Genomic DNA, 59,977 nt, shown 5'->3' with positions numbered 1-59,977 from the left:
CCTATGTCCTGAATGGTATTGCCTAGGTTTCCTTGTAGGATTTTAATGGTTTTAGGTCTAACATTTAAGTCTTTAATCCATCTTGAATTAATTTTTGTATAAGGTGTAAGGAAGGGATCCAGTTTCAGCTTTCTACATATGGCTATCCAGTTTTCCCAGCACCATTTATTAAATAGGGAATCCTTTCCCCATTTCTTGTTTTTGTCAGGTTTGTCAAAGATCAGATAGTTGTAGATATGCGGCATCATTTCTGAGGGCTCTGTTCTGTTCCATTGATCTATGTCTCTGTTGTGGTACCAGTACCATGCTGTTTCGGTTACTGTAGCCTTGTAGTATAGTTTGAAGTCAGGTAGCGTGATGCCTCCAGCTTTGTTCTTTTGGCTTAGGATTGACTTGGCGATGCGGGCTCTTTTTTGGTTCCATATGAACTTTAAAGTAGTTTTTTCCAGTTCTGTGAAGAAAGTCATTGGTAGCTTGATGGTGATGGTATTGAATCTATAAATTACCTTGGGCAGTATGGCCATTTTCACGATATTGATTCTTCCAACCCATGAGCATGGAATGTTCTTCCATTTGTTTGTATCCTCTTTTATTTCATTGAGCAGTGGTTTGTAGTTCTCCTTGAAGAGGTCCTTCACATCCCTTGTAAGTTGGATTCCTAGGTATTTTATTCTCTTTGAAGCACTTGTGAATGGGAGTTCACTCATGATTTGGCTCTCTGTTTGTCTGTTATTGGTGTACAAGAATGCTTGTGATTTTTGTACATTGATTTTGTATCCTGAGACTTTGCTGAAGTTGCTAATCAGCTTAAGGAGATTTTGGGCTGACAGAATGGGGTTTTCTAGATATACAATCATGTCATCTGCAAACAGGGACAGTTTGACTTCCTCTTTTTCTAACTGAATACCCTTTATTTCCTTCTCCTGCCTGATTGCTCTGGCCAGAACTTCCAGCACTATGTTGAATAGGAGCGGTGAGAGAGGGCATCCCTGTCTTGTGCCAGTTTTCAGAGGGAATGCTTCCAGTTTTTGCCCATTCAGTATGATATTGGCTGTGGGTTTGTCATAGATAGCTCTTATTATTTTGAGATACGTCCCATCAATACCTAATTTATTGAGAGTTTTTAGCATGAAGGGTTGTTGAATTTTGTCAAAGGCCTTTTCTGCATCTATTGAGATAATCATGTGGTTTTTGTCTAAAGCATTATTTTCTTATACAAAATTGAGAACCCCACAGTGGGGTACCATTGTCCTCATAGGATAAAGACGAATAGTCAACATCTGGCAAGCATTATGTGCGTGACAGTGTTCCAACTGTGGCATACTAATTTAACCCTCAGCAATAGTCTCATTTTACAAATTTTACAGCATAAATCTAGATGGAAAAGTCAAGTAACTTCCCCAAGGTCCCACGACTGCTCAGTGAGTTCAGGCAGATGAGCAAACAAAGGCTTAGAGTTCAGTTGTCTGAGGCTACACTGCTAAACAGTGGATGAACCTGGAATACAAAGGTTCATTCACTATCCAGCAGTAGAGTTTAAGTTTTATTCTGGAAATGTGAGAGTCACGGAACCACACAGAGGTGAGGAGTCTCTATCAGATGTGTTTGCAGTGAGGTCTCTCTGCACAATACAGAAGGACTCATGGAACCAGTGGGACCAATTAAGAGACATTATGTTGGGAGGCCAAGGTGAGTGGATCATTTGAGGTCAGGAGTTCGAGACCAGCCTGGCCAACATGGTGAAACCCCATCTCTACTAAAAATACAAAAATTAGCCTGGTGTGGTGGCGCACGCCTGTAGTCCCATCTACTCGAGATGCTGAGGCAGGAGAATCGCTTGAACCCAGGAGGTGGAGGCTGCAGGGAGCCAAGATCACACCATTGAACTCCAGCCTGGGCGACAGAGAGAGATTCTGTCTCAAAAAAAAGGAGAGAGAGACATTATGTTCATCTGGGAGAACAGGTAAGGCTAAAGGCAGTGGAAATGACTGAAGTGGATGGAAAAGTTTTGTGATCATTTGGGAGAGAGAACAGGAAGCGTTAGATGATTAGATGTGGAAGAACAGGGGAAGTAAAAGGAAAAACAGGCTGCTAAGGCTCTAGTTTGAAGGACTGGGTAAATAGCAGTGACTTTCTCCTACACAGACAATGTAGGAAGAGGAATAGGTATGGGGAATAAAATAGTTTTTGTCTGGGCGCAATGACTCACACCTGTAATCCCAGCACTTTAGGAGGCTGAGCTGGGTGGATTACGAGGTCAGGAGTTCAAGACCAGCCTGGCCAACATGGTGAAACCCTGTCTCTACTAAAATTACAAAAATTAGCCGGGCACGATGACGGGTGCCTGTAATCCCAGCTACTTGGAAGACTGAGGCAGGAGAATCGCTTAAACCTGAGGGGCGGAGTTTCCAGTGAGCCAAGATCGTGCCACTGCACCCTAGCCTGGGCAACAGCGCGAGACTCCGTCGTAAAAAAAAAAAAAAAAAAGATAGTTTTGGACTCTTAAGTATCGCATTGAAATGGAGCTCTCTGGTAGAAAGTTGGATAGAAACCTCTGTAGGCTAAGTCCATTCTGTGACATCACAACTCATGTTTTAAAAAATACACACACAAAGTCAAACCACTTAGGAAATTTCCTAAAATTTACATACTAAAATATGACAACTTTTTAGTTACTACTTTCTTAGAGCAACTTTGGATTTACAATCATAGTGAATGAGGTGTCATGTAAAATAAAGCTGTTCTATAAAAACAACATTTAAATTTTATTGTCATCAGAGCATATAGAAAACAATTGAAGCCATGGGTATGGCAGGGATTGCTTTAAAAAGCTGTGCCTAATAAGGGGAGTTGGAAAGAAAGGAGACTTGGGGGCTGGGTGCAGTGGCTCACAACTGTAATCCCAACACTTTGGGAGGCCTAGGCGGGCGGATCACCGGAGGTCCAGAGGAGTTCCAGACCGGCCTAGCCAACATGTGGAACCCCGTCTCTACTAAAAATACAAAAATTAGCTGGGCGTGGTGGTGGGCACCTGTAACCCCAGCTATTTGGGAGGCTGAGACAGGAGAATTGCTTGAACCCAGGAAATAGACGTTGCAGTGAGCCGAGATGGTGCCACTGCACTCCAGCCTGGGTGACAGAGCAAGACTCTGTCTAAAAAAAAAAAAGAAAAGAAAAGAAAGAAGACTTGGGGAATAGGGAGATTTAAGTGGCATTAAGTAAAGCCTGCAAATGTGAGCAGGGAGAGTCAAGGTATCTGATTGTTCATCAGAAACGGCTGATCGGGTGAGTCTCATCACAACGGAGCTGGTGTCTGCTTGTCATTTCTCTGATGGCCGCACCTAGCACAATATCTGGTCAATAGGGACTCAATACCTAATACCCCAATGAACAGTGTAAAATTCTGCCAGTTCAAAAACATGTCCATACCCACCAACGTCCCTCGTGGAGTTTTACTTCTTTCACTTACTGCAATGTTTTGAAGTTCGTCCCTCCTGTGGCCTGTATCCATAGTTTCTTTTCTTTGTGTAACTGAGCAGCACTCCACTGTATGCACAGACCACATGGGTCTATCCATTCTCTAGCTGACGGACACTTGGGTTGTTTCCAGTTGTTGCCTATAGTGAATGAGGCTGAGAACATTTATGTACACGTCTTTTTTGAACACATGCTTTCATTTCTTCTAGATAAATTCCTAGGGCTGGAATTGCTAGGTCAAATGGCTAGTTTATGCTTCTTTTTTTTTGCCTTTCTTATTCATAGCAATTACACTGATACATAATATTGGACATTTATATGAGGTACATGTGCTGTTTGGTTCCGTGCATCCACCATGTCATTATCAAGTCAGGATATTTGGGGTATGGCCTTGAGTATTTATCATTTCTGTGTTGAGTATATTTCAAGTTCTCTCTTGTAGCTATGTTGAAATATACAATATGTTATTGCTAACCATAGTCACCCTACTCTGCTATCCAACATTAGAACACATTCCTTGCATCTAACTGTAAGTGTGTATTCATTGACCAACCTCTCTGCATTCCCTTCTTATACTCGGAGAAGGAGAGAGGAAGGAGGGAAAGGAGCTGTGGCGGCTGAATTAGGGCCCAGGGATGGCTGTGTCCCAGTCCCGGGACCTGTCCATGTGCTGTGTTGTGTGACCACAGGGACTTCACAGATGTGATGATGTTAAGGGGCCTGAGGTGGAAGATGATCCTGGGTTATCTGAATAGGTCCAAGGTGGGGTCTTTATAAGAAGGAGGCAGGAGGGTCAGAGTGACAGCAGGTGTGGGGCTGGAGGAAAAGGGAGAGGAGGAGGGAGGGTGAGAGAAGACAGTGCGGAGGAGAGACAGAGAGAGAAAGACAGAGAGACAGAGAGAGAGAGAAAGAGAGAGAGAGAGGAGTGGGAGAGAGATTTGAAGATGCTGAGCTCTGGCTTTGAAGTTGGAGGAAGGGGCCAGGAGCCCAGGGCATCCTCTAGAAGCTGGAAAAATCCTGGAAATGGATTCTCCCCAGAGCCCTCAGAAGGAGCCTGGCCCAGTTGGCACCCTGATTTTAGCACTCTATGATTCATTTTAGACATCTGACTCCAGACCAGGGAGAGAATCAATGTGTGATGTTTGGGCCTCTAAATTACGTGTCATTTGTGACAGCAGCCACAGGAAAGTGAAACAGGAGCCATGGGAGAGACTCCCTAGGATGCCCCGAGGATCCCTCCCTGGCCCCACCCACAGAAACACAGGCCTGACCACTGCTGGTGCCCCCACCCTTCTAACACCCTGCTCAGCAGGAACCATGCAAGAGGGGCTGGGTGTGGCTGGGCCCTGTTCTCTCCCCCCACACCTTCTTCTCAGAGAGCAGCTGGAGCCCCAGACCCAGGGAGCCTCACAGAGAAATTCCCAACACAGGACCTGGTTTTCCATTTCCCAAAATGATGCTTCCTCCAAAGATGGCCAGTGACTCTCTGTGCCAAGCAGCTGAGAAACTCTTCATGTCCTAGCGCTGCCAGGCAGTCACCTGTGCACATGTCAGAGCCCAAATCCCATCAATAGTGAGGCCTTGGGTAAAACACATCCCCACTTTTAATTATGAGGAGATGCCTGGCCTCAGCATTGAGAACACCAACTTCCCTCGAGCAAAGACTTGTTTAATCTCTTAGAAATGAGGGAGCACACCAGCCTGAACAACATGGTGAAATCCTGTCTGTAATAAAAATACAAAAATTAGCTGGGCATTATGGCATGTACCTATAATTCCGGCTACTCAGGAGGCTGAGGCAGGAGAATCGGTTGAACCTGGGAGGCAGAGGTTATGGTGAGCCGAGATCGCACCATTGCACTCCAGCCTGGGCAATGCAGCGAGACTCCATCTAAAAAAAAAGAAAGAAATAATGGAGCACCTATTACCCTTCTTGCACAGGTTCCTGGGGAGCTCAGAGCCTATCTTTTGCAAGTGTCCTGAGCCTCTTGCAGGCCTTTCATGTGTGTTTCCTTCCTGGCTTCCTCCTATTTTTCTCACACCTCTGAACCTGCTGTCAGGTGAAGAATCAAGGTGGGCCCAAAATGTAAGAGCTCATGAATTTGATGGTGTTGGGGTAGCCTGGACAGTCCGGCCCTCAGGGGTGGGGAGCTGGGCAGAGAGGAAGGAGGGCATTCCAGGGGCCAGGGCCAGAAGCAGAGGGACTCCAGGCCCGGAGTAGGACTTCCAGGCTGAGGAAAGAGAGGCCGTGGGTGGGCAGAGGGTCCAGACCAGGACAGGGACAGAGGGTGTATCTGGAGGCTCAGCCAGAAATAGCTCCCTCCAGAAAGCAGGCAGCGAGTTGGGGGTTGAGCTGCAAGGAGAAAGGGGAGGAGGGAGAGAATGGAAGGACTGGTGTCCAGTGAGCCGACGCCTCCTATCCTGGCCTATTTCCCCAGGGGACACCCCTGGGAGGCTGTGATCCTCTCCTCCAGGCTACTTTCCCACTGGTGCCAGGATTCCCCCAACACCACACTGAGAACCCAGGAGAAGCATCAAATTATGAGAGATAAGAAATGAAGAGAGGGGGCAGGATTTCTGGTTGACAAAGGATATTTATTGAGGGTTTACTGGGTACAGGGAGAAGGGCTGGATGGCTTGAGATGCAGAGAGAGACCCCTCCCCTGGGATCCTGCAGCTCCAGGCCCCTGCAGGTGGGGTGGGGGCTGGGAACCTACGAACATTCTGCAGGGGCCACTGTCTTCTCTGCGGTGTGACCTGGCAGGTCGCCCCGTCCCCACCAGCCCAACCACAGGACCCTTCACAGCAGCTGGGTTCTTGGGGCTGCTCCCCCAGACTTCGGGGGACCGCAGCCCCCATGCCCCAGCAGATTCTGATGCCCGTGGACTTCACCTGACGGCCGTGGAGTTCTCTGCACCCCCGTGTACTCCCCACTAGTCGCCTCCAGAGTCTAAGGTGCCCTTCCTCAAATGAAGGTGGGAGGTTGACCCACGAACAGAGAGACGCCAGGCCCCAAAGGTGACGGGGCTCCAGGGACAGACACATCTCTGCCCTAACAGACCCTCTCCTTTCTGGTCAATGTCCTGGGAGGACTGGGCTCTGGGAGCTCACCCAGTCTCATCTGTCCCTCTGTTACGCCATGTCCTCACGACCCAGCAGAGGCCACAGAGCTGCAGCCTAGACCCAGAGCCCTCTCTGTGCCCTCCACTGGTCTCCCCTCAAGGTGACCCCTGTGTCCCCAGGCCCCCGTGTGTCCTTCACAGGCTGGATGGGCATCCAGCCCTGGGCCTAGACCCTGGGGTCCGGGGGACTGTCTCTAAGGCCACTCCAGGGCCCCTCATCAGAACCGGCATCTGTCCCTCACTCAGACATCTGCCCTGGGAGAGGGGAGGAGCCCTGACCCCGCCCAATCCCAGCTCAGGCCCCGGGACCAGGCTGTGTCCCGCTGTTGGAACCTGAAGGCGGCTGCTCCCACTGTAGGGGCCCTTCAAGCCAGCTGACCTGAGACCAGCCCGCTTCCCCCAGACCCCATGGAGAAAGGAAGGGTTCTGTGCTTAAGGCCTGGAGGCCAGACGGGAAGAAGCCCCAGAAGAGAAAACAGATTTTTGCAGAGACAGGAGAGGGTGCGACAGGCTGGGGAAAGTTGTGAGAGCCACTTACCTAAAACAGTGAGCTGAGTCCCACTGCCAAACACATGCTTCAGTGAAGTATGCTTGGATTGAAACCCCCGGGGCCAGCACCTGGGGCCAGTCTAGGAGCTGCGCTGGAGCAGGAACCTGCTGGGTGTGAGGGGCACAGGGCTGCAGTGTGTAGTTTGTGACCTGGGCACAGGGCAGGGGGTTGGCCAGTCCCCCAGTAGTGTCTCTGTGCCTGTACCGTCTGAGGCAGGTGCTGCCCACAGCCTTGGAGTCACCCCAGCGTGTGTCCCCCTCTCTGAAGCTGTTGGTGCTGATGGCAACGATGGCCCAGTAGGTCCCAGCAACTCCCTGAGTGACACATCCCCTCAGGCAGCTGTGCAGTGTAGCTGAGGAGTCCTCAGCTGGCTCAGACCTGCCCAACCTCACTTGGCCCCATTTTAAGAGCCTCTGAAATCCGCCACAAGTGTCCACAGTCAAGCCAGGCTGACTTCCTCCCTGGACCAGGCCACTGGGTCATTCCTGACTCAAGAGGAGAGTCCTCTGCTTTTAGATCTATCCATGGAGATGCAGCTCAGTCTCACTTTGTTCATGAAGCCTTTTCTGATCATTCATTCCATCTGTCCATCTGTCCATCCATCTGTCCATCTATGTATCTGTCCATCTATTCATCTGTCTTTGCATCCATCTATCATCTGTCCATTCGTCCATCCATCTACCTGTCCATCCATCTATAAATCCATCCTGTCTGCCAGGCACTGTTTTGTGTGCTGGGGACATGGTGTGGTCCCCCAGGCTCTCACCCCCATCTCTCCCAGGTCATGGCCAACAAGGCCCTCCTCATAGTCATGTCCAAGGTCCTTCTGCTGTACCTGGTGTCTCCGCTGGATGTGACACGGGGCTGGCCCCTCTTTCCAGTGACTCTTTTCCCCTTGGGGTCTGAGAGTCCCCTTTCCTCTTCCCCTGGCGTCTCTTTCTCAATGGCCCATGCCCGGCTGCTGACTCCCCAGACCCCCACCCAGACCTCTTTCTTAGCCATCTTCACACTCTGTGGCCCCCACTACTGCCCACATGGTGAGGCTGGGGTCTATCCCAGCTCCTCAACTGCCTACTAACCATGCCCAGTGGGCTACCCAACAGGAGTCTCAAACTAATCACGTCCAGAGGAGATGACCACCTTCCCCCAGCCCAGCTCATTCTCCGTCTTCATCTCATCACAATGACCATGGGCGGTCTCAACCCCTCAGCCAGAAACCTGGAGTCCCTGGACTCAGTCACCTCGCCTCCCACACTGAAATGGCTTCTGCGTACTCAGCTACTGCATCTAGACATTCCTTTTTTTTTCCTTTGAGACAGAGTCTCGCTCTGTCGCCCAGGCTGGCATGATCTCGGCTCACTGCAACCTCTGCCTCCCAGGTTCTAGGCGATTCTCCTGTCTCAGCCTCCAGAGTAGCTGGGATTACAGGCATGTGCCGCCAAACCCAACTAATTTTGCATTTTTAGTAGAGAGGGGGTTTCACCATGTTGGCTAAAAGAATGCTCAATATGATTAAGAAACAATAAAACCACCTTCTGAGACTCCAAAACCACAAGAAGCATGAACTTTGCTTTTCTGGATTTTAATCTCAAACTCTCTTTGGTACAAGGATGTGGTGTTGAGCTGGGGCTTACTGGGTGCGAGCTCCCTGCCAGGGGTTCAGACCAGAGTGTTTCTACCTTACAAGGTGGTCTAGTAATTGGTGCTTGGTTTTGTGATGTAAACATAAGATTTTGTTTTGTTTACTTGTTTGTTTATTTATTGAGACAGGGTCTCGTTCTTTTGCCCAGACTGGAGTGAAGTGGCGCCATCACAGCTCACTGCAGCCTTCATCTCCTGGGCTCAAGCGATCCTCACGCCTCAGCCTCCAAGTAGCTGGGACCACAGGCACGCAACACCACACCCAATTATTTTTGTATTTTTAGTAGAGACAGGGTTTCACCATGTTGGCCATTATGGTCTTGAACTCCTGACCTTGTGATCCACCAACCTCGGCCTCCCAAAGTGCTGGGATTACAGGTGTAAGCCACTGCGCCCAGCCTTTACTTTTTATTTAAAAAAAAACTTTTTTTTTTTTTTTTTTGAGATGGAGTCTTGCTCAGTAGCCCAGGCTGGAGTGCAGTGGCAGCATCTTGGCTCACTGCAATCTCCACCTCCCGGGTTCAAGCAATTCTCCTGCTTCAGCCTCCAAGTAGCTGGGACTACAGGCGGACACCACCATGCCCGGCTAATTTTTGTATTTTTAGTAGAGACAGGGTTTCACCATATTGGTCAGGATAGTCTTGAACTCCTGACCTCGTGATCTCCCCACCTCTGCCTCCCAAAGTGCTGGGATGACAGGTGTGAGCCACCACCCCCAGTCTGTTTCTTTTTTTCTTTTTTTTTTTTTTACTGAGTCTCACTCTGTTGCCCAGCCTGGAGTGCAGTGGTTCCATCTCAGCTCACTGTAACCTCTACCTCCTAAGTTCCTGGGTTCAAGCAATTCTCATGTCTCAGTCTCTCAAGTAGCTGGGACTACAGGCACGCACCACCACACCAGCTAACTTTTCTATTTTTTACAGAGGTGGCAGTTTCACCATGTCAGCCAGGCTGGTCTCGAACTCCTGACCTCAAGTGATCTGTCCACCTGGGCCTCCCAAAGTCCTGGAATTATAGGTGTGAGCCACAATGCCTTGCCCCCCAAAAAATCTTTATTCTTTTAAAATTATAAGAATACAACACTTAAGACAATTAAGGAATAGAGAAATGCATTTAAGAAGTGCAATATTGGGCTGGGCTTGGTGGCTCACGACTGTAATCCTAGCATTTTGGGAGGCCAAGGTGGGCGGATTGCCTGAGCTCAAGAGTTCAAGACCAGCCTGGGCAACATGGTGAAATCCCAGCTCTACTAAACTACAAAAAAAAGGCCAGGTATGGTGGCTCACGCCTGTAATCCCAGCACTTTGGGAGGCCAAGGTGGGTGGATCACCTGAGATTGGGAGTTCGAGACCAGCCTGACCAACATGGAGAAACCCCATCTCTACTAAAAATACAAAATTAGCCGGGCGCAGTGGCTCACGCCTGTAATCCCAGCGTGGTGGTGGGAGCCTGTAGTCCTAGCTACTTGGGAGGCTGAGGCAGGAGAATGGCGTGAACCCAGGAGGCGGAGCTTGCAGTGAGCCGAGATCACACCACTGCACTCCAGCTTGGGCAACAGAGCGAGACTCTGTCTCAAAAAAAAAAAAAAAAAAAAAAAAAAAAAATTAGCCAGGCATGGTGGTGCATGCCTGTAATCCCAGCTACTCGGGAGGCTGAGGCAGGAGAATCACTTGAACCCAAGTGGCAGAGGTTGCAGTGAGCCAAAATCATGCCATTGCACTCCAGCCTAGGCAACAAGAGTGAAACTCCGTCTCAAAAAAAAAAAAAAAAAATTAGCTGGGCATGGGTGTGTGCCTATAGTCCCAGCTACTCAGGAGGCTGAGATAGAATTGCTTGAACCCAGGTGGCGGAGGTTGCAGTGAGCCAAGCTCATGCCACTGCACTCCAGGCTGGGCAACAAGAATGGAACTCCATCCAAAAAAAAAAAAAAAAAAAAAAAAAGGCTGGGCGCGGTGACTCACGCCTGTAATCCCAGCACTTTGGGAGGCTGAGGCAGGCGGATCACAAGGTCAGGAGATCGAGACCATCCTGGTTAACACAGTGAAACCCCGTCTCTACTAAAAATACAAAAAATTAGCCAGGTTTGGTGGCGGCCGTCTGTAGTCCCAGCTACTCGGGAGGCTGAGGCAAGAGAACGGCGTGAACCCAGGAGGTGGAGCTTGCAGTGAGCCAAGATCACGCCACTGCACTCCAGCCTGGGCTACAGAGCGAGACTCCCTCTCAAAAAAAAAGAAAAAAAAGAAGAGGAAGTGTTAATAGTGGTCAGGAGCAGTGGCTCACGCCTGTAATCCCAGCACTTTGGGAGGCCGACTCGGGTGGATCATGAGGTCAAGAGATACAGACCATTCTGGCCAACATGGTGAAACCCCGTCCCTACTAAAAATACAAAAATTAGGTGGGCGTGGTAGCACACACCTGTAGTCCCAGCTACTCAGGAGGCTGAGGCAGGGGCATGGCTTGAACCCAGGAGGTGGAGGTTGCAGTGAGGCAAGATGGTGCCACTGCACTCCAGCCTGGCAACAGAGCCAGACTCCATCTCAAAAAATACATAAATAAATAAATAAATTTATTTCTGCCTCTCCCTCCTGCTAGGTAGAGCCCCATTTCCTTTTTCTTTTGCAAGACTCCGTCTCAAAAAAACAAAAAAAGAAGTATAATATGTATCTCTCCCTCTCTCTCCTGCTACGTAGAGCCCCATTTCCTTTTTATTTTTATTTTTTTTGAGACAGAGTTTTACACTTGCTGCCCAGGCGGGAGTGCAATGGCACAATCTTGGCTCACCGTAACCTCTGCCTCCCGGGTTTAAGCAGTTCTTCTGCCTCAGTCTCCTGAGTAGCTGGGATTACAGCCATGCGCCATCATGCCCAGCTAATTTTTTGTATTTTTACTGGAGACGAGGTTTCTCCATGTTGGTCAGGCTGGTCTCGAACTTCCAATCTCAGGTGATCCACCCACCTCGGCCTCCCAAAGTGCTGGGATTACAGGCGTGAGCCACCACACTCGGCTCCATTTTTATAATTGCGGTAAAACATACATAGCATCAATATTTCCACTTTAACTATTTTTAAACATACAGCTCCGTGGCACTAAGTGCATTCACACTGTTGGGCAACCTTCACCACCATCCATCTCCAGAACTCTTTCATCTTCCCAACCAGAAACTCTAAACCATTAACTACAGCCCCCCATTCTTCCTTCCCCCTCACCCTGATAACCTCAAATCTACTTTTTGTCTATGTGAATTTGCCTATTCTAGGGACCTCATAAAAGTGGATTCAAATGACATTTGTCCATTTGTGTCTGGCTTATTTCACTAAGTATGTCTTCAAGTTTCATCCATGTTGTAGATTTCTGAAATTAATTTAAAAATAATTAACTGTTAAAACCTATTGAGACCTATTCAAAGTAGTACAGCCAGGCACGGTGGCTCACACCTGTAATCCAAGCACTGTGGAAGGCCGAGGGGGCGGGGATCACGAGGCCAAGAGATAGAGACCATCCTGGCTAACACAGTGAAACCCCGCCTCTATTAAAAATACAAAAAAATAGCCGGGCGTGGTGGCACGCACCTGTAGTCCCAGCTACTCAGGAGGCTGAGGTAGGAGAATCGCTTGAACCCAAGAGGTGGAGGTTTCAGTGAGCAAAGATCGTGCCACTGTACTCCAGCCTGGGCGACAGAGTAGGACTCCGTCTTAAAAAAAAAAAAAGGTTCGAATGTGGCCTTTGAAAAGTGTGTTGTGTCTGTCAGTATACAGTATATAAAATGTATGAAAGAGTAGCCTGTTCAAGAGTTGTTAGTAAAGTTGAGTACCATCTGCATACATACGGCACGCCCTTTCCCTGTACCACAGTATCTTCAAAAATTCTTCCCTCCAATCTTTTTTTTTTTTTTTTTTTTTTTTGAGACAGGGTCTCGCTCTGTCACCCAGGCTGGAGTGGGATGATCACAGCTCACTGCAGCCTTGACCTCCTCAAGCGATCCTACCATCTCAGCCTCCTGAGTAGCTGGGATTACAGGCACGAGCCACTACACCCAGCCAATTTTTTTTATCTTTATTTTTAGAGATGCGGCCCACAACGTTGCCCAGCTCATCTGGAACTCCTGGCTCCAAGCAATCCACTCACCTTGGCCTCCCAAAATGCTGAGGTTACAGGTGTGAACCACCACACCTGGCCTCCCATCTCTTCAAAATTCAGAACCTTACCTTTCTATCACTATAACACTTTCTCCCTCACAGAATGCATGGTCATTATCAAGAAAAGCAGTAAGGCTGAAGATTTCTAGCATTTCTCTTTCAGTCCCATTGGGTGCTTGCATCTTATTTTGGGTTGCACTTGACATCTTGACATATGGAGTACTTGTCAGTTAGGCTTACAACAGCCTTAGAGTGATCATGTGGGTAATCTTGATGAGAGATATGATCATTAAATTCTAACCAAAACGTAGCATGCAAACATAAAAATAAGAAAAATACTTACATGTGATAAATCCTGCATGAAAGAGAGGATAACGGTGCCCACCTCTTGATAATCTGTCCCGAATCAAGGCAGTAAAATTCCTGCAGAGAAAAAAAAACAGAGTGTCTACCAGCTGCTGGCCTGTGTTAGAGAGGGCTCTTTCTAGGGGCACCAGAGGGAATGGAGTGTAATTCAAACTGTAAGCCTTTTAAAACCCAAGCTAGCTCACTTATTGAGGCTATACTTTTTTTTTTGTTTTTGAGATGGAGTCTCGCTCTGTTGGCCAGGCTGGAGTGCAGTGGTGCAATCTCGGTTCACTGCAAGCTCTGTCTCCCGGGTTCATGCCATTCTCCTGCCTCAGCCTCCCGAGTAGCTGGGACTACAGGCGCCCGCCACCACACCTGGCTAATTTTTTGTATTTTTAGTAGAGACGAGGTTTCACCGTGTTAGGCAGGATGGTCTCGATCTCCTGACCTCGTGATCCATCCGCCTCGGCCTCCCAAAGTGCCGGGATTACAGGCGTGAGCCACCATGCCCAGCCGAGGCTATACCTTTTAACTCAACTCAACTGCAGTAGTTACGACTCTTGTTGCAAGTGACAGAAATCCAACTCAAACTAGCTTAAGCCTAAGACAGATTTATGGATTGTCTCTTGGAATTCATAAACAAGATAGTTCTATCTCTCAGAATTCATCGGCCTTAAGAACTATATGGAGTCAGAGACTCAAACACCACTCTCCTCTCCTGTCTTATCTCTGTTTCTCTGAGATTTGTCCTTTTTTCTCAGCAATTCCCCCAATCCTCTAGTTCACATAATCTGAAGCATGGTTACAGGGAGCTCCTAAATTTTATATTTTGCAATCAGAGAGCCTGGTTCAACTCTCTTTCAGTCTCCCTTCCAAAAATCTGTGAAAAGACATTTATTGGACCGGCCTGGGGCAGGTGCCTTCCCTTGAATCAATCAGCACTGGGCATAGGACAAGTTCACATGATAATCTGGCAACCTAGAAAAAGGAAGTAAGGAGCAGAGGCAGCCCTTAGAAGGCAAGTAGTGCCAGACCGACATTCCCATGGGTGTTCTCTGAATCAACAACCCTACCATTCTGATGTGTTCTTTTGCATTCATTAATATTTGTGTGAGTCTGGAGAAATATACCACGTTCATGGATTGGAACACTCAATATTGTAAAGATCAGTTCTCCCCAAATTGATTTGTAGATTACATGTAATCCTTATCAAAATCCAAACATATTTCTTAATTTTTTTCTTCCTTTTTTTTTTTTAGCAAACCACCACCATCAAGATGAATCTCAACATATGTCTTAATAAATATTGACAAGCTGATTCTAATTTTTTTTTAGACAGGGTCTTGCTCTGTTGTCTAAGTTGGAGTATACTGGTGCAATTATAGCTCACTGCAGCCTCGAACTCCTGGGCTCAAACGATCCTCCCTCCTCAGCCTCTCAAAGTGCTAGGATTACAGATGCGTGCCACTACGACTGGCTAATTCTAAATTTATATGAAAACGCAGGCTGGGCCCGGTGGCTCATGCCTGTAATCCCAGAACTTTGGGAGGTGGAAACAGGTGAATCATCTGAGGTCAAGAGTTCAAGACCAGCCTGGCCAACACGGCGAAACCCCGTCTCTACCATAAAAATACAAAAAAATTAGCTGAGCATAGTGGTGCACACCTGTAATCCCAGCTACTCGGGAGGCTGAGGCAGGAGAATTGCGTGAACCCGGGAGGCGGAGGTTACAGTGAGCTGAGATCACGCCACTACACTCCAGCCTGGTGACAAGAGTGAAATTCCATCTCAAAGAAAAAAAAAAAGAGGAAGAAAATGCAAAGGGCCAAGAATAGCCAAAATACTGGCTTGTTCTGAAAGCTCTGGTTTATGAGATGATCCACTTCTTACTGACTTTAAGATGTGATAAAAGGCTGGGCACAGTGGCTTATGCCTGTAATCCCAACACTGGGAGGCTGAGGTGGGAGGATCACTTGAGGTCAGGAATTGGAGACCAGTCCAGGCAACAGGGCAAGAGCTTGTGTCTGCAGAATAAGTTAAAATAAAATAAAAAAAAAATCAACTGGGCATGATGACACACACCTGTAGTCCTAGCTATCCAGGAGGCTGAGGCAGGAGGATTACTTGAGCCCAGGAGTTCAAGGTTATAGTGTACTATGATTACACCACCGTATTCCAGTGTGGGCAACATAGACCTGTCTCTGAAAAAAAAAAAAAAAAAAAATTAAGAATGAACAAAACCCTAGCAGAATGCTGCCCATAGCTAGTCTTCACTCAGTAATGCCCATTTAGCCATACGGTAGCTCTCAGAAAAAAATATTAATTAGTTCACTGATAGAGCAAGGAAACTCACTCATTAGCTTTAGGTCTGTTTTAGGGCAGACAGGGTAATTGTCTAAAATATCATGGAGTTATTCAAGAAGCATTCATTCAGAATGTATTCTGTTTATGTTCCATCCTACTCCTTCTACCTTGGTCTTCAGCATCCTGGTTTTCGAGCATCCTTGTACATTGTGTTTTTTTTTTTTTTTTGGAGACAAGAGTCTCACTCTGTCTCTGAGGCTGGAGCGCAGTGGTGCCAACGCAGCTCACAGCTCACTGCAACCTCTGCCTCCTGGATTCAAGTGATTCTCAAGTTTCAGCCTCCTGAGTAGCTGGGATTCCAAGCACGTGCCAACATGCCCATCTAATTTTTGTATTTTTAGTAAACACAGGGTTTCATCATGGTGGCCAGGCTGGTCTCGAATTCCTGGCCTCAAGTCATCCACCTGCCATTGCCTCCCAACGTTCTAGGATTACAGGCATGAGGCACCACACCCAGCCTGCTGCACTATCTTTAAATATGGAAATACTGGTATTTTTGTTGGTGTAATACTATTGCTTTGGCCTGAATCTGATATCTGAATTATTTCGTATTAAGACTTTTCATGGAGTTTTGATTCACTAAAATTCCAAGTTGAATAAGGACACACTTAATTATTTTAAAAATAATTTTTCCAGGCTGGGTGCAGTGGCTCACACCTGTAATCCCAGCACTTTGGGAGACCGAGGCAGGTGAATCACTTGAGGTCTGAAGTTCAAGACCAGCCTGGCCAACATGGCAAAACCCCGTCTCTACTAAAAATACAAAAATTACCCAGGCGTGGTGGCGCATGCCTGTAATCTCAGTTACTCGGGAGGCTGAAGTGGCAGAATCACTTGAACTCAGGAGGCAGAGGTTGCAGAGAGCCGAGATCTCACCACTGCACTCCAGCCTGGGTGACAGAGCAAGACTTTCTCAAAAAAATAATAATAATGTTTCCATTATTTCACACTTCGATACTTTTCTATACTATCAAGAGTTAGGGCCGGGCACGGTGGCTCACGCTTGTAATCCCAGCACTTTGGGAGGCCGAGGCGGGCGGATCCCAAGGTCAGGAGATCGAGACCACGGTGAAACCCCGTCTCTACTAAAAATACAAAAAATTAGCCGGGCACGGTGGCAGGCGCCTGTAGTCCCAGCTACTCAGAGAGGCTGAGGCAGGAGAATGGCGTGAACCCGGGAGGCGGAGCTTGCAGTGAGCCGAGATCGCGCCACTGCACTCCAGCCTGGGTGACAGAGCGAGACTCCGTCTCAAAAAAAAAAAAAAAAAAAAAAGAGTTAGAAGATAACACCGACAAAGCAAAGCATCTGATGCAATAATAACATTCTTGAGACGGAGTCTCCCTCTGTCGCCCAGGCTGGAGTGCAGTGGCACGATCTCTGCTCACTGCAACCTCTGCCTCCTGGGTTCAGATGATTCTCATGCCTCGGCTTCCCTGAGTAGCTGGGATTACAGGCGCCTGCCACCACACCCGGCTAATTTTTGTATTTTTAGTAGAGATGGGTTTTCACCTCGTTGGCCGGGCTGGTTTCGAACTCCTGACCTCAGGTGATCCACCCGTCTTGGCTTCCCAAAATGCTGGGATAACAGGCGTGAGCCACCGTGCCCAGCTACTGATGCAATAATAATATTCTTAACTCTGGTTCAAAGACTTTTTGAAGAAGCAGATAAGGAGCATGACAGAATTGGAACTGATTGGGGGAATTGATAAAAAATCTCCATCTAGGTTGGGCTCGATGGCTCTCGCCTGTAATCCCAGCACTTTGGGAGGCCAAGGCAGGCAGATTACTTGAGGTGAGGAGTTCGAGACCAGCCCGGCAAACATGGTGAAACCCCATCTCTACTAAAACTACAAAAATTCACCAGGCGTGTTGGTGTGCACCAGCTACTCAGGAGGCTGAGCCACGAGGATCACTTGAATCCAGGAGGTGGAGGTTACAGTGAGCCACGATTGCACCACTGCACTCCAGCCTGGGCAACAGAGTAAGACCCTGTCTCAAAAAAAAAAAAAAAATCCCCATTCATACATTATGAAACTGAAAGATCAAAATAAAGCAGAACAATTTTTTTGGAGCAAAACACACTGCTTGCCGTCAATAAAAAGAATGCAGTCCTGTCCGGGCGCGGTGGCTCACGCTTGTAATCCCAGCACTTTGGGAGGCCGAGGCGGGCGGATCACGAGGTCAGGAGATCGAGACCACAGTGAAACCCCGTCTCTACTAAAAAATACAAAAAATTAGCCAGGCGTGGTGGCGGGCGCCTGTAGTCCCAGCTACTCGGAGAGGCTGAGGCAGGAGAATGGCGTGAACCCGGGAGGCGGAGCTTGCAGTGAGCCGAGATTGCGCCACTGCACCCCAGCCTGGGCGACACAGCGAGACTCCGTCTCAAAAAAAAAAAGAATGCAGTCCTAACCTTTCCCCCAAGAATTCCATCAGATAATCTCAAAGTAAACAAAATGAAGTGGGATTAAAGATGAAGGACTTAAAGAAAAATATTTGGCCAGGCATGGTGACTCACGCTTGTAATCCCAGCAAGAAGAATTGCTTGAAGACTCAAGCAATTCTTCTGCCTTGGCCTCCCCAGTAACTGGGACTACAGGCGCACACCCTCCGCCTCCTGGGTTCAAGCGATTCTCTTGCCTCAGCCTCCCGAGTAGCTGGGATTACAGGCACCCACCACCGTGCCTGGCTAATTTTTGTATGTTTAGTGGAGACGGGGTTTCATCATGTTGGCCAGGCTGGTCTCGAACTCCTGACCTCAGGTGATCCACCCGCCTCAGCCTCCCAAAGTGCTGGGATTATAAGCATGAGCCACTTGCACCTGGTCTATGTTTAAATATTTCTTTCATTTTATTTGCTAATAGAGTAGAATTATATAATGATTTTTTTTTTTTTTTGAGACCAGGTCTCAATCTGTCACCCAGGCTGTAGTGCAATGGCTCAATCGTGCTTCGCAGCAGCCTCAAATTCTTGGGTTCAAGTGGTCCTCCCACCTCAGCCTCCTGAGCAGCTGGGACTACAGGCACGAATCACTATGCCCAGCTAAATTTTGTATTTTCTGTGGAGACAGAGTCTTGCTATGTTGCCTAGGCTGGTCTCAAACTCCTGAGCTCAAGCAATCTGCCTGCCTTGGCTTCCCAAAGTACTGGGATTACAGGCATAAACCACTGTCCCTGACCTAATAATGCAGAATTTTACTTAATGCTTCATAATATGATTTTAAAAGTTTGTATTTGAAATGTGTTTAAATATGTAGTTTGATCTTTTGAAAAACATTTGAATTCCTAACAGATTATAAAATACTAGTTGTGCCCAGGAGGCAGAGGTTGCACTGAGCCAAGATCGTGCCGCTGCACTCCAGCCTGGGTGACAGAGCAAAACTCCAACTCAAAAAAAAAAAAAAAAAAAAAACTAGTTGTGTTAGGGTTCAAACCAGAGAAGTAGAACAAGTGGGAAAGATACACAGATACAGATATAAACATATAGGGACACACATCTGCATAGATTTATAAAAGGCTGGCTTCTGGCCGGGCACGGTGGCTCAGGCCTGTAATCCCAGCACTTTGCGAGGCCCAGGCAGGTGGATCACCTGAGGTCAGGAGTTTGAGACCAGCCTGGCCAACATGGTGAAACTCTGTCTCTACTAAAATACAAAGATTAGCCAGGTGTGGTGGTGCATGCCTGTAGTTCCAGCAACTGGGGAAGCTGAGGCAGGAGAATTGCTTGAACCCAGGAGGCGAAGGTTGCAGTGAGCCGAGATCGCGCCACTGCACTCCAGTCAGGGTGACAGAGCGAGACTCTGTCTCAAACAAACAAAAAAACTATATAGAGACATACATCTACATAAACGTATTTGTAAAAGCTTGGCTTCTGCATTTGTGGGGTTGGCTAAGCAAGCCCAGAGTCCGCAGGACTGGCGGTCAGGAAAGGACAATCACCGGCAGGCTGGAGCCGCACAGGCAGGGCCAAAGCCTGTTCTTCACAGGCACTCAGGAAGAAAGAGCCAGATGGAAGGGAGCACAATTGTGGACTCAGCTGCTATTTGAAGCCTGTGCTCCAGGAAGTCCTAAGTCCTCTCTTTTTAAAAAAAAAACATATTAACTTTTTGGCTGGTGTGGTGGCACATGTTTTTAGTCTCAGCTGCTTAGGAGGTTGAGGCAGGAGAACTGCTTGAGCCCAGGAGTTAGAATCTAGTCTGAGCAGTATAACAAGACCTTGGTTCTAAAAAAGATTTAAAAAATGGTCTGGGTGCAGTGGCTCACGCCTGTAGTCCTAGCACTTTGGGAGGCTGAGGCAGGTGGACCACTTGAAGCCAGGAATTCAAGACCAGCCTGGCCAACACGGTGAAACCCCGTCTCTACTAAAAATACAAAAATCAGCCGGGTGTGGTGGTGCATGCCTGTAATCCCAGCTGCTCGGGAGGCTGAGGTGGGAGAATCACTTGAACATGAGAGGCAGAGGTTGCAGTGAGCCAAGATCACCCCACTGCACTCCAGCCTGAGTGACAGAGCGAGACCCTGTCTCAAAAAAATAAATAAGAATTTTAAAAATAAAACTTTTAATTTTTTATTTTTTTCTTTAGCAGCACATTGAGAAGTTGAGTAAACTTTTAATTTTAAAAGTTTTAGAATTACAGACAAATTGCCAAGATACCAGAGTTCACATATACCCTTCTACCTGGCTTCCTTGTTATTAACATCTTAAATTAGTATGTAAATTGCTACAGTTAGAAAACCTGGCTGGGCATCTATGATCCCAGCACTTCGGGAGGCCAAAGTGGGAGGATTACTTGAGTCTTGGAGTTCCTAGCCTGGGCAATACAGTGAGACTTTGTCTCAGTTAAAAAAGAAATTTAAGGCCGGATGTGGTGGCTCACGCCTATAATGCCAGCACTTTGGGAGGCCGAGGTGGGCAGATCACTTGAGGTTGGGAGTTCGAGACCAGCCTGACCAACATGGAGAAACCCCATCTCTACTAAACATACAAAATTAGCCGGGCGTGGTGGCGCATTATCTGTAATCCCAGCTACTCGGGAGGCTGAGGCAGGAGAATCACTTGAAACCAGGAGGCGGGGTTGCGGTGAGCTGAGATCTCGCCATTGCACTCCAGCCTGGACAAAAAGAGCAAAACTCCGTCTCAAACAAAAAAAAAAAGAAAAAAATGAAAAAATTTTTGGCGAGATGGGGTCTTGCCCTGTTGCCCAGGCTGGAGCATAGTGGCACAGTCACAGCTCACTGCAGCCTTAAACTCCTGGGCTCAAGCAATTCTCCCTCCTCCGCCTCCCTAGCAACTGGGACTAAAGTGTGTATTACCACACTGACTAACTGAAAAAAACAGTTTAGAGAGATGCGGTCTCGCTATGTTGCCCAAGCTAGTCTCAAACTCCTGACATCAAGATCTTCCCACCTTAGCCTCCCAAAGTGCTAGGATGTCAGCCACCATGCCCGGCCCCAATAAACCAATACTGATACACTATTATTAACCAAGGTTCATCTTGATTCAGATTTACCATTTCCCCTAATGTTCTTTTCCTGTCCCAGGATCTCATCCAGGAGACTATACTACATTTAGTCCTTAAGTCTCCTCAGGATTGCTGGAGTGCAATGACTCCATCTCAGCTCATTGCAACCTCCGACCACTGAGTTCATGCGATTCTCCTGCCTCAGCCTCCCAAGTTGCTGGGATATAGGCACCTGCCACCATGCCTGGCTTTTTTTTTTTTTTTTTTTTTTTTTTGAGAGGGAGTCTCCCTCTGTCACCCAGGTTGGAGTGCAGTGGGGCAATCTTGGCTCACTGCAACCTCCACCTCCTGGATTCAAACGATTCTGCTGCCTCAGCCTCCTGAGTAGCTGGGATTACATGTGTGTGCCACCACACACACTGCAAATGTTTTGTTGTTGTTGAGACAGAGTTTGAGATGGGGTTTCAGCATGTTGGCCAGGCTGGTCTCAAACTCCTGGCCTCAGGTGATCCACCTCAGCCTCCCAAAGTGCTGGGATTACACGTGTGAGCCACCCGCCCGGCTTGGCTAGGTTTTTGTTTTTTTTTAAATGTGGTAGCTGGGGTCTTGCTATGTTGCCCAGGCCTCCCGAAGTGCTAGGATTACAGGCGTGAGCCACCGCTTCTGGCCTAGGAGGTCACTGTGATACCCTGTTTGAAGGGGACGAGGCCTGGACAGGGCAGAGGCTGTGATGGGAGCCCCCTCTTCCCTTCCCATCTATTACTCACTGCCCTTGCCCAGTTTTCTCCACTTCCATTTTTTAATTTATTTTTAGAGACAGGGTCTCACTCTGTTGTCCAGGCTGGAATGCAGTGGTGTGATCATAGCTCACTGCAGCCTCCATTCCTAGGCGCAAGTGATCCTCTCGTCTCAGCCTTATAAGCAGCTGAGACTATACGCATGGGCTACCACGCTGGGCTAGTTACTTGCTTTATTAGTGGGTAGAGACGGGGTCTCCCTGTGTTGCCCAGGCTGGTCTCAAACTCCTGGCCTCAAGCATCCTTGCACCTTGCCCTTCCTAAGTACTGGGATTACAGGCCACCCTGCCCTGCCTCTCCAGTCCCTGACCATCCCCACGGCCAGCCCTGGAAAGCCCAGCAACGAGGAAGCCAGGCTGGGGCAGGAAGCACACAGCAGCCTCCTCTCGCGCCCACTGTATTTGGGGGCAGGCGCGGGAGGACCTAGGCCTGCTGTGCCTGCATTAGCACCTGCACCTGGCAGATCTGCCAGTCGACGCTGGAACACGCAGTGCCGCCCAGGGCACCGTACTGGTCCACACTGTGCCTATAGTCCCACACGTGGCCCACATGGCCTGAGAACAGGAGGCTGGGGAGAGAAGAAGAGGTGGGCCAGGGCGCCGGGCCACCCCAGGCTCCAGGTGCCCAGGCTCACCTCCTAGGAGGCAGCGTGGGGAAGGGGGTGGGCTGCACCTAATGGTCTGCAGCTCCCTCAGTGACAGCTGGTTGAGGGTGACTCCCTTGGTCTTGGCCATGAACATGGGTTTCCTGGAGCCCTCGTGGGCCTGGTGGAATGGCATCTGGGTCCCGGAGAGGAAGGTGGCACTGAGGCGCTTCCTCCATGCCCTGATCTGCCTCCACTGCCTGCGCCCCCCTCCTTTTTTTTGATACCAAGTTTCGCTCTGCCACCCAGGCTGGAGTGCAGTGGCATGAACTCACCTCACTGCAACCTCCACCTCCCAGGTTCAAGTGATTCTCCTTCCTCAGCCTCCTGAGTAGCTGGGATTACAGGAGTGTGCAACCACACCCAGTTAATTGTTTATTTTTAGTAGAGACGGGGTTTCACCATGTTGGCCAGGCTGGTCTCAAACTCCTGGCCTCAAGTGATCTGCCCGCCTCGGCCTCCCAAATTGCTGGGATTACAGGGGTAAGCCACCAGGCTGGGCCACCTGCGCCCCTTCCTGAGCTCCCCCACCCTCTGTGGAGCACCCCATCTCCTCGCCCTCCCCCTGGCTGCTACACACTCACCCCTTTGCGGACCAGGTAATAGGCGAGGTCAGTGGCCAGCATGTCGAGGTGAGAACCTGTCCCATGTTCTCTCAGTGAATCTAGGGGCACAGATGGGTGAGTGGTGAGCCCTGGGGACCCTGGGGTCTGAAGGTGCCAGGCCCAGGCCCAGGCCCAGGACCAGCCCCTCTGCCAGGATGTCCCTGCCTTGGGCAAATCCTCTCTTACCCACTCAGCTCTGTCTCATTCTCAGCTTGAACCATCTTCTCATAATTATTGATAATGTTTACATGTGCTACTAATGCTTACTGGCCTGTATCTTTTACTGGCCTTTATGTTTCCAAAGAGTCCTTATTTTTGGCATGCATCACAAGTTCCTGGAGGATTTGTTTTCTTTTTTAGGAGACAGGGGCTTGTTCTGTTGCCCAGGCTGGAGTGCAGTGGCCATCATAGCTCACTGCAGCCTGGACTCAAGGGATCTTCCAGCCTCAGCCTCCTGAGTAGCTGGAACTACAGGCACGCACGCCACCGTGACCAGCTAATTTGTTGTTGTTGCTGTTTTAGGCTTTTGTGAGACAGGGTCTTGCTCTGTCACCCAGGATGGAGTGCAATGGCGCAAACATGGCTCTCTGCATCCTTGACCTCCTGGGCTCAAGGAATCCTCCCACATCAGTCTCTGGAGTGGCTGGGACCACAGGTACATGCCTTCATGACTGGCTAATTTAATTTTAGAGACAGGGTCTCGCTATGTTGCTCAGGCTGGTCTTGAACTCCTGGGCTCAATCAATGCTCCTGCCAGAGCCTCTCAAAGTGCTGGGACTACAGGCATGAGCCACCAGCCCTAGCCACTGGAGAATTTATTAAAAATACAAATTGCAGGGGACCACCCCCAGAGTCTCTGATTCAGCCTTCTGGAGTGGGGCCTCACATTGCATTCCTCAGGAGTTCTGAGGTGATGCTGGTACTGCTAGTTGGAGAACTAGCTTCGAGAAACACTGTTTTCTTTTTCCTTTTTTTTGGAGATGGATTCTTGCTCTGTCACACAGGCTGCAGTGCAGTGGCAAGATCTCTGCTCACTGCAATCTCCATCTCCTGGGTTCAAGCAATACTCCTGCCTCAGCCTCCAGAGTAGCTGGGATTACAGGCATGTACCACCACACCCAGCTAATTTGTATATTTTTAGTAGAGACAAGGTTTCACCATGCTGGCCAGGCTGGTCTCAAACTCCTGACCTCAAGTGATCTGCCCACCTTAGTCTCCCAAATTGATGGGATTACGGGCGTGAGGCTTCGTGCCCAGCCAACAAACACTGATTTCAAGACACATCCTGAACTATTTAGGAATAAAATGATGTGATGATGGGAATTTGCTTTGAAATAAGGGGGTGAAGGAGTGGGGCAGGGCTGCGGGTAAAGACAGCTGGAGCCAGGATGTCTGTGAGTTATTACTGAAGCTGGGTGTTGGTACATAGGGCTTATTATGCATTCTCTAGCTGTTATATACAGACACTTCCCATAATAATTGATTTTAAAAGAAATCAGCCAGGCAAAGTGGCTCATACCTGTAACCCCAGCACTTTGGGAGACGAAGGTGGGAGGATGGCTTGGGGCCAGGAGTTTGAGACCAGCCTGGGCAACATAGGAAGACCCTGTCTCGACAAAAAATAAAAAAATTAGCCAGGCATGGTGGTGCATGCCTGTAGTCCCAGCTACTCCGGAGACTGAGGTGGGAGGATCACTTGAGCCCAGGAGTTCGAGGCTGCAGTAAGCTACGACTGCACCAATGCACTCCAGCCTAGGTGAAAGAGAGAGACCCTGTCTCCAAAAAATATTTTTTAAAGATATTTAATTTATTTATATATTTGTAGATGAAATTTCACTCTGTCATCCAGGCTGGAGTGCAGTAGCATGATCCTGGTTCACTGCAACTTCCATCTCCCGGGTTCAAGTGATTCTCCTGCCTCAACCTCCTGAGTAGCTGGGATTACAGGTGTGGGCCACCACATCCAGCTGATTTTTGTATTTTTAGTAGAGACGTGGTTATGCCATGTTGGCCAGGCTGGTCTCAAACCCCTATACTCAAGTGCTCCAACTGCCTTGCCTCCCAAAGTGTGGGATTCCAGGGATGAGCAACCATACCTGGCCATTTTTTTCTATTTTTTTGAGACAGTGTCTCACGTCACCCAGGCTGGAGTGCGGTGGTGCGATCTCGGCTCACTGCAAGCTCAGTCTCCCGGGTTCATGCCATTCTCCTGCCTCAGCCTCCCAAGCAGCTGGGACTATAGGCGCCCGCCACCACGCCCGGCTGATTTTTTGTATTTTTAGTAGAGATGGGGTTTCACCATGTTAGCCAGGATGGTCTTGATCTCCTGACCTCGTGATCCACCCTCCTCGGCCTCTCAAAGTGCTGGGATTACAGGCGTGAGCCACCGCGCCCGGCCCACACCTGGCCTTTTGTATAAATTTTCTTTTATTAAAAAGAGTTCTGGTCAGGCCAGCTGACAGGCCCCAGGCCCCTTGACTCTCATCTACTTCCACTGCATGGCAGCAGTTTCTGTCCCTTCCCTGTTCCCCAGGAGCAGGAACGTGCACACCTCTTCTTCCCTGCCCCAGGTCCTCCAGCCCCACCTTGCCTCCTCCCAAAGCCACCCTCTTGGCATGCCCATCCCAGTGCCTGGGACCTAGGGGAGGGGAGGCAGGTGGGTGGTGTCTTGCCTGCAGCGTAGAGATGACACCCGTGGCCACCTGGAGCACGGCACTCAAGGTGCCTGGCACTTCAAACACAGCTTCCTTGTCCTCCTGGGAGGCATATGGCAGGAGGTGTACAACCATCACCACAACCAGCCTGACCGTACAGGGGCGGGAGGAGACAGGAGAGAAGCCAGGCTGGGGGACAAAAATGAGGCACAGGGCAGGGGACTGGCTCCCCAAGACTCACCCAGGAGCCTCCTCTCCCCCAACCAGGTTGCCCAGCCCCTTTCCCCTGGAAAGAGGATCAGGGAAGAGGATCAGCATGGGGTGGGAGCTGGGGGGAGGAATCTTTTGCATAGTCCTAGGAGGGAGGCAGGAGCCCTGAGTCTCTCAGTACCAGGCACCACTGCCATGGGTGACCCCTGGCCTTCATGACCTCAGGGCCCATAGGCAATGAATGAAGGTTTCACCAGGAGCCACAGGCCCCTGCCTTCTGGTTTCAGGTGTGTCTGCGGGTCCTAACAGGTGCTGAGGGTGACTCTCCCTGGGGAAGAGGGGCAGGGCGTGTCACCTGCTTGGAGCAGCTCTGAGTCCACACCCAGGGGATTGCCCGCAATGGCCCCACTGCAGGGACAGGGATTCACGGTGAGCAGGGCTCCTGGCAAATAGCCCTGACACTGACACACACATACACACACACACACACACACACACACACACACACACACACACACACACAAACGGAGAACCAAGACCTGGTGGCCAGAGCAACCACCTGTAGCTCAGCCTCTTTCCTGGTCCAGTCACTTTGGGTGCAGAACACTTGTTCCCAAGCACCGAGTCACCCTGGGTGCAGGACACTTGTCTCCTGACACGTCCCCACATGTCAGGTTGAGGGCAGCGGGCTGGGCCCACCAGGAGCCTTGCTGGAAAGCTCTGGCCCTGCTCAGACACATTCACTGGCTTGGTCGCCCCCATCTTAGTGAGAGCTGGGGCTCCATGCAGGGTCCCCCGCTGAGCAGATAATGTGGCTTTCTGTCCCACTCTGCCCTTCCCAATCCCTAAGGCTATGCAGCAGCCACACCCACCAAGCCCTCGGGACACTGAAGCCTCACCCACCTCCCCACGGGCAGGACATCGCCGCGCTTCCGCACCTCCAGCCGCCGCTCAGAGTCTCGGTCAGCGCCACCGCTTGGCTGTGGGAAGCCAGGGCAGGACGGTCAGGGCAGCCGGGGTCCTCCCCTGAAGCACAGTTCCTGCACCTCACCCAGCTTACCTCAGAATCCAGTGGCTCTAGCGGAGGGGCTGAGTCCTCTGCAGGTGAGTGTACTCCGGGAAGAGGACGTCACGTTCCCTGTGGGAGAGGAGGAGCAGGGGCTCAGGTGGAGGCTCGGGCAAGGCCTGCCTGTGACACTGGGACACTGCAAGCCTGGGTCACCCCTGGAAAAAGTGTCGCCCTGCAGCACTCCACCTGAATGAGGGATCCACTGATCTCCCAGGGACAAATCAGTCTTAAGGGAAAAAGAAGCCAGGAGTGGGGCCATGTGAACCAAGGACTGGGTCTGAGCTGTGGGACCTCCAGGAGTGAGGCTTTGCCAGGAACACCCGAAGCCTGAGTCTCTGTCACTCAGCATCTCCAAGCGGGGGCCAGAACAGGGAGGAGACCCATGTTGGGTATGACTTGGCCATGGGAGGTTTCGTTTGAGGACCCCAGAAATAGCTGGGGTCCATTCAAGGGCTGCTCCAACCAGCTGAGACGCCCTGCTCCTCATTCAAGTAGGCAGGGCAGAGGCAGAGGTGCTGTGAGTGATGGTCCTGTTTTCTTATTTCTTTGTTTTGTTTTTGTTTTTAGAGACACAGTCTTGTTCTGTTGCCCAGGCTGGAGTGCAGCAGCACAATCAGCTCACTGCTGCCTTGATCTCCTGGGCTCAAGCGATCCTCCTGGCTCAGCCTCCTGGGTAGCTGGGACTACAGGGACATGCCACAATGTCCAGTTAATTTTTAATTTTTTGTAAAAATGGGGTCTTGCTATGTTGCCCAGAGTGGTCTGAAACTCCTGGTTTCAAGTAAACCTCCTGCCTTGGCCTCCCAAAGGGCTGGGATTACAAATGTGAGCCACCACACCTGGCCTTTTTGTTGTTGTTGTTGCTGTTGCTGTTGTTTTTGAGACGGAGTTTCACTCTTGTTGCCCAGGCTGGAGTGCAATGGTGCGATCTTGGCTCACTGCAACCTCTGCCTCCCAGGTTCAAGTGATTCTCCTGCCTCAGCCTACCAAGTAGCTGGGATTATAGGCACCCACCACCACGGCCGGCTAAGTTTTTGTATTTGTAGTAGAGACGGAGTTTCACCATGTTAGCCAGGCTGGTCTCAAACTCCTGACTTCAGGTCATCCACTCACCTTGGCCTCCCAAAGTGCTGGGTTTACAGGCGTGAGCCACTGTGCCCGGCCTGTTGTTGTTTTAAATAAACCAGCTCTACTGAGATATCATTCACAAATAATTTACCCATTTTAAGTTTACATTTTAGTGTACAACCATCACCAAAACCAATTTTAGAACATTTTCATCACCCCATAAAGAAATTCTGTACTCAAGGCCAGGCACGGTGGCTCCTCCTCGAACACCTGAGGTAAGGAGTTCGAGACCAGCCTGGTCAACAGATAGTGAATCCCTGTCTACTAAAAATACAAAAATTAGCTGGGCATGGTGGCGTGAGCCTATAATCCCAGCTACTCGGGAGGGTGAGGCAGGAGAACTGTTTGAACCCAGGAGATAGAAGATGCAGTGAGCCAAGATCGCAACACTGCTCTCCAGCCTGGGCGACAGAGCAAGACTCTGACTCCGGGGGAAAAAAAATATTAAAATTTAGCCTGGCATGGCAGCGCACGTCTGTGGTCCCAGCTATTTGGGAGGCTGAGTGGGGAGGATCGCTTAAGCCCAGGAGGTCAAGGTGGCAACAAGCTGTGACTGCACCACTGCACTCCAGCCTGGGCAACAGAGTGAGACCCTGACTCTGAAAAACAAACAATGAAAGAAATGTTGCAAATGGAAATGACAAGTGGTGGCAGGAATTGGGCACTCTATGAGACAACAGACATCCTGGATTGGAGACTCAGGGACAGGCTCTTAGAACAAATGGCCTTTATGCTGAGTCGAGTTAACCAGGAGGGATGAAGGGAAGAGGCTCCCAACAGAGGGACCAGTCCGTGCTCAGAACTCCCAGCACCTGCCCAAGGCCTCCATAGAACAGACCGTTTTGTTTTGTTTTTTTGAGATACAGAGTCTCACTCTGTAGCTCAGGCTGGAGTGCAGTGGCGTTATCTCAGCTCACTGCAATCTCTGCCTCCCGGTTCGCCGGAGGCGATTCTCCTGCCTCAGCCTACCTAGTAGCTGGGATTACAGACGTCCACCACCACGCCCAGCTAATTTTTGTATTTTTAGTAGACAGGGATTCACTATCTGTTGACCAGGCTGGTCTCAAACTCCTGACCTCAGGTGATCCACCCACCTCAGCCTCCCAAAGTGCTGGGATTACGTGCATGAGCCACCGCATCTGGCCTAGAACTGTTGTTGAAGCCGGTTTTCTTCTTCTTTCCTCAGTTCTTTTCTTTTACATCTTCCCCCGATCATTGCTCTGCCCATCCGAAGGCTGTGGCTGGCACAGGACGGAACAGAACCCCCTAGCCTCAAGTTCCAAACAGACACTCTCCAACAGCCAGGCTCTCAGATGGGAAGCTTCAAAGCCTTGTGACAGCCCGGGTGAACCTCTCCAGCCTGAGCGCTCCCTCCAATTCCTGCCCCGGAAACAGGCATCTCCTCTGGCCACCTCCCAAAGAAGCCTGTCTGGAAGCCTCAGGCACCCGCTCCTGGAAGCCTGTACTATTTGCAACAAAGAGCCTGTCCACCCAGTCGTGCTGAGCACACCCCTATTCCCCCGAGCTCTGAATTGTCCTTTGCCCAGGCTGGGACAACATCTCAGAGCCTTCTGCCTGCTGCAGACTCAGCTCAGCCCAAAGCACTCCATGAAACTGGGGTGTGGCATCTGCCTCAAGGAGCATTTCTACAACCTCTGCTGCCTCTACCGCAAATGAAAACTCCACCTCTGAATGCTGAGTTAGAACTGCGCGATTGTAAGGAAGAAAAAGTTGGGCAGTACTGGTGGCTCACAACTGTAATCCCAGCACTTTGGGAGGGTGAGGCAGGTGGATCACCGGAGGCCAGGAGTTCAAGGCCAGCCTGGCCAACATGGTAAAACCCCATCTCTACTAAAAATACAAAAATGAGCCGGTCACAGGGGCTCACGCCTATAATCTCAGCACTCTGGGAAGCCGAGGCAGGCGGATCACCTGAGGTCAGGAGTCTAAGACCAGCCTGGCCAACATAGTGAAACCCTGTCTCTACAAAAAAATGCAAAAGTTGGCCGGGCATGGTGGTTCACACCTGTAATCCCAGAACTTTGGGAGATCAAGGCGGGTGGATCACAAGGTCAAAAGATGGAGACCATCCTGGCCAACATGGTGAAACCCCATCTCTACTAGAAATACAAAAATTAGCCAGGCATGGTGGCACGTGCCTGTAGTCCCACCTACTTAGGAGGCTGAGGTAAGAGCATCGCTTGAACCTGGGAAGTAAAGGTTGCATTGAGCTGAGATCACACCACTGCACTCCAGCGTGGGCAACAGAGCAAGAGTTCGTCAAAAAAAAAAAAAAAAAAAAAAAAAAAAGCAAAAGTTAACTGGGCGTGGTGGCACACATCTATAATCCCAGCTACTTGGGAGGCTGAGGCAGAAAGATGACCTGAGCCTGGGAAGTCGAGGATGCAGTGAACCGAGATCGCGCCACTGTACTCTAGCCTGGGCAACCAGAGTGAGACCCTGTTTCAAAAAAAAAAAAAAAAACAGGCCAAGGACAGTGGCTCATTTGTGCCTGTAATCCCAGCTACTCAGGAGGCTGAGGCAGAAGAATCACTTGAACCCAGGAGGCCGAGGTTGTAGTGAGCTGAGATCGTGCCACTGCACTCCAGCCTGGGCGACAGAGTGAAACTCCGTCTCAAAAAAAAACAGAAAAAGAAAACTACAATTTGGGTGGGTAATATTTGGTTCCCTGAACTGTCCGGGTATGGATGGCCCTCCCATTGGGCTGGGACGGGACGCTCATCTCGGATAGCACACGCCCACCCCAGTCTGCTACCTGCCAGGGTCTCCTTCCCAATCCAGCCCAGGGCAGGCAGGGGGCACTCACTTGAAGCAGTAGCCAACAGATTCCAGGTAGGATGCAGGCTCGTTGGCCACAGACTACATCACCATGGCAGGGTGATTCTTGTCTCTGAGAACCGGTTTCTCCACCACCCACATGTGGTGATGCATAGACACGTTGTTGAAGAGCTGCCAGCGGGCCAGGAGGGAAGGGACAGAGGGTCACAGTGTGGCCCGCGGGCTGCCCAGGCAGAGCGGATGCGCGACAGGGACTCATGGCAGCATCAGGCCCACAGCAGGACACTCATCGATGACCACAATCCCATACCGGTCACATATCTGCAGCATCTCCTCCTCGTAGGGATAGTGGCTGGTGCGGAAGGCATTGGTGCCAAGCCAGCAAAGCAGGTTGAAGTCCTTCACCAGCAGCGGACAGTCGAAGCCCTTCCCTTGGATCTAGGGGACAGCAGAGCCAAGTGACCCCTGTCCCTGTCGAAGCTGCACTTCCTCCGAGAGCCACGACCCTGGAGAGCCACCCCATGAGCCCCCTCTCCAGCCCAAGCACCGGCTCCACTGCGGGGTGGTTTGGAGCCATTTGCCTCATTGCCCTGAGCTGCCCTCAACTGCAGGACACAGGGAAGGCGAAAGTGGAAGGTGACCAGAAGCAGCCCCACGAGGACCCAGGAGCCCCAATGCACGTCTGCATCCTCATGTTTGTTGACGCTGTGGAAATAGAAAGGTTTCCAACTGATGAGGAACTGGCTCTCGGTGACGGGCACAGTGCGGATCCCCACAGGGAGTGTGTAGACGTCAGAAAAAGGCCCCAGTGACGTCTGTGCAGTCAGCCGCACCTATGACAGCCAAAGCGCCAGGTGTGAGCACCCCGACAGCCTGAGCCCCATCTGGCCTGCCCTACAGCAGGAAGACCCCTCATGCACCCCAGCAGCCGCCTCTGGGCCTGCAGAGAAGCAGCAATCAGAGGCTCTGCCCTTCACTGGCTGACCCTGGGACCTGCCCTTCAAAATCAGGCCTTCTCCTTGACCAGAGGAGGTGGCTCATGCCTGGAATCTCTACACTTTAGGAGGCTACGGCAGGAGGATCACTTGAGTCCAGGAGTTCAAGACCAGCCTGGGCAACAGAGCAAGACCCCAACTCTATAAAAAAGTTTTTTTTTGAGACAGTCTCACTCTGTCACCCAGGATGGAGTGCAGTGGCGTGATCTCAATTCACCGCGGCCTCTGCCTCCTGGGTTCAAGCAATTCCCCTGCCTCAGCCTCCCGAGTAGCTGGGATTACAGACGTGCACCATCATGCCCTGCAAATTTTCGTATTTTAGTAGAGACCGGGTTTCACCATGCTGGCCAGGCTGGTCTCCAACTCCTGGCCTAAAGTGATCCGCCCGCCTTAGCCTCCCAAAGTGCTGGGATTACAGGCGTGAGCCACCATGCCCAGTCTACAAAAAAAATTTTTTTTAATTAGCCAGGCATGGTGGCATGTGCCTGTAGTCCCAGCTACTCAGGAGGCCAAGGTAGGAGGATTGCAGCTCAAAGCTGCAGTGAGCTGGGATCAGGCCATTGCATTCCAGCCTGGGTGACAGAGTGAGACCACCACAATAAATAAATAAATAAATAAATAAATGAATAAATAAATTAAAAATCTGGGCCTCCCACCAACGGTGGGAAACATCAGAAAGCTCAGAGGACCATGCCTGCCCATTCACCTGTCCTGGGCTCCTGCTGAAGCCAGGGCTACCAGATGGGGTTTGCAAAAGACCTCCCTTAATCAAGTCTCAAACCACTATTACCTCCCATGAGCACAAGTAGGCGGGGTGTTCGTGCATCAGGTACAGCCACCAGAGGTTGGTATCCGGCGCCTTCAGCTGGCCCTCGGTCCCAGCCTGGTTGTCCACGACTTTGTTTTCTGCATCCAAAAGACACACTTCCAACTTGAACTGGTTACTGCACTTGACAGAGATCTGGTAATTCACCAGCCCTGCAGGAGGCAAGAGAGACCAAGGCTTAGGTAGGGACATGACCTGGGTCACACAAACGGGAATGCTCCACAACGACCACTCCCAGGCAGCCATTTGCTTCTGTTGCTTTTTTTTTTTCTTTGAGATAGAATCTCACTCTGTCACCCAGCCTGGAGTGCAGTGGCATGATCTGGACTCACTGAAACCTCTGCCTCCCAGGTTCAAGTGATTCTCCTGCCTCAGCCTCTGGAATAGCTGGGATTACAGGCACCTACCACCACATCCAGCTAATTTTTGTATTTTTAGTAGAGACGAGGTTTCACCACGTTAGCCAGGATGGTCTTGATCTCCTGACCTCATGATCCGCCTGCCTCGGCCTCCCGAAGTGCGGGATTACAGGCTTGAGCCACCGTGCCCGGCCCTGAACCAACGCGCCCGGCCCACTTTTTTTTAATTTAATTCTTAAATTTTTTTTGTTTTTGTTTTTTGATATGGAGTCTCACTCTGTCACCTAGGCTGGAGTGTAGTGCTGCGATCCTGACTCACTGCAACCTCCACCTCTACAGTTCAGGTAATTCTCCTGCCTCAGCCTTCCGAGTACCTGGGAATATAGGCATGCACCACCATGCCTGGCGAATTTTTGTATTTTTAGTAGAGACAGAGTTTTGCCATGTTGGCCAGGCTGGTCTCGAACTCCTGACCTCAGGTGATCCACCCGCCTCAGCCTCCCAAGGTGCTGGGATTACAGGTGTGAGCCACCGTGCCCGGCCCCCAAAAATGTTTTTTTAAATAAAAAAACACGTCGGGCTCGCTGGCTCACGCCTGTAATCCCAGCACCGTGGGAGGCTGAGGCGGGTGGATCACCTGAGGTAAGGAGTTCGAGACCAGCCTGGCCAACACGGCAAAACTCCACCTGTACTAAAAATACAAAAATTAGTCGGGCATGGTGGCACACGCCTGTAATGCCAGCTACTTGGGAGGCTGAGGCAGGAGAATTGGTTGAACCTGGGAGGCGGAGGTTGCAGTGAGCCAAGATCGTGCCACTTCACCACTCCAGCCTGGGCGACAGAGCAAGCCTGTCTCAAAAAAAAAAAAAAAAAAAAAAAAAAATTTTTTTTGACCAGGCGCAGTGGTCACACCTGTAATCCCAACACTTGGGGAGGGTGAAATGGGAGAATCACTTGAGCCCAAGAGTTCAAGACCAGCCTGGGTAACATAGGGAAACCACATCTTCCCTAAAAATAACAAAAATTAGCTGGGCATGGTGGTGCGTGCCTGCAGTCCCAGCAGCCCCAGGTACTTGGGAGGCTGAAGTGGGAGGATTGCTTGAGCCAGGAGTTTGGGGCTGCAATGGGCTACGATCTTGAGGCAAGGTAGGTAGTCAAGAAGTGACCGTGTCCTTCGGACATGCCAACCACGGCACTGAGACGTGATGTGTGAAGAAGCATGTACAGCTACAGCCCATCTGCACCCAGAGGATGACCCAGAACGTGCTTAGAGTGACACCTCTTCCAGCTCCTTACGAATTCATCATGGAAGACTCCCAGAAAGGGAGTTTCCCCAGTAATAATCAGCGCTCTCTCATCCCTACGAGCAGCCTGCCCTGAATTCTCTCTCTCAGGGTGAACCATGTATTTTGCACCTCACTATGTTTTTTGAGATGGGGTCTTGCTCTGTCACCCAGGCTGGAGTGCAGTGTTGCAATCTCAGCTCACTGCAACCTCCACCTCCCGGGTTCAAGCAATTCTCCCATCTCAACCTCCTGAGTAGCTGGGATTACAGGCACAAGACACCACCCCCGGCTAATGTTGGCCAGGCTGGTTTGAACTCCTGAGCTCAAGAGATCCACCCACCTCGGCCTCCCAAAGTGCTGGGATTATAGGCATGAGCCACCGCGCTCAGGTCATTCTGCACTTCCAAAATACTTTTTCCTTTGCAATAAATTGCTCTATGCTGCATCACCTTTGCTGTGTGATTCTTGTTTAAATTCTTTATTTATTTTAATTATTTATTCTTCTTGAGACAGGGTCTATGTTGCCCAGGCTGGTCTCGACTTTTGAGCTCAAGCAATCTGCCCACCTTGTCCTCCCAAAGTGCCGGGATGACAGGCACTAGCCACCACATCCAGCCTAAATCCTTTGAAACTTAGAATTACAGCCCCACAACAGCTGTCAATCATCTCACCACTGCCATCCAGCCTGGGCGACAGTGCAAGGCCTCATCTCAGAAAAAGATATATTAAAAAAAAAAAATTAATAAACTATTTTTTCTTAAAGACAGGGTATCCCAGCCATGTGCAGTGGCTCATGCCTAAAATCTTTGCACTTTGGGAGGCCAAGGTGGGTGGATCATCTGAGGTCAGGGGTTCAAGACCAACCAGGCCAATATAGTGAAACCCTGTCTCTACTAAAAAAAAAAAAATACAAAAATTAGCTGGACATGGTGGCAGGTGCCTGTAATCCCAGCTACTCGGGAGGCTGAGGCAGGAGAATCACTTGAACCCGGCAGGCGGAGGTTGCAGTGAGTCGAGATCGCACCACTGCCCTCTGTAACCCTGGGCTACAGAGTGAGACTCCAGCTCAAAAAAAAAAAAAAAAAAGACAGTGTCTTCCTCTGTTGCCCAGACCAGAGTGCAGTGCAGTGGCATGGTCACAGCTCACTGCACCCTTGACCTCCCGGGCTCAAGTGATTCTCCTGCCTCAGCAGCTGGGACTACCGGCACGCATCACCATGCCTAGTTAATCTTTAAATTTTTTGTGGTGATGGTCTCGCTATGTTGCCCAGGCCGGTCTTGAACTCCTGGCCTGAAGTGATCCTCCTACCAAATCCTCCTTACAAAGAGCTGGGATGACAGGCGTGAGCCACCGTGCCTGGCCCCTCGAAGCTGCCTGTTCCTTGAGCACGATGTCTAGGAAGGGGAGATGGAGTGAGAGCAGCACCGTGGGGAAGGGACAGGATTGCCACCCTGAGCTGTGTGACGCTAGGCCAGACCCCTCTTCTCCAAGCAAGATCAACCACATGAGTGATTTCAGGAGCCCGTGCCCGCTCACACAGCCTGGATTTCAGCTTTGTAGGTGGATGGGAACCTGTGAGGGTTTAGAGATGCTGGGAGAACCTTTTTCCTGGGAGAGCTTTCCAAACAGGGAACAAACAGAGCCACCCTGGGCCCCGGTGAGGGAGGATCCTACCAAAAGCCCTCACCACTGTCTCGCTCCATGCCGGTGGTGACGGTGATGTCATCGATGTAGGTGGTGGGTGTCGAATACAGAAGCACAGACCACTGCAGTCCCGCGTAGTTGAAGAAGTCAAAGTCTGTGTTCTGGACAGACTAACCCTTGGGATACCTACGGCAGGAGGACTGTGGTTTGCTGGGCCCTTGCCCTGGGTCCTTTGACTTCAGCTCACATGCCTCCTGGGCCTCCCCAGATCCAGGGCCTTCTCTCTGCGAAGGCCACCTTGTCCCTAGCAGGAAGACCACAGGGTGGGGTGGGAAGGTGGGTGCGTGCAGTGGAGGCAGGATGGTCCCCACTTGGAGGTGTCGGTCATGTACAGATGGTCCCTGGTGGCAGGGTCGGGGGGTGAGCATGTTGTGGATGGCGATAGTGATGCAGAGGTGGGAGGGCAGGGGCCCCACCTGAAACAGGCTGCTGATGTTGGCCTCGAAGGGGAGGTAGCCCCCTTCATGCTCTAGCACGTTGACCCCATTCACCCACTGCCGACATAGGAGATATGGGGGGAGCGGTCGGCAATCAGGGCATGAGGAGGAGCCCTGCTATCGGGCACTCCCTCACATAACCTGCAGCATGGGGCTCAGGGGCCTGCCAGCCAGACGGGAAGAATGGCATCCCAATGGGGTACATCAGGCCACCTATCCCCCAGGGCAGGCAAGGCCCCCCACCGTCCCACCCCAGGAGACAGGCTGTGGGTGGCAGCTGGGGGTCCCATGCTGTTCAGCAACCATGCCCACCCACCCGCCCTGCCTGCTCCTAGCCACACTGACCACGATGGCATAGGAGTGGGCACTGCCAATCAGCACCACTCCTGTGCGCAGGTCCTGGATCCATCGCTCCAGCAGGGTCACCTCCTGTTCGTACCACACCCAGTTGACAAAATGCCATAGCCGCCAGTCCTGGCCAATGTCGTTGAAGCTGGAGGGAACCGGCGTGTCCCAGGTGGGGCCCGACTACGAAGAGAAGGGCCGGGCTCAGCTCCTAGGCCCCCAAAGGGATCCGGGACCAGTGTACTGCACAGCCGCGCCCCCAGGCCTAGCACAAGCCCTGACACACGGCGAGGACTCCTGGCGGAAAAGACAGATAACTTGCTGAAGACAGGTCAACTGCCAGGGCGGTTTGTGCACCTGGGCCAGTGGGGCCAGGAGTTCCTCCTCGGAGCGAAGGGGACCCAGTATCTCCCAAGACAGGGGTGAGCCCAGGGGCACATTCCAGCCCAAGGCAAGAAGGTTCAGACCTGTGACTAAGAGGCAGATGACCCACTGCCTGTCACAAATAGAAAGGCTGTTTGGGGGGATAGGGAGCCTTTGCCTAGGACACTGTGAGTGGGGCACACACTGGCACCCAGCCCTCTCCTCCCTTCCTCCTGTACTGAATACTGCAAAGTCAGAAAAAGAGGACGTACACCAGGCAAACGCGGCCGAGACCTCACCCGGTCCCATTTCTCTGCTGACCACATCTAAGTCAGGAGGGGGACAGGGGTGGCATCCTTGGCCTGATGTCACGTCCTGTCCTCTATCTGAACCTTGAAAACCAAGGTACCTTCCTGCCTGTCAGAGCTGACCTTAGAATGTCTAAACTGTCCCCTCCTCCTGATCCCCGGGCCCAGCTCTGTGCAGTGCATGCTGCTCAGGCCTGACGAGTGTCTGAGTGGCTTATGCCCTTAATCAGCGCTTTGGGAGGTCAACGTGGGAGGATGGCTTGAGGCCAGGAGTTCGAGACCAGCCTGGGTAAGGTAGTGAGACTCTATAATCTTTTTTTTTTTTTTTGACGGAGTCTCACTCTGTTGCCCAGGCTGGAGTGCAGTGGTGTGATCTTGGCTCACTGCAACCTCCGCCTCCCTGGCTCAACCAATTCTCCTGCCTCAGCCTTCCAAGTAGCTGGGATTACAGGCATGCACCACCACACCTGGCTAATTTTTATATTTTTAGTAGAGACGGGGTTTCACCATTTTGGCCAGGCTGGTCTTGAACTCCTGGCCTCAGGCGATTCTCCACCCTTGGCCTCCCAAAGTGCTGGGATTACAGGCGTCAGCCACCGAGCCTGGCGGATGTTTTGGTTTTTTTTTTAGTTAGCCAGGCATGGTGGCCCCAGCTAACTTGCAAGGCTGCGGCAGGAGAATCACTTGAGCTCAGCAGTTAGGATTGGGCCACTCCGCTCCAACCTGGGCGGCAGGGCCAAACCCAGCCTCAGAAACATTTTAAAAATTAAAAATAAACATTCAAAAGAAGGACACTGCCCGGGCTCAGCCTTCGCCTCGGGAGGAGGCTAGGCAGGAGCGCTTCCTCCTCCTCCCGCCTCCTCCATCCCGGTCCTCCCGGGTCCCCTGGGTCCCCTGGGTTCCCCAGTCCCCACCCCGCGCCCCCAAGCCCGCTGACCTTTAACCTCCTCCGGGCCCCCAGTTCCCAGGCGCCCAAGGAAAGGAGCCTGCGAGAGGCCGGGGCTCCCCGACTCCCACCGCCCGGGCTTCCGGACGCCTCCCGGCCCTGCCCCGAGTACGCACCTCCCGCAGCGGCCGCCCGTATCACTGCTCCTCGAAACTCGAGTCAGTTGTCGGAGAAGTCGGCGCGGAAGCTCCAGAGACTGCCCAGCTCCTAGCGCTCCACGACGGGCTCTCCCTGCAGTGCCAGCGCAGCCACACAACAGCGGTCCGAACGCCACCCGGGTAACCGCCGCCCCACAGGACACAGCGCCGACTCCCCGGCTCGGCCGCCGTCGGCTGGGTTAAGAGCAGCGCTGGAGGAGCCCGGCCGGCGAGTCACGTGACGCGTCAACCCCGTGACGCGCCTGAGGTCGTCCGCGCCATCTTTGTTGAGGGCGAGCGCCCGGCCCGGAAGGTGAGGGTGGGGTCGGGCGCTCCCCAATAGGGCCTGTGGCTGGAACCCCCGGCTAGGCCCTTGGGGAAGCGGGACCCTCACCCTCAACCCCAGCCAAGAAGGGCGACGTCTGCTCCCCACCCCAGCACAGGCTGGACGATCCAGGGCCGCAGGCCAGGACAGAACTCCCGAGATTGGTGAGATCCCCATTTCTTCAAAGAGCACCTCCACTTGCTTTCCCCAGCAGGAATTCGAGCAGGCCCCAGAGGAGCCTCTTCCATGCCTGTTGGATGCAGGCTCTTGCAGGGATACACGTCCTTGGGATGCGGCCTTAGCCTTGACCCTGGGCCTCTGGGGCCCGGACCCTAACCAAGGGGCCAGGCGCTCCCTCTTGGCGTTGAAGGCACGTGAAGATGCAGAGAGAGAGGCCAAGTGCAGTGGCTCCGGCCTGTAATTCCAGCACTTTGGGAGGCTGAGGTGGGCGGATCACTTGAGGCCAGGAGTTCAAGACCAGCCTGGCCAACATGGCGAAACCCCATATCTACTAAAAATAAAAAAATAAAAAATAAAAAGTAGCCGGGCGTGGTAGCAGGCACCTGTAATCCCAGCTACTAGGGAGGCTGAGGCTGGAGAAGCGCTTGAACCCGGGAAGCGAAGGTTGCAATGAGCCGAGGTCGCGCCACTGCACTCCAGTCTGGGCGAGATAGCGAGACTCTGTATCAAAAAAAAAAAAAAAATTGCAATGAGAGGGTGCCCTGTGGAACCCCGCTTTATGCCAGTAGGGAAGGCACCGTGTGGGAAGGATAGAGGAAGAGATCTGGAGACAGTAAAAAAGACATAGGTTTATTGAGGGGACTTTCACACAGGTGCAATGGCTGTGGCTGGACATGAGAACCACTACCATTTGTAAAAAGCATGCAGCTTGGCCGGGTGCAGTGGCTCACCCAGTAAGCCCAGCACTTTGGGAGGCCGAGGCAGACAGATCACGAGGTCAGGAGATCGAGACCATTCTGGCTAACACGGTGAAACCCGTCGCTACTAAAAAATACAAAAAATTAGCCGGGCGTGGTGGCGGGTGCCTGTGGTCCCACCTGCTCCCGAGGCTGAGGCATGAGGCCGAGGCTGAGAATGGCGTGAACCCAGAGGGCGGAGTTTGCAGTGAGCCGAGATCGTGCCACTGCACTCCAGCCTGGGCTACAGAGCCAGACTCCGTCTCAAAAAAAAAAAAAAAAAAAAAAAAAGCATGCAGCTTTCATAACATTTTCACTTAGCATCCTCGACCTATTACCGGTGGAAGGTATCTGAATTCCCGGGTGAATCTGTACACATCTGCAACAAGTTCAATTCTTGCCTCCTCAGAAGAAAGAATTCAACTAAGGGGTCATAAGGCAGAAACCAGACAGAGGCAAGTTGCAGAGCAGGAGTAAAAGTTTATTAAAAAACAGGCTGGGGCCGGGCATGGTGGCTCATGCCTATAATCCCAGCACTTTGGGAGGCTGAGCCGGGTGGATCACCTGAGGTCAGGAGTTCAAGACCAGCCTGGCCAACCTGCTGAAACCCCATCTCTACTAAAAATACAAAAATTAGCTGGGCGTGATGGTGAGCGCCTGTAATCCCAGCTACTCAGGAGGCTGAGGCAGGAGAATCGCTTGAACCTGGGAGGTGGAGGTTGCAGTGAGCTGAGATCACGCCACTGCACTCCAAACTGTGCTACAGAATGAGATGATATCTTAAAAAAAAAAAAACAAACAGTTTATTAAAAAACTTTAGAACAGGAAGGAAAATAAAGAAGGAAAGTACAACTTGGAAGAGGGCCAAGCGGTCGACCTGAGAAACCAAGTGCCCAGCTTGACCTCTTGACTCAGGGTTTCATAGGTTGGCATCCTTCCAGGATCTTGCCACTCCTGATTCCTTAGCTTGGGGCTCTGAACACACATTCTTCTTAGACCATAAAGTCATTCTAAGGATACACATCAGTTACGGCTGTCGGGTGCCTCTGCCATACAGAGGGGTCCCTCTGGTCCTAGGAACCTGGACTGGACACAGTTGTTTGTACGATTACTCCCCCACCCCTTTTTTTTTTATGCTCGCCAAATCCACCTTCTGAGAATGGACCTTAATACTGGAAGAAGTCCCCAGCAGAGTGAAAACAAATACATTCTAGGAACTGACAAGGCCTAAAGGCTATTTCCCAAATGTTTACGCTCTTTATTTTCTTTAAAATTTTACTTGTATATTCCTTTAATGAAATGTTTACATGCTTAAATTAGGATATAGTTCATTGTTTGGGAGGCAGCTTTAGGCCAAATTTAACAAAAGTAAGAAAAAGTAGGATGCAAAGTTTATACAGTATGTAAAAATCAGTAATTCAGGGCGGGCTTAGTGACCACACCTGTAATCCCAGCACTTTGGGAGGCCAAGGTGGGCAGATCACCTGCAGTCAGGAGTTCAAGACCACTCTGGCCAACATGCTGAAACCCCATCTCTACTAAAAATGCAAAAATTAGCCTGACATGATGGCAGGCAGCTGTAATGCCAGCTACTAGGGAGGCTGAGGCACGAGAATCACTTGAACCCAGGAGGCAGAGGTTGCAGTGAGCTGAGATCACGCCATTGCACTCCAGCCTGGGCAACGAGCAAAACTCCGTCTCAAAAAAAAAAAAAAAAAAAAAAAAAAAAAAAAAAAAACACACACACAGTAAAAATCAGTAATTCAACATCAAAGCTGTTGGAACTTTAAATTATTTGGAGCTTTAAAGGAATGAGCCTGTGGGACTTAAGTCACAGGGCATAACTCTTTAAACTGGGCAGTTGTAACCTTTGTTCCTGTGATTATAGATTAGCCTTTTGTTTACCTATATGGTTTTGTAAAATATTGTAAAAGACTAAAGGGGCTGGCCACAGTGGCTCACACCTGTGATCCCAGCACTTTGGGAGGTGGAGGTAGGAGGATGACTTGAGCCCAGGAGTTTGAGACCAGCCTGGACAACACAGCGAGACCACTGTCTCTACAAAAAGCATACCAAAAAGAAAAAAAATAGCTAGGTGGAGTGGCGCACGCCTATAGTCCCAGCTACATGGGAGACTGAGGCAGGAGGATTGAGTAAGCCCGGGAAGCAGAGGTTGCAGTGAGCCGAGATTGTGCCACTGCACTCCAGCCCAGGTGACAGAGTGAGATCCCATCTCAAAAAAAAAAAAAGAATGAAGGGTGCCAGGAAGACACCTTCCTTTTTCTTTCTTTCTTTTTTTTTTTTTTTTTGAGAGTCACGCTCTGTCATTCAGGCTGGAGTGCAATGGCCCGATTTCGGCTCACTGCAACCTCTGCCTCCCTGGTTCAAGCGATTCTCCTGCATCAGCCTCCCGAGTAGCTGGGATTACAGGCTCCCACCACCAGGCCCAGCTAATTTTTATATTTTTAGTAGAGATGGGGTTTCACCATGTTAACTAGGCTGGCCTCGAACTCCTGACCTCAGGTGGTCCGCCCGCCTCGGCCTCCCAAAGTGCTGGGATTACAGGCATGAGCCACTGCACCTAGTCAAATCAAATATTTTTTACATTTACAGTTGGTTAAGAAAGCAAAGCTTTATCTAAAACCTTGGGGTCAACAGAAGGGATGTTAAGTTTGCACCTGTGAGTGTGATTCCCTCCAAGCCCCTCAGGAAGAAATTTAGAACAAAGAACTCCAGTTAGAGTTCAGTCCTCGGTTCACCCTCATCTGAGGTCGACGTGAAAGCTGTCGCCATTTTACATCCGGTGGAGGTCTGCGCTTCCGAGAAACAACTTAAGGACATTTGTCAAGATGTTATCTTTACTTTCTATAGGGGATCAAATATCTTGTGGCTCTAACCGACTTGGGTGGCTATTGTTCTGAGCTATTATTACCTTTTTCTTGTTGAGATGGAGTCTCGCTCTGTCACCCAGGCTGGAGTGCAATGGCCCAATCTTGGTTCACTGCAACCTCCGCCTCCTGGGTTCAAGCAATCCTGCCTCAGCCTCCCAAGTAGCTGGGATTACAGGTGTCCACCACTACACCCAGCTAATTTTTGTATTTTTAGTAGAGATGGGGTTTCACCATGTTAGCCAGGCTGATCTCAAACTCCTGACCTCAGTTGATCTATCTGTCTCAACCTCCCAAAATGCTGGGATTACAGGTGTGAGCCACTGCACCTAGCCAGTTATTACCTTCTTCTTATCCAGTTGCTAATTTACTTCTCAAGAATAGCTAGGTGCCCAGAATTTCCCTTAAATGGTAGTATGGTTTGGGTATGTGCCCTCCCAATCTCATGTTGAGATGTGATTTCCAGCCAGGCACAGTGGCTCACACCTGTAATCCCAGCACTTTGGGAGGCCAAATTTAGGATGGAAATTGTATAAACAAATATGAGCAGGGAGCATGTTTTCTGATTGACAAGGAGGATATTTACTGACAGTTTACTGGGTGCAGGGAGAAGGTCTGGATGACTTCGGGTGGGAGGGGAGACCCTGCCCTGGGATCCTGCACATCCAGGCCCCTGTGGGTGGGGTGAGGGTCGGGGGCCTAAGCACATTTTGCAGGGGCCACTGTCTTTTCCGCAGTGCTCCCTTTGTGTGTGACCTGGCAGGTAGCTGTAGCTGCTGCAGGACTGCCACTGCTCACACGTTAGGCTTAGGTAGTTGCTGGATGCATACTTGTTGTTCTGTTTGGAGGGCGTGGTGGTCTCCATACCCTAGGTGAAGGGGGTGCAGTCTGCCTTCCAGGGCACTGTCATCGTTCCAAGTAGAAGTCACTCATGAGACACACCAGTGTGGCCTTGTTGGCTTGGAGCTTCTTTGAGGAGGGCAGGAACAGAGTGACCAAGGGAGTGCCCTTGGGCCAACCTGTGGGGTGGGCAAGTGGCAGGAGTTCAGAGGCTGAGCTTCCATGGTGAGAGCCCCTGACCTTAGTGTGTGAGGAGGGGTCAGGCCCCCAGTGCCAGCATAGGGACACCTCAGACATTCTCCACACTGTCTCTGGGCAAGGTGTGACATAATGTTCCTAAAACAACTCTCAGTCACTCAGGGAACCCTGAGACTGGCAGATGATCATCGTCTGTTTGCAAACCTTCCTAGGCCTTGGGCTCCCATACAGACAGCAGTCCCCCAACCACTTGTCCCTGCCTCTTTCTTTCCTCCTGTTTGCTTTAGGGTTTTCTCTGTGTGTGTGTGTGTGTGTGTGTGTGTGTGTGTGTGTGTGTTTATGTGTATATATACATTATGTGTGTGTGTGTGTAGATATGGGCATGTATATATGTGTGTGTATACATTTCTCTGTATGTATATATATATATACATATATATATACACAAATACAGTAATATACAAAACTTACCAAAATCTACCTCTCTCTATATGTGTTACATATATATATATAAAAAGCTTATCAAAATCTATCTTCAAGTGTCATTATACATTCCCATATAGTATAAGGCCATGAGGCCAGGCGCAGTGGCTCACGCCTGTAATCCCAGCACTTTGGGAGGCCGAGGCGGGTGAATCACAAGGTCAGGAGTTCGAGACCAGCCTGACCCACATGGCGAAACCCTGTCTCTACTAAAAATACAAAAATTAGCCGGGCGTGGTGGCGCACACTTGTAATCCCACCTACTCAGGAGGCTGAAGGCAGGAGAATCAGTTGAATCCAGGAGGTGGAGGTTGCAGTGAGCCAAGATCGTGCCACTGCATTCCAGCCTGGGCGATAGAGCGAGATGTCATCTCAAAAAAAAGACCATGATAGCATGTTCTTCAAACCCTTGAGCTTTACTGCTTTTTGTGCTCTTTGTTATATAATTTACTTTTCCTTATTATGAATCACGATGTATTTTTTAACTTTGAAGAGTTAATTACATTTTATAGATATTAACATAAATTAACATAATGTGGGCATGCACGGTGGCTCATGCCTGTAATCCAAGCTCTTAGGAAGGCAGAGAAGGGAAGGTAGCTTGAGCCCAGGAGTTCGAGACCTGCCTTAGCAATATAGTGAGACCCCGTTCCCAAAACAACCACAATAAAGAACAACATAATATGGAAGTTTCCATATTTATCATGCAGTTACCATATTTGCTGTTTTTTCAAAAAAATGTTTATACAGACAGAGTCTCACTCTAATGTCCATATTGAGTAATCATAGCTAACTGCAGCTTCAAACTCCTGAGGTCAAGCCATCCTCCTGCCTCAGCCTCCTGAGTTGCTAGGACTACAGGTATGTGTCACCACACCTGGCTCATTCTTTTCAGTTTTTTTCTGGAGACAGGTTCTTGCTATGTTGCCCATGCTGATCGCAAATTCCTCGCCTCAAGAAATTCTCCTACTTCATTCTCCCAAAGTGCTGGGATTACAGACCTCATCTACTGGGCCCCACCTGATATTTTCCCATTTTTGTGTAAATTCACATTTCAATGTGCTTTCGTTTTCCTTCTGTCTAGAGATATCATTTACCATTTCTAACAGCAAGACTCAGACCCCTCTTTCATAGGGCTGCTGTGGTTTGCTGGGGCTCCACTCCAGACTGTGTTTGCCTGGGTCCCTCCCACACCTGGAGTGTCACCAGTGGAGGCTGCAGAACAGCAAAGATGGCTGCCTGCTGCTTCCTCTGGGATCTCCATCCCAGAGGGGCACTGACCTGATGCCAGTGGGAACACTCCTGTATAAGGTATCGGGTGACCCCTGTTGGAGAATCTTACCCAGTCAGGAGGCACAAGATCCGGGACCTGCTTAACGAAGCAGTCTGGCAGCCCCTTGGCAGAGGGGTGCGCTGCACTTGGGAGAATCCCACCTGTCTGGTCTGCCTGGATTTCTCAGAGCCAGCAGGGGGAAAGACTAAGTCTGTGGAGACTGTGGCCTCCCTCCCCTCAGGGGCTCTGTCCCAAGGAGATCAGAGTTCTGTTCGTAAACTCCTGGCTGGAGTTGCTAAAATTCCTGCAGGGAGGTCCCACCCAGTGAGGAGAAATGGGCCAGGGTAAGGCCTAAATTAGGCAGCCTGGCCACAATCTGCTACAGCCACTGTGCCGTGCCGTGCTGTGCTGTGGGGAATTCCTCCTGCCCCGTCTCCCTGGCATTGGCAGGGAAAAAATGGCAGAGTGGAGCTGCGGTGATGGCTGCCACCTCTCCCACCCGGAACTCGGTGGTCTTAGGCCGTCTCCAGCCAAGTGGCCACTGAGAGTCTGCATAGCTGTGTGCTTGGGACTGAAGGCCCTGGTGGCATGCACTCACAAGGAAGATCTCCTGATCTGTGGGTTGCACAGATCTGTGGGAAAAGCGTCGTTTCCTGGGCAAGGCAGCACAATCACTCACCGCCTCCCTTTGCTGGGGGTGGAAGCTCCCCCTCCCCCTGTGTGGCTCGCAGGTGGGCCATTGTTCCACACTGCTTTTCCTCGCTCTCTGTGGGTTGCATCAACTGCCTAGTCCCAGTGAGAGAACCTGGATACCTCGGTTGCTGACGCAGGATTCACTCGTTGATTTCATTCTTCTTGGTGGGAGCCTTGGACTACAGCTGTTTATACTCGAACATTTTGGCCCCTCCACTGTCTATTTTTAAGTAATTAGATTTATCTATCTTTTCTCAGGGCGTCCCCTCACACAGGTAGTTCGAATCATTTTTTTACACTCACCTGTACTACATTAACAAGGCTTTCTAGTTCTTTAGTGAGCCAGATCTCATGCAATCATTTATCTTTGTTTAGATTATCCTGAACGTGGATGCCTCAAGAAGGCTTATGACTTATTCTGCATTTTGGAGGAGACGGGACCCAAGCTGACCAAAGAGGAGGAGGAAGCTCTGAGCAAGAAGTTCATAGACAGCTGGGCGCGGTGGTTCATGCCTGTAATCCCGGCACTCTGGGAGGCCAAGGCGGGCAGATCAGGAGCTCAGGAGATCAAGACCATCCTGGCTAACACAGTGAAACCCCGTATCTACTAAAAATACAAAAAATTAGCCGGGTGTGGTAGCGGTCGCCTGTGGTCCCAGCTACTGGAGAGGCTAAGCCAGGAGAATGGCATGCACCTGGGAGGCAGAGCTTTCAGTGAGCAGAGATCGTGCCACTGTACTCCAGCCTGGGTGACAGAGCGAGACTCTGTCTCAAAAAAAAAAAAAAAAGAAGTTCACAGACACATCTTGCAGCCCCCGGGGGAGGACAATAGTGAACATCAATGCCATCCTCCTTCTGGTTTTGGTGGTCTTTGTTCACATCTACTATGCCTGAACTCTATCCGAGCCACTAGAATAACTAAGAATTCTTAATAATGAAGCAAAAGAGGCTGGGTGCAGTGGCTCACACCTCTAATCCCAGCACTTTGGGAGGCCAAGGCGGGAGGATTACCCGAGGCCGGGAGTTCGAGACCAGCCTGACCAACATGGAGAAACCCCATCTCTACTAAAAATACAAAATTAGCCCAGTGTGGTGGCGCATCCCTGTAATCCCAGCTACTTGGGAGGCTGAGGCAGGAGAATCACTTGAACCCAGGAGGTGGAGGTTGCAGTGACCGAAGACCACACCATTGCACTGCAACCTGGGTAACAAAAGTGAAACTCCATCTCAAAAAATAAAAATAAAAAAAGCAAAAGCTAATTTTAGTGATTTTCATTTGATAGTTCATTGTGTTGCAAAACAGATGAGCAGTTGGTAATTAAATCTAGTGAGATGACTGTAGACTTGATATTTTGCTTTTGTTATTCCTTCGTGTCATTAAGAAAGAGTTGATAGATGGCTTTTTTCCTTTTTTTTTTTATTTGAGACACTCTCACTGTGTCATAAAGGCTGGAGTACAGTAGTGTTGATCTTGACTCACTGCAACCTCTGCCTCCTGGGTTTTTCAAGCAATTTTCCTGCCTTGGCCTCCCAAGTAGCAGGTATTACAGGTGCCCACAACCATGCCTGGCTAATTTTTGTGTTTTTAGTAAAGATGGGTTTTCATCATGTGGCCAGGCTGGACTTGAACTCCTGATCTCAAGTGATCCACTCACCTTGGCCTCCCAAAGTGCTGGGATAACAGATGCGACTCGCCATGTCTGCCTAGATGGCTCTTATTATTTTGAGGTATGTTCCTTTAATATGTAGTTGATTGAGACTTTAACATGATGAGGTGTTGAATATTATTGAAAGCCTTTATGCATCTATTAAGATAGTCGTGGTTTTAATCTTTAGTTCTGTTTATACAATGAATCACATTTATTGATTTCCATGTGTTGAACCAACCTGGCATCCAGGGATAAAGCCTACTTGATGGTGGTGGATACACTTTTTGATGTGCTGCTGGATTCCACTTGCCAGTATTTTGATGAGAATTTTTGCAATGACACCCCTCCCCTCCCCACTTTTTTTGCCCAGCCTGGAGTGCAATGGCATGAACTCAGCTCACTGCAACCCCTGCCTCCTGGGTTCCAGCAATTCTCCTGCCTCAGCCTCCCGAGTAGCTGGGATTACAGGTGCCCACCACCACACCTGGCTAATTTTTGTATTTTTAGTAGAGACGGGAGTTTCACCATATTGGCCAGGCTGGTCTTGAACTCCTGACCTCAGGTGATCCACCTGCCTGAGCCTCCTAAAGTGCTGAAATTACAGGCATGAGCCACAACGCCCGTCCTTGAATATATTTTCTTAAGATTATGGCTCAAAGATACAACAAGATCATGAAGGTTTAAATACGGGATATGCCAGAAAAGTGATCTAGGGTCAAGGAAATCTCCTGCCCATTCCCAGAGGCATCCCAGTCGGCACCTGGACAGACAGCAGGTTTAGCCCTGACATCACCCCCTGCCAGTTACTGCACTGAAGGCACTGCAGACCTGAAGCCGTTAAAGAGATTGGAGTAGTTGCTGTAGTTTGTACAGCAGGGCCTGAGTTTTGGTGAGGAAGGGTAGGAGCAGTGAGGCACCCGCTCAGAGCTGGTGCAGCCACTGTCCCTTCTCAGCCAGGTGTGAGGCCAGGCTGCTCTGAAAAATAGGCAGTGAGACCCTGGGAGCTTGCAGACTTCAATCCTTGAGCCATCCGAGCACCAGCCCCGCAGGTCACTTTTTCAGTTAATGAATCCTATTAACTGCCCAGCAGCCCAGTTTGGTCAGTTGGGAGGTGAATCTAATTCTAAGGGCAACTGTCACATGGGCACTTGGTTTGGAATGTCCTGGGTTCTGAGTCAGTTGAAAGTCAAGAAGGCTGCTGGTCATTCAGGGCGGTCACCTGACCACAGGGAAGCCTCCCCACAAGGCAGCTACAGAGTCAAGTGCTAGGGCAGATAGACATAAATTTGGACTCCTGGGGCCTTCAGCAGGGCTTCTTCTGGGGAAAGTCATTGCATTTTGGGTCAGGGGTTGAAATGTAAACCGGGGAGGTGAATCAAGATTTGGGCCCTTCTCTTGGGCCAAGCACCTTCTCCAGGCATCAATGTCTCCCTGCAGCAGCCACGGGGGTGGGCGGATTTGGGAAAGGAGTGAGGAGGGTCCTTGCTTTGGAGTCCAGGGCATGGACTCCTGGTCTCAGGCGCTCAGGGATCTCCATCTCCAGGGAACCAACTAAATTCCCTGCCTTAGCTTCATTACTCCTCAGTGTTGTTACTCTGAATCTCTCTAAATTTCAGTGCCCTGAATCATAAAAGTCTCAACTCCTACTCTGCCCAGCCCACAGCACTTACTTATAACTGATTTTTTTCCATGAACTGTAAAGCATTATGCCCATGCCATGTGGAAAAGTGGGGCCCTATCCTCCCTGGCCTTCCATGTCCCCTCTCATGGACCTCTCCTGATGCTGCGCGTCTTTATTCTTCCAGATGTGTAGTCATTGAACTTATGTGGGCAGCACTTAGGAAGTGCCCGTCATTTTTCTTCAGGCTGTGTATTGATCTTTAGCCTCATAGCATGATAGTAATAAGCAGGCCCTAGTAACGTGTTCACATCCCAGAACAGGGAGCTGAGGACAGAGGGGCTGAGTGACATTCCCAGGCACACATGGCTTTGATTTCAGGCCATCAGACACCAGCACCCAAGCTCCAGTCACTGTGTTGTGCTGGCTTTCCACATTGTATCACCTAAAGAAAGCGACTGTTCCCACACAATCAATCTGTAGGGTATTTTATGCACCCCAAACTGCAGGATCCCACTTCCTATGCCCCACTTTCATTCAGGTGGCTCCACTACACAGGTAATGAGAAGGAGATGCAAAATTTGACCTGGCAATACCTCTTTCTCTCTTATACATGCATTTGGACAGAGAGAAAATATAATAGATTCAAATAAAGGATGTACATGGGGATGGATCCTTGGGGAAGAAAATGTAGCCCCTGGTCCACAGCTGTTCAATGCCTCAAAATAGGCTCTGGGCAAAGAACAAGGTTAAGCCTCAAATAGCATCGCATACACCCCACTCCATTAAAATCACTGTGGGAATTGATCATGGAGTTGATTCATCAGTAATGATTGCAGGTTATTCAGTGCACCATATTTAGAGACAATAGATAAGTTTAAGGTCGTATTCTGTTGTATTGAAATATAATTCACATTCCATAAATTACCTTTTTGAAAAATGCAATTCCATGGTTTTTAGTATATTTTGGTCTTGCCATCATCCCCACTACCTAATTTCAGTTCATTTTCATCACCCCAAAAAGAAACTCCCTGGTCATACCAGCCAGCCCCATTCTCCCCACCCACCCTGCCCTGGGAACCCCTAATCTGTTTTTTATGGATTGTTTTATCCTGGACATTTCATACACATAGACATTTCATACACATTCATACACATAGAACCATACGATGGGTTCTTCTTGCTTCTCCTTTTGTGTCTTCTTGCAGTAAGCAGAATGTATTCATGTGCATTTGTGTTGTGGCGTGTATCTGTACCTCACCTGTTTATGGCTGAGTAACATCCATTGTGTGAATATAACTCTCATTTTGTTTTATCAGTTGATGGACAGATGGGTTATTTCCATTTCTTGGCTACTGTGAATAGTGCCACTTGAAATATTCATGTTCAAGTTTTTGTGTGAATATATCTTTTATTTCTCCTGAGTGTGGAATTGCTAGGCCATATTGTAAACCTGTGCATAACTGTTTGAGGAACTGCCAAATCTTTTATATTTGTACAAGCAATGTAGGAAGGTCTTAATTTCCCCACATTATTGCCAACACTTGTTTGTTTTTTGCAAAAAAATCAGAAAGCATTTATTATACTGAAATGTGTACATTTCATTGCCACTCAGTATAATTTCAAGTTTGATAAGCATCTAAGTATTTTTACCCTGCTTCTAAAACCTGATGAGGAATTCAAAATAAGCACACAGCATTAAATGACATTTATTGTTTCATAAATCTTGAGACCCAAAAAGGAATGGTAAATAGACAAGCAAAACTTTTAAAACGGCTGGGCGTGGTGGCTCATGCCTGTAATCCCAGCACTTTGGGAGGCCGAGGCGGGTGGATCACGAGGTCAGGAGATCGAGACCATCCTGGCTAACACAGTGAAACCCCGTCTCTACTAAAAATACAAAAAAAGCTAGGCGCGGTGGTGGGCGCCTGTATTCCCACCTACTCGGGAGGCTGAGGCAGGAGAATGGTGTGAACCCGGGAGGCAGAGCTTGCAGTGAGCTGAGATTGCGCCACTGGACTCCAGCCTGGGCAACAGAGCGAGACTCCATCTCAAACAACAACAACAACAACAACAAAAAACAAACCAACAAACAAAAAAAAAACCTTTTAAAACAAGAGAGAAGGGCCAGGTACAGGCGCAGGTGCAGTGGCTTATGCCTGTAATCCCAGGTGCAGTGGCTTATGCCTGTAATCCCAGCACTTTGGGAGGTTGAGGAGGGCAAATCACCTGAAGTCAGCAGTTCGAGACCAGCCTGGCCAACATGGTGAAACCCCGTCTCTCCTAAAAATACAAAAATTAGCTGGGAGGGATGGCAGGCACCTGTAATCCCAGCTACTTGGGAGGCTGAGGCAGGAGAATCGCTTGAAGCTTGAAGCTGGGAGGTAGAAGTTGTGGTGAGCTGAGATGTCACTACTGCACTCCAGCCTGGGTGACAATAGCCAGACTCCATCTCAAATCACTTCATTGCCCAGTGACTGGTATGGAAAACATATGGTCACACAAAAGCAAAAGGAAAAAGTTAGAAAGGAACGCTCTCTGCCTATAGGGTCTATAGAAGTTACAGATACTTTCAAATCAAAGATGAAAATAGACCATGCTTCTCTGTAGCAAATAATTAACCCCCTTTACGAATAAAATATAAAATGTCAAAGCTTTTACCCTCTGAAGTAGTTTGTCTTCTGGGAGAGATTTCAAACTCAAAATTACTCATTTCCTATTTTTGCCTGAACAAAGATGAGGATCAAATAGTACATTAAAACCTGGGTAAATGGACAGAGATGCTACAATTAAAATGGAATAGAAATTTAAAAAAAAATTGGGCCAGGCACAGTGGCTCACGCCTGTAATCCCAACACTTTGGGAGGCCAAGGCAGGTGGATCATGAGGTCAAGAGATCAAGACCATCCTGGCCAACATGGTGAAACTCTGTCTCTACTAAAAATACAAAAATTAGCTGGGCATGGTTGTGCATGCCTGTAGTCTCAGCCACTCAGGAGGCTGAGGCAGGAGAACTGCTTGAACCTCAAAGGTGGAGGTTGTAGTGAGCCGGGGTTGCACCACTACACTACAGCCTGACAACAGAGCGAGACTCCATCTCAAAAAAAAAAAAAATCAGAATTCTTGCAATGTTTATTTGTGACTCCACTTTTCCTTTTCTGCAGGACTAGACTAAATTCATTAAAAATAATTATAAATCTATTTTAGTGGATACACAACATGTAAAGATGTAATTTGTGATCTGAGTAACATAAAATGGACAGGCAGAAAGCTGCATAAGAGTGAAATTTTTGTATATGATTGAAGTTAAGTTTATATTAATTCAAATTAGATTGTGATAACTTCAGGATGTTATATATAATCTCCATGATAATCACAAAGAAAATATATAAAGAATATAGATGAAATGAGAAGGGAATCAAATAGTATAACTTTAAAAACTTAACAAAGTGTTTTAAAAGTCAATCATGGAAGGACCAGAAAATTCATGGATATGTGGAAATTAAACAACACGCTGTTAAAAGTTCAATGAGTCAAAGATGAAAGCCCAAGGGAAATTAGAAAATGTCCTGAGAAAAATGAAAATGGAAACACAACATACCCAAACTTCCAGCAGGCAGCCAAAGCAGTACTAAGAGGTAGATGCATAGTAGTAACTGCTGACATTAAAAATGAAGAAACATTTCAAATCAACGACTTAACTTTATACCTTACATAACTAGAAAAAGAAGAGCAAACTAAACTGAAGCTAGCAGAATGAAAGCAATGATAAAGCTTAAAGCAGAGATAAACAGAATTGAAGAGCAATAAAAATAGATGAATTGGATAACAAAAATTTAAAACATTTGTGAATCAAAGGACATTATTAACAGAGTAAGAAGGCAACCTATGGAATGGGAGAAAACATTTGTAAACCATATATCTGATAAGGGGTTAATATCCAGAATATGTAAAGAAATCCCAGCCAGTTGCAGTGGCTCACGCCTGTAATCTCAGCATTTTGGGAGGCCGAGGCAGGTGGATTGCCTGAGGTCAAAAGTTCAAGATAAACCTGGCCAACATGGTGAAACCCCGACTCTACTAAAAATACAAATATTAAGCCAGGCATGGTGGCGGGTGCCTGTAATCCCAGCACTTTGGGAGGCTGAGGCGGGCAGATCGTTTGAGCTCAGGAGTTGGAGACCAGCCTGGGCAACACGGCAAAACCCATCTCGAATTTTTTAAAAAAGGAAAAAAAAATCAAAGAGGAGAAAACACTTCCTAACTCATTATATGAGGCCCTCATTACCCTGATGTCAAAAAGAGACAAAGACGCTACAAGAACATAAAACTACAGTATCCTTTATCAATATTAATGCAAAAATCAATGAAATACTAGCAAACCTTATACCATATCGAATGGATTATATACCAGGAGCACATGGATTTTTTTCTCAGAATGGAAGGATTGTTCAATATAGGAAAATCAGTCAAAGTAATACACCACGTTAATAGAATGAAGGAGAAAAAAGCACATGGTAGAGAAAAAGCTTTGACAAAACTCTTTTTTTTTTTTTTTTTTTTTTTTTTTGAGACGGAGTCTTGCTCTGTTGCCCAGGCTGGAGTGCAGTGGCGCGATCTCAGCTCACTGCAAGCTCCGCCTCCTGGGTTCACGCCATTCTCCTGCCTCAGGCTCCCGAGTAGCTGAGACTACAGGTGCCTAACACCACACCCGGCTATTTTTTTGTTTTGTATTTTTAGTAGAGACGGGCTTTCACCGTGTTAGCCAGGATGGTCTTGATCTCCTGACCTCGTGATCTGCCCGCCTCGGCCTCCCAAAGTGCTGGGATTACAGGTGTGAGCCACTGCACCCGGCCTCATTTTTGATAAAAAAACAAGGAATACCCGAAAACTCCCTCAACATAAAAGAAATCCTTGCCTAGGAGTCCAGGGCAGCTTAGTGACCACACCCACCGGCCCATCCCTGCCTCCAGTGTCCCTGGTCTCCAAGAACCTTTCAGAGTCGTTGAGGGAACATGGTGAGACCTATGGGTCCCTAGGTCAACCCTGATGCTCCCATGGAGAGAGCCCTCCTCACCTGGACACTCCAGCCCACGTCTTGTGTAGCCAATGTATTGGGTTGCTGCACAGAGCAGAGACGATGGCGTGCACCGAGGAGAAGTTGTTGAGGCTTAGGCACTCCTGGAGAGGGAAGAGTGAGCTGTGAGGTCCAGAGGTGGAGTCTGGCCCACTTCAGCCTCAGCCCTCTCTGCTGAGATCTCCCCTCCTGGCTGAAGCAGAGGCCTGGGGAGCCTCAGGAGGGCACACCTGGTGCCGAGTGAATGTCACTCATCTAGGAGGATTTTAGTTCGACCCAACGAAGAACCCAGGTCGGAAGTGAGCAGCCACCGCTGGGCCATGGGAGTCAAGGTCAGTGAAGCTCTGACAAGAAGGGCCTAGGGGATGTGCAGGGCTCAGGCCAGAGATACAGATGTCAATCCTGAAAGCCGATGGGGGAAAAGAGGAAGTTCCCCATTTTTAAAGAGGGAATCCTCAGGCCCAACCATGGCTTACCCTGGCCACCTTGATCCAGTGCTCCACCACCCTGGCCCTGTCCAGGGCCCTCATGCTGTGGTCCCCGAGGCAGGAGGTGGTGCCACAGTTGGTGAGCCTGTTGACGTGTGCGATGGTGGCACGAACTGTGGGTGCCACGTGCTCATTCCCCTTCTTATGTCGTTGGCCCCAGATGGAGCCCAAGCATTTGTAGAGCACCACCTTCTTGAACAGCTCCTTGGGGGAGGAGGAGAGTGTCATGGCCACAGCACACCCCAGCTCAGAGTCACCCACAGTCCCAGGCGAGGACTGAGCTCACAGTCATCCATGGTCTCTGGCAGGAACCAAGCTGGAGCTCAGAAAGCTTTAAAATGGGCTCCAGACTTGTGGGAGTCCCTGGGTTTGGTTTTCTGCCAAACACCGAGGGCCCTGAATGCATCATGGCCCAGAACCCGGCAAGGGTGGGAAGAGAGAGTGACATTTTCTCCCAGGCCATCCTGACTCCAAGAACTAGAAGGTGGCTCAGGCTTGCCCATCTTGGGGCCTTGTCTTCCTCCCATCCCAATCAGCCCTCTACTCCTTCTCTCCATACCAGTGCACTTTCCTTGTGGCAGCTGCAACTATGGTCTCTGTCTGGGTGTCTGCCATAGAATCCAGCATGCATCAGGTACCTAATAAGCGCTGAGGGTAGTGAGGTTGCTGAGCAGCCGGGTGAGTGACTTATGGCCCTGCCTGCCCCACAGTGAGCACCTGCCCTGCCCTGCTTTCTGTCCTTCCCCTGTCGTTCAATCTGCACACTCTGTGCAGCTGGTATGGGCGATGTCCCATCTGTGCTGTCCACATGCAGACAGGGAAGGCTTGTGTGTAAGGAAACTCATCCAGATCCCATGGTTGGTAAGAAGTGGAGCTGAAATTGGACCCAGGGCATTGTCTGCTCCTCAGGGAGAGGCTGGTCTGAGACAGCTGGTGCCAGAGACACAGCCTGCAAAGCCTAGCTGCCCACCACATCCATGAGGGTCAGCTGCTCTGCCAGCAGCCTGGGAGGGAAGGTCGTGATGTTAGGCAGCTCCTCACTGGGTTGGTTCTTTACAGTCCCGGGACAGGGACAGGGGGACTCTGGAGCTGAGTGTGGCTCCAGCACTGTCCCTGGAGGGGGCCCTTCCCCTGGTGCTGGTGCTGGCCCTGGTGCTGAATGTAGATACCCTGGTACACCCAGGGCTGCATGTGACTCTGGCTCCAGAGCAGGCCCCAGGTCCGCCAGCAGTGGTGGTGCTGGCTCCAGGGCTGGCATTGTTAGTGCGTGTTGCCCAGGAGGTGGAGCAGGATCTGGAAAAGGAGAAAAGGTCACCACACCAGTCATTTTTCACTGGGCTTTGCAAGCACAGAAATGGCCGGATGGAATTTAAGGGAATTGTAGCCCCAAAACACCACGCCTGGAAAGTCTTCCAGACTGCAAGCGCCCTCACCATCTGGCTTGGCCTCGTTGGGCTCCGGAAGCACCAACTGGCCTAGGACAATTTCCTGATGGTCCTCCAATCCCAGTCCAGGCCAGGCGAAGTTCCTGAAGGCCAGCTTTATCCAGAAAGATGATCGTTGTGGGGGCTGATAGCAAACTGAAGTGTTTTCAGGGGGCCGGTTGAACAAAGTGGAGCTGATGGTGCTGGTGATGGAGTGGACAGCTGAGTCAGAAGCCTGGCCTTCTCCCCCACAACCCTCCAGGGCACCCTTGCCTGGTTCTGGGTCCCTGGCCTGTTGCTGCCTGTGTAGGGGACAGCCCCACCCTACCCCAAGCCATCAGTGCTGTCGTGGAAGGGGCAGACCTGGTCATGCAGCAGGGCTGTACAGACCCTTGTGCGCCCTGGCTTCCCACTGACATTCTCTTCCCAAAGGCCCTGGAGCACAGCACTGTGCCACCTGGGCGCTCAAGACTGCAGCTGCAGGCAGATTTGTGAGCAGGTTGCTCATCAGAGTTCCTGCTCTGGGTCCCCTGGTTCTGGGGTTAGGAGCAGAGGGTGGTGGAGGAGGACAGGGACAGCTGGGTAGCCACAGTGCTGGGGATGGCACTCTCAGTGGCCAGCTGTGACCCCAGCCTCCCCTCTCCTTTGCAGGGGACCTATTTACAGAACTCACTATTTGCCTCTTGCGGGGGAAGTCCCCAGATGTCAGCCTTGTCTTGGGAATTACAAGAAGTATGAGCCTCAGGCCTCCTTTAGTCTATCCCCAGCCAGAGTCCACATATTTTCCCCCATGTTTTGTGGGTGAAAAGGCCCTTCAGAGCCCTAAATCCACCCAGTTTATACTTGTTGCTGGGCTCCGTCATTCTAGTCAGAATCTGGGAGGATGCCACCATACGTAGAGGAGGCCATGAGGGTTTCACCTGTAACATTCTGTAGATATGACTTGTTTATTCTGTCTACTGTGAGCGCCTGACTCTGAGTAGAATCGAGGCCCAGGGATTGTCGTCTGCTTTGCTTATGAAATTATGCCAAGCCACAAAAAGAGCGATGTGCAAATGAGGTGTTTTGTATGTATGTGTTGAATGAGTGAATCCCAAGCATTGGAGAATCCTGGTGAGCCCCTCCAGATGTGGGCCTGTGACTCCTTTTTCAGCAGCAAGGGACCGCTCTTCTGTCTGTATCAAGGAGAAAGACCAGCCAGAAGGAATCTCAGACATCCTTTACCAATGCCATTGTAGACTTGCTTTCTATGTGTTTTTCCAAACAGCGAGGGATATGGGCCATTGAGGCAGAATGCTGAGAGCTGCTTCAGTGACGGGGAAGAGAAAAGTAATAAACATGAATCACAGCACCCCCAGCAGATTTTCCAGAGTTTTAGGCTCTTGGAACCCCTTTGTTTGCCGTGTCTTGGATCATTCAGTCCCTACAAGAACCCTGTAGGGTTCATCTTCTCACTACTCCCTGTTCCAGAGGAGCCAACCAAGGCTCGGAGAGCTGCATCTTCAAGACAGTCAGTAGGGGACAGAGGCACCTCCATGCCTTGGAGGGGATGGACACTCACCTTCTAACCAGTAGTTCCAAAAAGTGTGGCACGGTGATGAAGTCGCAGGAGGGACCCAGGCAGGTGGCATAGGAGGAGATGGGTTTAGTTAGAAAGGCTGGAACCAGGGACTCCAACAGCTTCTCCCCTGTGCCGGGCTGGAAAGTTGGCATCCTGCAGATCTCGTTTTCATACTAAGGGGACAAGGAGGGACATGGGGGTCAGTGGTAACATCAGGAACCACCAGAGGGTCGGGATCTGGAACTCACACCAAGAAGCACCAACCCTTCAGGGACTTGTGCATGTGGAGAACTTGGGTGCCTATGGTGAAAAGCGTTCTAGGCTTTCAAAGTAAAATTGCATGTGAGGATGGAGAATGATAAAACGATTCCTGCCTTCAAGGCATCGTCACGGTGTTTGTCAGCTGTGGGGCAATGACACCGTCTATGTCAACAACCTGCATGAAGAGCATCATCCCTGCAAGTCCTCAGAAATCATCCTCATGGTGGAGAAGAGGAGACGCGGGCTTTTGGATGTCAAATGGCTGCTCAGCAGCACCCGGGTCAGAAGTGAGCACCCTCCACAGGAGGACTGGATGAAATTCCCTCTAGGCCACCCTCAGATATGGAGAGGAAGGGCCTGGGGAAGCCCTGTCCCCTCCTCATTTTAGCGACAGCACACAGGACAAGATGCTCTAGAAGATCCCTTTGACTTAAGGGATATGATTGTTTTTGTTCCTTTAACATGAACATGAGTCTGGAGAAACAGCTATGGCCATCCCAGCCCCGGCCAAGGGGAAAATGCCGGAAGACTCCAGGGTGGGAGGAAGCGCATCCCAAGGCCTAGGATCTGTGAGGCGACTCGGGGAAGAGAAAACGCAGCCAGGTGCTGTGAAAGGTTATGCAAATGTATGTTTGAAAGTGGAAATGAAACAAGGTGATTTTCTCTGCCACACAGACAGCAGATTGGCAAAAAGTTAAAAGCACGTTAGTATTCAGGGGAGGCTGCGTTCAGAGAAGCAGCTACCTTCAGAGGCTGCTGGTGACCGTGTGACCAGCTGGAGCCCTTTTGGAAAGTCAACTGGCTAGAGCTGTTGAAACTTGATATCTGCGTATCCTTTCACTCAGATATCCCTTTCCTGGGTGTCTGTCTGCTGCAGGGGATTTGCGTATTTTATGGGTTGAATTGTGTCCCCTCTCCCAAATGTAAATGTTTCTCTTCTCAAACCCAGAGACGCAGGACGTGACTGTGTCTGGACAGAGTGCTCCAAGAGGTGATTCAGGTGAAGTGAGTTCATTAGAGTGGCCCTAATTTAATTTGCCTGGGGTTCTTACAAGGAGAGGGGGTCAGCGCACAGAGAAGTTCAAGAGAAGACCCTGTGCTGACCGAGATAGAAGTCAGCCATCTCCAAGGCAAGGAGAGAGGCCCAGAGAAACCACCCCAGGCTGACAGCTTGACGTTGGACTTCCAGTCTCCAGAATTGTGAGGAACCAGATTTCTGTGGTTAAGCCCTTCAGTCAGGGTGCCATGTTATGGCAGCCCTGGCAAACTGCTCCAGCCCATTAGGACACACATAGGATTATGCTCCTTGTAGAAAGGCTGCCTCGAAAGGGAATTTTATCACAACGGGCTCCACCAGCACTGAGAGGCTGACCCGCTGTGGAAAATGGCCTCCCTTAAGGAATGTTACAGTGACATGTGAGGTTCCAGCTCCTGCCTGATGGGGCTGCAGGGATGAGTTCTGTGAGATGACACTTTAAAGACAAATGCATAGAGTAGCTTCACCTTCTTTTGTTGTAATCAACGCCCCCCACCCACCTTGTTAGTGTAAAAGTGTTGGATTTTAAGTCCTGGAGGA

General features: G+C 50.0%; 2 protein-coding genes and 1 pseudogene across 3 annotated transcripts in view; all 3 read right to left on the bottom strand.

Annotated features, from left to right (window-relative positions):
* Window positions 1-6,931: 6,931 nt before the first annotated feature.
* LOC115835870 lies at window positions 6,932-31,329 on the bottom strand. Its single transcript, XM_030815177.1, has 7 exons — window positions 31,276-31,329; window positions 26,907-26,983; window positions 26,359-26,411; window positions 23,119-23,198; window positions 22,348-22,670; window positions 13,267-13,346; window positions 6,932-7,256 (listed from the first exon to the last, which is right to left on the bottom strand). The coding sequence occupies exons 1-7, from the start codon at window positions 31,327-31,329 to the stop codon at window positions 7,177-7,179; spliced, it is 747 nt and encodes a 248-aa protein (XP_030671037.1). The 3' UTR covers window positions 6,932-7,176.
* On the bottom strand, window positions 31,034-38,988 carry LOC100606986 (annotated as a pseudogene). The gene is made up of 7 exons (XR_004030836.1): window positions 38,966-38,988; window positions 38,686-38,901; window positions 36,953-37,135; window positions 36,482-36,664; window positions 36,154-36,296; window positions 32,785-32,972; window positions 31,034-31,832 (listed from the first exon to the last, which is right to left on the bottom strand). The product of XR_004030836.1 is annotated as a beta-glucuronidase-like (transcript).
* Window positions 38,989-54,663: 15,675 nt separating this feature from the next.
* The window catches only part of LOC115835869 (ral-GDS-related protein-like), a 10,415-nt gene continuing 5,101 nt past the window's right edge, over window positions 54,664-59,977 (bottom strand). The window contains 5 exon segments of the mRNA XM_030815176.1: window positions 54,664-54,771; window positions 55,144-55,359; window positions 56,126-56,448; window positions 56,589-56,782; window positions 58,141-58,313. Coding sequence (XP_030671036.1) covers window positions 54,664-54,771; window positions 55,144-55,359; window positions 56,126-56,448; window positions 56,589-56,782; window positions 58,141-58,313 — 1,014 coding nt within the window.

This window comes from Nomascus leucogenys, chromosome 7b (assembly GCF_006542625.1).
Source record: "Nomascus leucogenys isolate Asia chromosome 7b, Asia_NLE_v1, whole genome shotgun sequence".
NCBI classification, from domain to species: domain Eukaryota; kingdom Metazoa; phylum Chordata; class Mammalia; order Primates; family Hylobatidae; genus Nomascus; species Nomascus leucogenys.
Note: the sequence above shows the minus strand (reverse complement) of the source record. Positions and strands in the feature narration are given on the sequence as shown.

Bases quoted from the DNA above. Each gene is read 5' to 3' on its own strand.
- LOC115835870 (XM_030815177.1), bottom strand. From the start codon at position 31,329: ATGCTGCAGATATGTGACCGGTATGGGATTGTGGTCATCGATGAGTGT. The intron at 26,412-26,906 runs GTGGGTGAGGCT...CTGTCCCTGCAG, and splicing joins GATGTCCTGCCCGTGGGGAG to TGGGGCCATTGCGGGCAATC. The intron at 23,199-26,358 runs GTGACACGCCCT...CTGTGCCCCTAG, and splicing joins CTCAGAGCTGCTCCAAGCAG to ATTCACTGAGAGAACATGGG.